The sequence below is a fragment of the Neltuma alba genome, unplaced genomic scaffold (genome assembly GCF_004799145.2).
Source record: "Neltuma alba isolate B1F8T4 unplaced genomic scaffold, ASM479914v2 tig00010877_pilon, whole genome shotgun sequence".
Classification (NCBI taxonomy): domain Eukaryota; kingdom Viridiplantae; phylum Streptophyta; class Magnoliopsida; order Fabales; family Fabaceae; genus Neltuma; species Neltuma alba.
The window spans coordinates 441113-513201 of record NW_021635668.1 but is presented as its reverse complement, the minus strand read 5'-3'; the positions used below and the strand labels follow the sequence as shown (position 1 = coordinate 513201).

Genomic DNA, 72089 nt, shown 5'->3' with positions numbered 1-72089 from the left:
AACAATTAGATAAGAGTTAGTTTCCCTGCAGTTGAGGTTAACGGATGAGATTGAGAAGGAAGATGTGGTGGAAGCAGTAAGTAGTGAAGATGATAAAGAGAAGGCAACTGAAGATGAAGAAATCGGTCGAGAAGGTAAAGGAAGCCCAAAAGATTCAATTCTGTCACAAGAGGAACAACAGAGTGAACCAGAAAAAGATGATAAAGAAGAGGGCAAAAGTGCTTCGTATGAAGAAGAGAGTCAATCTCAACCTGAAGAAAAAGGAGGAGGGAGTGACTCTGGATCAAAGGATGATGGAGAAGAAAAAACTGAAGACAGGTCTAGTGATGCAGTAGCAAAAGAGGATAAGAGTGTAGGCAATGATATGGAGGGAAAGGATGAAATGAACCAGGAAGCACAAGGGCAAATAGAAGTAAGAAGATTAACATAGGTGAGAAGCCGTGTAATCAAATCTCCCTGGTTAGAGGAAGTGAAAAAAGCCTGTGGGAAGAGAAAACTTGCCGAGAAAGAGGAATTATTCCAGATGTGCACAACAAGATGTGATCAAGATAAAGGTGGCAAGTAAGTGTTGGGACTGATTGTAATTAGGACAACTGACTGACAACAATTTGACACTTACAACTTTTGTGCTCATTGTTCCTTTTGCTGCAGGTACGTTGTAGAAATGTATGGGTACTTCTTGACACGTGCTGAGCTTTGCTGCCTACAAGACAAGAAATGGATGAACGACAGGATAAGACAGTTGTTTATATAGATAGAGAACTAGTAATGTCATTATGATCATGACTAATTGTTTGTACGTATGATATAGTTCATGTCTATGGTGGTGAGAACCTTGGTGGGAGATGAAAAAGAGAACTACGATCGTGTCAGTAGGCACATTTTTTCACCCGAGTTAATGCAAACAATGGCCGCTAATCCTCTTAGGTGGAGCCTGGAAAAACATGAAGATGAAATCTTGCCAGAGCACATAGGATATAACATTGGAGACTGTGACTTCATATTTGGCCCCACCCTTTTCAATTACCATTGGTTCTGTTATGTGATAGATGTAAGAACCATACGTTTCTATGCCCTTGACTCCTTGGTGAACAATTTGACCATGTTGAGATTACAAAGAGATGAAGAAGATGCAATCAAAATAGGGAAGAAACCAAAAAGGAAGCAAGGGAAAAAGAAAGGACAGATAGATCCTAAGCAATTCATGGTAAGAGGGATTGTATGCGTTATGGTTGCTTGTCTGCTTAATTGTCCTGGTTGTTAATGCCTGCTGATTACTTGTCATTTGCTACTGTGAAGGTTGTTAATGCTTCCTGATAACTTGTCATTCACAACTATCAAACTTGTTCCTTCTTTTTGTCTCTTTTTTGTAGGGAGATTGTTTCTGCCAAGTGCTTCGTGTGCTGAAGCCATTACTATTTGCAGAAGAGGACAAAATTGACAAGGAAGTCACATGGGCAAAAGTTCATGTGCAATTTGACATGTGAGTTATTGTTCTGCATAACAAGTACTTGTGTCTCAACTTTTGGGAGCTAATATTCATTGACTAAAGTACTTGTTTTTCCTTTGCAGGGACTCTTGTGGGGTTCATGTGTTGAGCTGGTTACAAACATGGGACGGCACTAAGTATGGTGACGAGGGCTACACAATGCCTAAGTACTCCTCTCAAGAAATCCATGACTTGAAGGTTGGATGCTTGTGGTGGCTTGTAACTCATCGAAACAACCTGCATGGTGATCAGGTGCTGTCTTTGCTGCAAGGAAACCTCTAAAGCAAGAGGAAGAAATAAATAATGAGCATATATTGTATTTACTTTTATTTATTTGACAGCATAGTGACATCTGAACATCAAGTTCACATTTTGTTCTTTTTTTTTACCATGTAATGACAGCTGGATGTTAAGATATGCTAATGTGTATTGATATCCTTTACTGGTTATCAAGTTTTTGTAATGGCATTCATGTGTTTTCATCATGTCCAGAAATGCAAACTAAATAAAACTAGATAAACAAATGGTAACCATGATAAAATGATAGGCATATATCACAGTCCTCTCTGCCACATCTACTTACAATCTCAACATGGGTTGTTCACAACCGTAACAGAAGTGGTTAACAACCTTGATAGTGCCCATGACAACTCACTCTGGGGATACCACAGCTCCTAACTGAATTATATTATCACCCCATATAATGATCTTAACACCAAAAATTGAGACCATTTTAAAGTTATTAACAGCTTTAACTGAACCAAATATGATTACAGCAGATTTTTATTGCAGCAATTCATTTACAACTTCAACAGGGGTTGTTGACAACCGTAACAGAAGTGGTTAACAACCTTGATAGTGCCCATGACAACTCACTCTGGGGATACCACAGCTCCTAACTGAATTATATTATCACCCCATATAAAGATCTTAACACCAAAAATTGAGACCATTTTAAAGTTATTAACAGCTTTAACTAAACCAAATATGATTACAACAGATTTTTATTGCAGCAATTCATTTACAACCTCAACAGGGGTTGTTGACAACCCGAACAGAATTGGTTAACAACCTTCACATTGCCCCTGACAACTTATGCTGGGGATGCCACAACCTCCACATAATATCAAATTCTAATCAAATCATATCATGTTATAACTTTAACACAACTCGGATGTCTTAAGAAATCACTGAACACTGCAAGTAGGAGAAATTGTCACTTTATATCAGTAACATAATTGAGACTGCCAATGACAACCTCTATGGCATCTGATAACAAGTCCATTACAACCTATTGACTGGTACATCAAAAATACAGAAATGATGTTATATCAGATTACAACCAGGTGTCATTTACCACTTGATATATATATGTATAATGTAACTACACCAAATTTACAACCCACTCAAAAAAGCATACGAGTTGCATGTGTGGATAATGACGGACAACTTGAGGTGTAGGTTATGACAATTACAAAAAAATACTATCACAAGCATTCAGAAAACAAAATATCAACAAGCCACCAGCAAAGCTCAACTTGGATTGGGGTTCTGGCAAGTCTTTATAGTGTGGCCTGGCTCATGGCATCTTCCCCAGTGGTAAAGTTTTTTGCTTTGAAATTGAGATTCAATCCTTCTTTTCTTTGGCCTCCCTAAGGGTCTTTTAGTGATTGGTGGCTGTAAAAATGTTCCTATCATCATCTGCATAACGGTGAGAGCGTCAGGACGGGGACAATTATGCATCGCAATTGGCCTCATACTACTTGCATATATATTCTCTTGGGCTGATAGCTTATAGTAATCATCTACAAATTCATAAACACTACCGTGAAGTAGCTTTATCGCTGCACATGCATGAACACAAGGTACTTTGCTCATTTGCCATGCTAAACAAGTGCATTTGTGTGTTATGAGATCAACAGTGACACAAATTATTCCAATAGGAGATGTAGTATGAACTTGAACTCGGTTATCTCTATAATATACACTATGTATATTCTCCGCTCTTGCTACTTTTTCTTGCAACTTGGACTTAATATTTGGCCCAATGCCATTTGTCTAATTTCCCAGTGCCATTTTGCTTGCAACCATCTTCTTGGCTAATTTCTCCATGTGCTCATGTATGAGACCTAACACATTGTGCTTCCTCTCTTTCAAAATCAAGGCATTAAACGACTCCGCAACATTAGTGGTGATGTTATCCCATTGTTTAAACAGAAATTTGCTTAAAACCTATCAATCTACATCTCCTTGAGTGTCAACCCAATCAGCTAATTGTGAACAAAATGATCTAAGTTTCCCCATTGCAGCAACATATTCATCCTCAATCCTTGCGTAAGCGATTCCATCCAGTATTTTCAATGCGATGTCCTTTGAAGTACTTGAAACTCGTCCCCTGTCTCGATTAATTTTTAAATAATGTGCACTAAAATTTTTTTCACATGCCTGTAGCAAAAAACATGTCTCTCGCCACCAAATACTGTTCGCACAACACCTATAATGGTATTATTCCAATCTGAAACTATCATTGTCTGCACTGATCTTGTGATGTCTTTGATATTCTGGAGAAACCAAGGCCAGTCATCATATGTCTCCTCACTGACTATAGCATATGCTAATGGAAACAGTTCATTATCCGCATCATATGTATTAGCTGAAATCAATGTCTCCCTGTAAGGACCACTTAGATGACATCCTCTATATAAAGTATATGTCGACATCTTTCTAAAAATCCATTAATTGAGCATCCATAAGCAATGAACACCCTCTCAAATCTTTTACTATCCAACCCTTCCCATCCAACAATTGTGTTTGGATCAGTTTCAATGAGCCTTTCACAAATCCAGGGAATCACCATATATGAATCCTGTGCATGACCATGTATTTTCCTCAATGCTCTTTCTCTACCCTTGTATGCTTGACTATAGTTTAGTTGCACCCCATATTCTCTGTACAAATCTCTTCTAATTTCATTAGCATTCTTGTCTATATTACACCTCAAAGAATCTATCATGATTGATTATGTTAAGTTTGACCTTCCAGAGTGAGATACAACCAAGCTGTCCTGTGCATAATGCACATGCTCACTTCTTAAGGTTCTAATTATTAAGAACTCAGAATCTTGTCTTTGTCCTATTGAGTATGCACCCATATACCACAAGCATCCCTCCGCCATACACTTCACAATGATCTTTTGTTGATTGTTCTTCACAAATTTGTATGAAAACTTCTCAGCAATACTATACCTATATAGTGCTTGCCTAAGGGCCACTGCATTAGGAAAAAATTTTCTTTTTCCAATAACCAAACCCTTCCACTTTGTTGAATTCATTTAAGGAATTGGGGTTGGCATCATTTCTGAACCACATGGCAATGATAGTGGGTCTTCACTAACCACATTAGGTGGAGACATGGACAATGCATCTGAACCTCCAAACAAGTCTTCCATCCTACATAACAGAGCAGGTCAAGGGGTCGTTAATGACAACCTTTGATCATTATAATAACAACTTATGTACAACAATTGACAATAACCAATATTAATTCGAAATTTAAATAATACAACTTACACATGTTGCTCTTCTATTGAAACATCCCTTGTTAGTTGTGAATTTTGATCTCCATTTTCTCCTATATATACATGACCACTGTCACCATTGAAGTTAATCAAATGTTCTACTCCTTCATCATCTACAAGGTCCACAAATGTACACTCATCAAAGGTTACTGTGAATTTCATAACCATTCCATTACTTTCTTTTCCCATAATTGATGCTACCATTGTTCTAAATTCTTCATATGATGTTCCTTCCTTTATCATTCCTGTTCTCACACCACCTCCAACACACTGTGTTTCACCTTCTAGACCATTAATAATTGTCCTCCTATATGGAGGTAACAAAACAATTGCTTCCCACTTGAAATTGCCATCCTTAATATCAACCTGTCATAATCACTTGTTAATAACAAGTCATACAGTTATATTAACAACCTTCGATATACCTATTAACAACACATTTAACCATCGCATTACAGGGGTTACAATAATAAATATCTGTTATTTTCCATTCATTTTCATCAGCAACACAGCATCAATGACCGAAAAACAGAGCATCATTCACCGAAAAACATAGTATTGCTTTCTAACCCTAGCCACACATAATAAAACCACACCTAAGATGATTAAAACTACATATGACTAAAATGAGCCTCCCTTGATACTTTAAGTGAGTTGAATCACATCCTTAATACCTACACACCCACACCCAATCAACTTTTCAAACCAACATTAAACTTGAGATTGGTTGTGCACAAAAGAAGAGAAATGTTGTTAATGATGAGACCTACAAAGAAGATGAAGAAACAATATAGCTTGCCTGCAATAATGGAGCACCAGCGCATCCCTCCCTTCTTTCTTTCAGAAGCTTCTCTTCCTTGTGCATGCATAACAAACAAGCGCACTAACTGAAACCAATCAACGTCTCTCCCTCTGTTCTTTCCTTTTTCAATCAATGGGGGCAAGTAGATAATATCACAATTGAAATTATTTACCTAGAGGTCCCTGAGGACTTAGGAAGAATTTGGGGATTTCCAGGGACTTTATCTGAATTAATTCTCTTCTGTGGGACCTGTGTAATTTTCCCTTTTTTTTCCTGTAATAATTTTATAAGTTCAATTTATTTATTTAATTAAAATTAAAAAATATGTTATTACCAAAAAAGTAAAATTAAGACTTTGTTGTCTTTTCTTGTGCATACGACATCAAATATAATATTTTTATTGATGTATTATATGAAAATTGTTGGAAAAACCGATTTAATCAACCAATAATGCTCAAATCTCAAATTTTCCATCAACTCCAACAAATTCCTGATTGCTCTTCAATTTGGGACTTGAGAATACGTTGCGCTTTCACAACATTGCCGCTCACCTTTTGTTAAAAAAAAAAAAAAACAACAACAACAACTACTTCCACCCACGACTTTAGAAATTAACATCCTCAATTTATTAATTCATAAGTCCCTAGTAACTCTATTCAAAATAAAACTTTTTATTGTCAATGATTTAAAATAAAACTATTGCAGTAAAATTGCACCTTTTAATAAATATTAGTTGTTGTTCAATGGTAGTTTTTTTTTCAAAAAAAAAAAAAGAGAAAGGAATAGGGAGGGGTAATTCGATAAAAGAAACATTTAAAAATTTCATAAACTTAATGAAAATTCGTTAAATTTAGAAAGACCAAATTGAAATGGAAACATTCCAAAAAAATACTTCTAAAATTTTAAAATCCAAATGAGGAATGAATGTAAAAATGTGTTGTCATTTGTTTTTTAATGTTGTTGATTGTAGTAAACAAAACCGATTTAGAATTTTAAAATTCAAAGGTAATTTTTTGGATTCTCCCAATTGAAATTTGGATATTTCAATTATAAAATGGACTTTCCTTGTTAATTAGCCACACAATACATATTATAATATATCCAATTACAGAAGAAATTTCATTTCATCACTGTTGAAACAAACTTTCTTTAATAATACAAACACATGCAGATCGATAATATACTCCTGGAAGCAAAGTTTAAAGTTGACTTATGCCTTCTCGAAAATAATTAGCAATACTTAAGCATTAATCATTAATCATTATATATATATTATATATTGTCCTTCCATTGTACAGCTAGAGGCTAGATCTTTACCAATAATTAGTGATTAATAAAGCAAACAGGATTCGTTATTCTTGTAAGAATTTTGATAATAACCATTAAACAACTCACATATGACTCAGTCTTATGAGTATATTTTTCTCCCTCCAATTCTTATCGTAAGTCATCTTCAATAATCTCATCACCAAAATAAGAAAGAGTATTTAACTCATTAAATATTTCTTAAAAGTTAAAAATTTTCTAACTTTGCCTTTGTAACATCCCAAATTTTATTTGGGCTTTACAGTTAGTTAGTTAAAATATATATAATGATTACAATGAGTAAATTTTTTTCTTTTACTATTTAGATGTACCACAAAAGACTAAAGAAATAAAAGATTTAACAGAGAATTAAATTGAATGAAGTAATTACAGATAATTATGTTATGTGTACCTATAGTAAAATACATACAATAAAAAAAAATGAAGGTAAAACAGTTTTACAAAAAAAAAATTGAAAAAAAAAAGTTTCAAATGTCTTGATATCTCGGACATTAGTTTGTACGGTAATTTAAATAGGAAAAAATAAATAAATGATAATAGTAATAATAATAATAATAAATTAAAAGAATCAGGATAAATCTTTAAGATATGTCAAATTATCTTGAAGTTATCTTAAAATCTTTTAATAAAAAAAATTTAAGAGTGAGTGATGAAACATTCTACCTTTAACCCCTCAGAGCGCGCATTTGTAAGCGTTATGGTTCAAGCAGGTCAAAATACAAGCTCGTGGATTAAAATTTTCAACATAACTACTCGGATTACTATTCACTGTTTAAATTCAGATTTCAGGTCCAATTTTGAAAAATCATAACTAAGTCTATAAAAATAGTATTGAGGTGCTCTAAAATTCTACAGAAAACTCTTTGACATCTCTTTAAGGGAAAAATATCCAATTGGACTTATCTATGACCAATTCGTACAGTTTAATCAATAAAATTACTGTTCATTTGGTAAATTCTGGAACTCCCAGATTCTGTGCCTTAACTTTGAAAATTTGTATATCCTTATATACACATTCAATTAAGGTGATCTACCTCTCATTTTAAAGCCTGGGATGTGTACTGTAGCTCTTCCAAATTTTGTGGCTTAACTCATTCATTTGATAGGTCAAACTGGAGCTACAAACTCACTGCTCCATGACCTACGTTTTATCCCTTAACCTCTTTTTACTTTAATTCTTTCTATTTCTTTGGCATACATAAATTGGGTTTACGCTTTCCCAATCATCCTCATACATTTCCATTCATCCCATAAATATTGTAATTAAATACATGGCATCATTGGCATCCATAACATAAATTACATAATAGGAGAATTACACATTGAATAATAACATCATTCATTAACATCAATAATTCTCCATTTTCTTCTCCTTGCCTCTCATATGCCATTATTGCCCACCATTGATTGACCTAAATGGTTGGTTAAGGAGGGGTGAGATTTGGGAGAATCTCAGTAGCAAACACTACCCATAAGCATGCAAGACATAATGCACATGCATGACATGTTATAACATTAATACATGAATGCTATGGAAAGTAAGTTAAAGCATTTCGTGCTTTCATAACATATTGCCACGACAAAACATAATATAAACTTGCAAACATCACTTTGCAAACATTTCATCATAACTTAGTCACATCATGGCAACACAGCCACATCATGCAAGCATACATATCAAAAACACAATGTAGGTAAGTTTACTACCTTGTAACATAGCTTTCCTCTTGCTTTTCCTTTGATTCCCTTGTCTTTCCAACCCTATGGATTTTTGGTCAACACCATTAAACATCCTCTTGGATGTTCCAAGATCCTAAACACATCAATAAATTATGAAAAAAAATGATTAGAATCAAGTCATCAACTTATCTTTACTTGATTCTTTCTTGAACATACTTGAACTCTAACTTTTGAGTTTCAATTCCAACCTTTCTAAAATTATTTCCACATATTATCCTCACATAATTTTGCATGTAGAATCCATTTCTAAGCTCAAAACAATTAAAATCCAATCCTAACCATTTAGAACAGTCAAGGCCGCACATAATCACAAACTAAGGGAAAGTTGGATTTCTTGCAAAATCAACACAGAACCACTTGATTCTTGTTGTTTCCAAGCTTTTAGACATGCTTTTAACATCCATATCATCTTCTTTTATTCCAATAAATTTCGTACAGTACCTCCCTATAGGATTTCAATCATAAAAAATCTAATCAAACCAACCACTAGCTCAAAAATAACGAGAGGTAGAAACTACATCAAAAACGGCACACATAGCTTGTTTTAGAGCTTGATCTGGCTTGGGATCACTTGGCCTTTCTTTCTCCCTCTTCTTTCTCTCTTTAGAAACTATTTTGCAAGAGCTTCCCCATGGGTTCAAGGAGCTTGGACGAAATGGAGGGGTGGGGGTTATTTATAGGAAGCTAGAACGAATCCTAGCCGTCAGTTCCGATTCGATCTCGGCCATCCATTCTTTCTTCTTGAATAAGTAAGCTTTCTCTCCAAGAAATGTGACACTTGTCTAGGGTGATGTCATCTTGATGACATCATGCTTACATCATCAAGTCACATGTCTTTAATCCAACCGCACACGTGTCTTGCATCTGACCGTACACGTAATATCTTCTTTTCCCATCTAACTGTACACCTGTCTCTTCCATATTCCTTCATCATTTTGACATTAAAATAGGGAAGAAATTAATATAAAATTCGTGCAAAATATAGCCCTTAGGCATTCCTCTACCTATTTTTTCATTCTACACCGTATAGGGTACTTTTTTGAGTCCTGACTTACCCGGTACCACTGGGACATGTTCTGACACTATTTTCTCATCTTAATTAAGTACATATATGGCATCATCTTAGAGGAGAATAGATGAAAATAATTAGCTCTACTGATAGGCTACTTAACCTTACTGAGTCACACAGTAGAGATTTCACTATAACGGGTAGACAAAGGACTATCAAAAATATTCCCGTATTGCGTTCTGATTTTTATGCTGTCCATAAATATTTTCTGCTAACTCAGCATGATGACTCGTAGGTGTCATGATTACATTTGGTGACTCAGCATACTAACTCAGCACCGTCACGATGGTCTTTAGATATTTTCTTTCTTCTTTTCCCAGAAATATTATTTCGGAGAAGGTAACCCCGATTAAGTATTATTTAATAATACTTAATCGGGGTTACCTTCTCCGAATTCTTTCTATCAACTCATAACTCCATTGATCTGTCTCAGGGTTTCATTCTTTCCCTTTCATCACAGGAAATTCCTCTAATTTTTCTCAGATCAAAAGTCAAACTCTAGACAACTATTTTGACTTCTCCCGGATAGGGTATAAATAGGCTTTAAATTTAATTAAAGCTAACATTGTCAGTTTCTTGGGGCAGAATTAATTTTACAATCTGTGTAAATTCCTCAACTACTATTCCCCAGTTTTTTCTGATTATTTGAGGCCGTCTCATAGTTTAAATAATTCAATTTAGGTTACTATCTCAAATTGTCCAAAACCCTAGAATAACTTCAGGGCATTTCTGTCATTTCTAGCCTTATATCGGCTCTGGGATCTTATTTCCATTTTTCTGGAATTTCTCTAAGTCATTGGGCCCTTTTTGCTAACTGTAAGCATTGACCAACCAGAACTTTTATTATTTATAATTAGGTCCCTACTTGGCCTAGGAATCTTTTGTTTACAATTTGGTCCCTCCTTAGGCCTAACCCTCGGAACCATCTCTTGCAAGTTTCTGGCATAACCTCTGGCCCTTAGTCATTTCTAATTCGTCATTCTTTAGTCACCGAACACTATTATTTTACATATTTGCCCTTGAAAAATCTCTTTTTCCTTCTGAGGGATCTCCGGGACTTTCGTTGCATTGGACTTAGTAATCATCCTTTCCTTGTGCTATTACTTGTATCTATGAGTCAAAATTTAGGATGTTACAAGTGAAACCCTATTTTTCCTTTTAAATACCATTCTTTTCTCTATCTTAGTTACTCCTGCCGTCAATGCAAACCGCACACCCATCCCTTTTCTTTCTTTTTCTTTGGTTTTTCTTTTCTATTCCTTCTCTTTATTTTTGTGTTCCACCCATTAATGGTTTTGTCTTTTTTCTCCCACAGCAATCTTTATTTTGGACCTTTTGTTTTTGTACTTTCCATAGTAGATACTTATCGGAATTGCCTGAAAGGTCCACACTTGTATGCATATTTGTTCTCTCTCTTCCTATTGCTTGTTTACGTTTTTTTTTTTTTTTGACTTTTTTTTACAACAAATACGGGCGCAGCTTCTCTCCTCTACCCGTTCTCTTCGCTGCCCCCCGCTACCCCCATCCCTCCAATTAAAATGTTACACCTGCACTTCAAGCCAAGAGAATTGCTAATTTTTATTTTTCACCAATTATAAGTATTAGCTCAAAATAATTATACCTAATGTGAACACCGATTATAAGGTACTTGTAAAATCTAGTTTATAGTATAAAATAGATTTTATATTTAGGACAGAATCCTTTATTTGAGATTAATTGCCACAAAATAAAAATATATTTTTCAACTATTATATACTACGTTACAATAAAATAGAAACAAAAAAAAATAAAAATATATTTTTAACTATTATATACTAACGTTATAATAAAATAAAAAAAATAAAAAATTATGAAAATTACAAAAATCTCAAATAAGGGATTCTCGCAAATATTTTATATTTTCTGACAATTTATATACCTTGTAATCATTATTTATATTAGATATAATTATATATTATCTTCTGTCCTAAATATAAAATCTATTTTATATTATAAATTAGATTTTACAAGTACCTTATAATCGGTCTTGACATTAGGTATAATTATTTTGAGCTAATACTTATAATTGGTGAAAAATAAAAATTAGCAATTCTCTTGGTTTGAAGTACAGGTGTAACATTTTAATAGGAGGGATGGGGGTAGCGGAGGGCAGCGGAGAGAACGGGCAGAGGAGAGAAGCTGCGCCCAACAAATACACATATCTAGTCCTCTGCCATTGGCATCCTTTTATCACATGGGTACTATCAAATTATATAACGGTGTGTGTATATCATATAATAAAGTAACCAAAAAAAAGAGGAGATAGTTTCGGTCAAAAAAAAGAAAGAAAGAAAGAGGAGATAGAAGATTTGAAATAGCTCCAGGTCCAGTGTCCGTCAACGCACGCACATGTACATCTATATAATAATAATAATAATAATAATAATAATGATAATAACAACTATAACAATTTATATGTATTACATTCTGGGCAGCAAAGTATTCGAAAGGACGAAGTTTTAGGATGATTTCCCACTACTAATTCTTTAGTGCTATCATAATAACAAACCCACAGTGACCCTCTAGAATCTTAATCATTTAATATCTCATAATTTTATATGCATTATAATATAAGTACATCCATACATGCTTATTATAAATGCACGTTCAATTTGGGAGAATTCTATAAGCTAAGATTTTCAAAGTTTTAAAGGAGTGTGTAGGGGAAAAAAAAAACAAAGAGCAGCGAGGGAGGAATTTTGGGTCCTTAGGGTAGCTTTAATGTTCAAAAACTTGTCCCGATTTTCATTCAATAATATTCTTTTACTTTTAAATCATGGGACTAAATGATATTCATTTTAGAGTAGCTTTCAAACTCATGGATAGTTTTAACAAGTTTAAAGTAATGTAGGCTAAATTTTTAGATCAAATTATAAATTAATAGTTTTGTATGTCCTTGTGACTCTTGTAGACTCTCATTGAGAGCCTTGTTGCTTGGAATTGTTGTTTGACTACTGGTGATCTTAAGGAGACCAAGTGACTTAGGATTTTTCAATTAGTGTGCAATCTTTATCCATCATGGTTAAATTTGTATTGACAATAATAGATATACATAACTCTATTGGCTTAATGGATACAAATAAATAAATAAGAGTGAACAGATAAAGGGATAAAATTGTATTATTTTCTATGTTATATGAATTTTCTTTTAAGCATGAATTTGTTTTGGTTATTTTGTGAAAATTTATGGTGATTTGTTTCCTTTTAAGCATGCTTGCATATGCTAGATTTGTTATATACTCATGACATGCATAGGCAGTTGGACTTGGGAGTTTATGATATTGATATTGATATCTGTGATAAACTATGACCACATGGTTTGCCTCCACTTTGGTTGGCCTTTTTAGGGCTCTGTTCATTAATACTTACTTGGCCAAGTTTGTAGAGAGGAAACGTGGGACAGTGACATCTCTTGGTTTTATTGTTTAAGGAGGGGAGCTATAGTTTAGGCTTAAGCTCTATATCTTTGGCTAGATACATCCTAAGTACTGGAGTAGCTTTGGTCAGTCCAATGTGTAGGCTAGACCATGGATAAGCCTATACCTCTAGTCAGCGGAGTAAAGTTGGATGGAGTAATAAGGGAGGAAGCATCAATTGCACATGAACATGATACATTATTAAATTAGTTAAATCATTTGCTAGTGATTATTTAAACTGTTATATTACTTGTTTACATAGCTAATATGGAATGCTTATGTGATGGTTGTATTTGCATGGTTGAACTCTGAATTACTGAAATGTTAGTGCTCACCTTAATTATTTAATATTTTTCTAGGTGACAAATCTTACAAGGAGCAAGAGAAGGTACCAGAGGAGCGAGCTAGTAGCTCTTACAATTTTCAAATACATGTTGAGTAAATTTGATTATTTACTATTTACCATGACCCTAGAACACTAAATCATTATTTTGTTAATTCCTTGAATTAATGGACTTTAGCACTTTATTTCAAGTTTTCTCCACTGTTTATAATAAGAAAGACTTTGAGATTGCAGACTTGGATATTTATGCTCAAATTATGTCATGGGTTTTATTGCTCATGTTTATTTGATATTGTGGTTAAAAGGCTGAGTCATTAAGTGTTATCTTTATTATTATAAGACCCCAAGATCAAACTAGTTTTATATGGTGTTTTGAATAGCTTAGAGGATAGGTGTTACAACCTTTATTAAAAACAGAAAAATTTAACATTCAAGGCGTCACATAGAAACACTAATAACTTATAATTAAATTATTCTTTTAATAATTTGCAATATGAATGAAATGAAAAAAAAATGTAATTAGTAACCTCTAGATAACTTATGTTAGGGATTATGAATTCATTCTAAAATAAAGCTTATAAGTGGTTACTCTTTCTGTCTCTTTTTAAAATCATGTAGATCAAAAAGTATGGTTAAAAACAATAAATATTTAATAATTATAAATGCTTTCTAAAAAATACTCTTACTTACATGGGAGATATCGTATCAGGAAGAGAATAAAAAACTATTAAAATAAAAAATGCTACTTGAAAAAAAATAAGATAATAAATATATTAAGTATTAAAATAAATAATTATGGAGGCAAAATAAGAAACAATGTAAAGAAATTTGAGACATCTTACAAATATTTTTTATAAATAAGGACAAGTTAAAAATGGGAGTTATTTCTTGTAAAAAGAGACAGGAGTTCCCCCCCCAGTAGGTACGTACAACATTTAAGATTCACAACAAAACTTTCAAGATTTATGTCTTATCGGTTGTTTTTATATTCATCATTATTAGTTTGGCAAAAAAAGAATTGTATGCTTTAACCCTTTTTTTTTGTGTGGGAGGCTTTATTATTCCAATTATGTTATTACGATTTATGAACTCAGAACTTTATATTCATGAGAAAGATAATACTCCTCCAGTCCCTAATATAAGACATATTTAACTAATTTGATTAGATTAAAAAGTTAGGTAAGTTAGTTAATTATAAGAAATATAACATGTTTTTCCTAAAATACCATAATCATCTTTTTTAATATCTTTCTTCCCTCACTTACTTGATTATGGTTGAAGGAGTATCTATAGGGGTAATTTAGGAAAAACTGATAATATGAGAAATAGGCCTTATATTTAGAATCAAAATTAATTTAATAATTAGGTCCTATATTAAGGACCGGAGAAGTAGTTTTTTTTTTTAAGTCTGAAACCATGAAATTTTTTTCTAAAAATGCTAAATGAAATTTAATAAAATGTTTGAAGAAAATAAAAAATAAAAAAGACAGCATATATATAGATCTATATAACTTGGTAGAGGTCATATGCTATTTATGATGAATACTTGAATAGTGAGTATAGTGTGACTATCTTATAAATTTGGGTTAAAGTGTAAAAACACCCATTAATGTATACTAAAAGTACAGTGAACATCATATATTTTTTTAGGTGAAAATCTATCTATGTAAGTTTAAAATTAGTGCAAAAATGGCACTATCATTAAAACAACCTAACAGTCATTACTTTTGTTGGTGGGACCCATAATAGTTTTGTCAAAGTATCAAAATACCCCGAATCCTGGGGGAAAAAAAGTCTCCTTCCCAATTTACCTCTCGATGCATCTCAGGATACCCAAACTCCAGACCCAGTCAACACCATACCCAAGTCTCAAAACAAAATCACAATAAACACCAACATAACTAAAAAAAGATGAAAACAAAATCATCATTGAACATTAACCATATTTTACAAATAAAAAAGTTGCCAGAGATTTGTTAGTTACTTCATATAGCAGAAGAAGAAAGGCAAACTGAAAGCTGAAACCAGAAAGATAAAAGATCATACACAACACGCATGGCGTTGCCACAAATTTATTTTCATGGAATCTCATAGTGGAGGCGCACTAATAGGTGAATCATTACTTTAATGAAGGCAGAGATAAAAACAAACACACTATTATTCCGTTTTCTTATCATCTTCTATTCCTTAACCTAGATCCTCCTTAATCTCTCGAACCTCAAGCCTACACTTAACCCTTCACCATTAAAGATTCGATATTTGATAAAGAGTAGTTGAATCCAAACCCAAGCTGGTTGGGATTTCGTATCGTTGGGATGTAATGGCACATGGAATTTCAGACCGTTAGGATGTGGTAGTGATGATGGTGGTAGTAGTTGCTGGCATTTTGTCATCTTAAATGAGCTGTGGCTGCTTTGTGGTCCTTTTTCGCTCGTGTCACTACAGAGTCTACCTTCAAACTTGGGATTTGCGGGTCAGGGCACATTGCTCTCACTAGTTTATTCACAAGTTCGAATAGGGAGGTAAGGTGAGGGAGGTAGGGTGAGGGAGGGTTACAATAGATTAACGTGAATGGCTTTTCTTTTTTTGAGTATTCAGAGTGAACCGAGAGGTTGGGTTCTGGATAGTTAAGAGTCCAAGAATGATGATCATATTACTAGAAGCCTAACAAGATCATATACAAAGCCTATAGGAGTCAGATTAAAGAATTCACTTAAAATATCATGTGACAAGCATGTGGCTTGGAAGAGGATCATAAGTGACATCCAAGAATCTTCAAGAAGTATCAAGAAGATGTCCTTATAAACTAATTATGATTTATATTAGTTTTTTAAAAGTTTCCCTTTTTATTTGCTTCATGAATAAAGCCATTTTGGTCAATGATTATCCAGAAGGTCATGTTTGGATTTTTCTAGAAGATCATGCTTTAATTTAGTTTCTTATTATTAGGTAGCATACTTTTTGATAAAGAGGGAATAAAAGACACGGCTACGCTACTTGGCAGGAAATAAAATTACATGTCATCAGGATGAGGAAAATGGAGTCCTGGAGATAAGCTGCACTACTAGAGAAAAGACTTTTAACATCACAAAATAACGGCGGTTAAGCAGAAAAATGACGTGGAAAAAAAGACGGTGACATTTTTGTAAATAAGTTGACTAAGTGTTGATTTTTCACGGCGGTTATTAAGAAAACCGCCATGAAAAGTTTTAAATTAACCCGCCACTACTCTCTTTCTCCACCCAATATATCTTTTATATTCATGCACCACCAGTTCCAAATATCACAACTAAAAAATTTATCAATAAAATTGGGTTTAATCAGTGAGAGCCACATTGATTTGACTTCTAGACAGTCATGGAGAGCATGAAGAGCATCTTCCAAGTCATGCTTACACCAAGTACATTCAGCCGAGACATTGATACTTCGTCTAAGATAGGCTTCGCTGGTCAAGAGCTTATTATGGAGAGTGAGCCACATAAAAAGCTTACAGTATTGGGGAATATTCAATCTCTAGAGCTTTTGCCAGATCGAGTTCGTAGGAGACCAATCTCCTTGTAGCACATTTTATGTTGATTTGAGAGTAAAATTTCCATGCTTTTCAAATTTCCATCGAATGTCCTCCTCTCCCCTACTGTTAACAACCCGTTCAGATCTTTGAAAAACATGATCCCAATTATCACAAATCTCTTTCCAAACTCTTGACCCATGGAGGGAATTGCCAATTGTTGGAATTAAACCATTCCCACATCAGTATTTACTTCGGATAACCTTACACCAGAGAGCATCTTTTTGTTTCATTAATCCCCAGCCAGCTTTCATCATGAAAGCGCTATTTTGCAGTCTCAAGTGTCGAATACCCAAGCCTCCCTTCTTCTTATCCTTGCAAACCTCATTCCACGATGCTAGGTGTTCACGTTTATGCTCAGTACTAGAACCCCAAAGGAAACCTCTAGCACTCTTTTCAAGTTCGTCGTAAGTGCCCAAAGGTAAGGTACTAGTTTGCATGGGGTATAAAGGAATAGCTTGCACTATCGAGGAAACGAGAGTGTGCCGACCAGCGAATGAAATAGCATTGGCCTTCTAGTTAGAGAGTCACTATAAAAAAACAGTGAATTACCAGCGGTCACTTTCTAATGGTTAAAAAAAACGCTACAAAAATATATATTTCTCGCGGTTATAACACAAACCACAAGAAATCTACAGCATTTTGACTAGAAATGGTGTGGACCCCACATTTTTCTAGCAGTTTTGGCCCAACCACTAGAAAATGACTGCCACAACTGTGGCGCCATTTGGCGCGAAGTTGGCACCATATTTCCAGCGTTTAATTTCTAGCGGTTTTGTTGCTAGAACCGCTAGAAAATGTTATATTTTCTAGCGGTTGTCCTGGAAATCGATAGAAATAATTTATTTTTCCTGAGAAGTCTTGACACATGGCTGCATGCAGATAGCAGCAAGGGGCAGCACTACAAATTTCTAGCAGTTTTCATAGAATTGCTAAAAATTTCATCAAATTTTCTAGTGGTTGTCCTTGAAACCGCTAGAAATTCCATCAATTTCTAGTGGTTTTCATAGAACTGCTAGAAATTGCATTAGATTTTCTAGCGGTTGTCCTTGAAACCGCTAGAAATTTCATCAATTTCTAGTGGTCTTCATGCAATTTCTAGCGGTTTTTATGGAACCGCTACAAATGTCGCAAGAAATTTTAAAATTTCAAATTCAGATTTCCCTTCTAGCTGACAATTTCTAGCGGTTATTAACAACTAGAAACTTCTCACCGCTACCCTCTTACTTTGAAATTCAAATTTTTCTCTGACCTCAACATTTCTAGCGTTATTAACCGCTAGAAAATTCTTACCATTACCTTTAAATTTGGTTCAGTTTTTTAAAAATAAAAAAATTATAATTTGTAGCGATTACAGAACTGCTAGAAAAGATATAAAAAAAAAACCGCTGCAAATAGTAGACAACCACTAGAAAATTCTCGTTGATATCTATAAATACCATCTCACCTCCTCATTCATTTACCCCATTTCTTTTCCTTCATCTCCTCTTCTTCTTTATAATTCTCTCTTTTCTTCTTGCTCTTTCACATGGTAGTTTTTCTCTCTTTATGGTAAGATGATATTTATTTTATAAATCTTAATTTCTTTTATTTATCTTTATTTATAGTTTACTAACATATTTATTTATCTTTTTCTTTTAGATTTTTCTTCTATATATTTGTCATGCCCTCCTCAACTAATTCAATCACTTTTCAACATAAAAGTTAAGGTTTAACACTACAAACTATCTCATCTCCAATTCAACTATCTTATTAAATTCAATTCATTTGACACAATCATAATTTAATTACTTATTATCTATCACAAAATTTAAATATATAACATGTAATGCATTGGTAAATACACATATTAACATAATTCTCTAATACAATCTATTTAATGGTTTTTTAATTAATAATATTATATTTTACAATAATGAAAATTTTGAATTTTTTTTTTTGCCTGGAATGAATTTTGTAGCGATTCAGAAACCGCTAGAAAAATAAAAAAAAGCAGGAAAAATTTCACAAAATTTAAATTTGGTCCACCTGGCAGCAAATTTCTAGTATTTAATAACCGTTAGAAAGGTTTGGCGACAATTTGAAAATTTCATTTCCCGGCAAAATAAAATTTCATGCACAACCTTCTAGCGGTTATGTGAAAATTTTCTAGCGGTTTTGAACCGCTAGAAAATTCATCGCATTCTTGTTTTTTCTAGCGGTTCATGGAACAGCTAGAAATTTTTTGGCGTTTTGACCATACTATGTAGCGGTTTCTTTAACCGCTAGAAAATACACATTTTTTTGTAGTGAGTCTTGCTCTAACCTCATCAACAACATACTAATGAGTACTTTTCTTTACTCGTTCATGATAAAGAGGGACCCCTAAATATTTTTTAAGGTCGAGAGTACTGCAAAACCCCAGCTCCTCACTCAACTGAGTAGTACGAGTATGATTGATATTACTACAAAAGAAAACCCGTGTCTTACTTTGGCTCACTTTCTGTCCAAAAGCATTACAGAAGGCATCCAAACACCTTTTAATTACACCTGCTTGCTCTATAGAAGCCTCAGCAAACAAGATAAGGTCATTTGCGAAGAAGAGATGAGAAATTGGTGGGCCATCCTTATTGAGCATGATTGGTTTCCACTTCTTGAGATGAATCTCTTCCTGTATCAAATGAGCAAGTTTTTCCATATAAATAACAAAGACATACGGAGAAAGAGGATCACCTTGTCTGATGCAGGGGGAGAATTCTTGGGTCTTACTTCCTTCCCAAAGAATTTGCATCATAGGAGAAGAAATACATCGATTAATAGCATTCAAAAGATCAGAAGGGATATTAATTTCCTTAAGGCAATCCACAATAAAATCCCATTGAAGGCGATCATAGGCTTTCTCAAGGTCAATTTTAATTGCCATGAAGCCTTTCTTACCCTTCATGTTTCACATAGAATGTATGACTTCCTTAGCAATGATCATATTATTAGGTAGCATACTTATTCTTGAAGTTTAAGTAATATCCTTTTATCTTAATGTAATTAATGAAGCCTTGCAACTAAACTTCAAATGGTTTACTTCAACATTTAGCTTTTTGACTTCTTTTAGGAAGGATTTGAGATTTTTTCCATGTTATCTGTGACCATAAATATTTGTGCCTGAAAGGTTAGAGATAGACATATAAGGATCTCACCACTTTGCTCACGTGTTTCACTCAAAATATTTAAGTGCCACTCGTGTTTCACACCAAATTTGGCTTTTAAATTAATGCATGTCACTCCTGCATTTTACTACTCAACCTTTCTTCTTACAATATTTTTTATTGAAACTCAACAAAATCAAGAGACAATATTAGTATTTTGTCATCTTCACAATTTAAATTGTAAAAATTATGAGAGACATGAAAGAAATATGGATGAAATGATGAGGTAAAGAAAAACATGAAAAGAGAAATATATGATGAAAGAAAAAGGATAGGAAATAAAAAAATAAAGTGGAAAAAGAGAGAGAAGGAAATGGACAAAAATATGAGTGTGGAAAGAAAGGAACATGAGAACAAAGAATTTAGGAGAAGTACTATCTTGAGAACAATTTAGGAAAGTGAATAACTCAAACTAGGCAAATACTATGAAAAAGGAAATGAAAAAATAGGAAACAAAAGAGAGAAGACAAACTTCAAGAAAGAGAATAGAAAAATAGTATGACAAGGAAGGAAATCAAAATAGGAAATAAGAAGAAAGAAAGGAATAAGAAAGCACTATAAATAAGGAAGGGAATTAGAACAGAAAACAAGAGGGAAAGAAAGTGAGGTAGAAATAGGAAAGTAAGAGTTTTGCCATCTAAGCTTAGAAATTTAGGAAATTATTGGTAACAAACAAAGTCACTAAACTAAGAAACAAAAACAATGGGTGGAAGAGGAAAGGGGAAAAAAATGATGGAAAGTAGAAAAAGGAACGAAACCAAACAAGAAGGGGGAACAATGGAGACGAAAACAATAAAAAAGAAAGAATCACAAAATGATAGAACCTGAAATCTAGCAAACCTGAGTTGTGATGCCACTTGATATGAGGAAGTACGGATTAGCTAGGAATAAATATAAGAAGTCAAATGAGATCTAAAAGAACCTGCCTCTTGTAACCCTAAACACAAGAAAAGAGATAGATGATCAATATAATACCTTAAAAGAATCTGTCTCTTACAATTCTAGTCATGAAAGCACCACAAATCTGATCAATCTCTTGATATATACTATCAAGTATTCTTACAAGAATATGAGGATACAAGCAATACTCACACGAGATAAATAAAATTCTCATATTATTAGTCATTCAAACCCAAAATTCAAAGTACAAAAATCTAGCCTATACAAAGACAACTATAGAACACTCTAGAATCAGCATAAGACATAAACGCTAGGGATGATAATGCGCGCGCGCGCACACACATCTATATATAGATATGCGCTTCATTAATGATTATTTGACTATGAGAGGCACCATTTATTACATAAAAATAAAAAAATTACTTAAACTTTAAAAACAAGTCAGCTACCAAATAATAGGAAACTAAATCAAAGGACATGGTCTTCTAGTAGTCCTTTTTAGCAATTCACATGCAATTTCCCATTAGCTATTCATAACAAAACCTTTTCGGTAACAATTTGTCCATCACCAGAGCTTTCGCTTTCAGCGGAGGTCATGGCTAATCACTAGCTGATGTGACTCTAGAAGAAAAAAAGGAGGTGAGTGGGGGAAAAAAAAGTGAGGGGAAAATATGTAAAATTACTCAATATTCACCAAATCCTGAATCTAGTCTATAGAGTACGGACTAAATAGAAATTTGTTAAATTTGCCAACATAATTTGTGGTTTTCCTATTTTAGGTGGCTTTAAATGGAATTTTCCCATTAATCTTTATTTACAAATATAATCTATATGCATTGGTCAATGAAATGCTTTTATTATGTATTATATTATTTAGACCCTTTAAAATTACACTGGAATCTTATAGAGAATCAAATAATGTACTTTCACTCCCTCTCATAATGAGAAAATGAAGGTAAATTTTTTTTCCGATTTTCAAGTGTGCATTGAAGAACCATCTTCTTTTGTGGGGCATATTCGTTCATCTGATTTGAGTCAATTAAAATATACGCATTCCTCCCAAAAAAATGCATGACAAACATTGATTATATATTTCAAATATTGTCAAGAATTCAATTAAAATTTCAAATATATTAATCAAATTTAATTTTGAAAATGAAAGAGTTGATCAATGAGGTGAAGCGGAGTTGTAGAAGCTATAGTTGACCAAGGTTGGGCGAGAAAAATAGGGTTTTACTTACATGTAAGAGTTGAATATTTCCACGTCTTATATATATCTCCTTCGTCTTCATCTTCGTCTTCTTCTTCTCAGTGTCATTAATTCTTTTACACTCTCATTTCCCCCTCCAAACTTTAAAAACCTTCAATACTTTTATCACAGGTCAGTTTATCTCACAAGCTCGATATCTATCTATATTTATATTTAAGTGATCAACGTCGTTCAATGATTTGTTTGAAATTTGAAGAGAAAGAGAGAGCTGTGTATGAAGCAATTCATCTCCTGCTTATAATTTGTACTGTTTTAGTCTCCCCTCTGGACTTTTTTAACTGCGAAGAAAAAGCTGAATAACCTAATTTATGATATTAGATCATTTAAAATTGAAACGAGTGTATAAATCATAGTTTTGAATGTGAGTTAGAAATCCCCATTGTGATTTATTGTTCAATTACAGAAGGTTACACATTTTTCTTGTTCTGTTGATCACCGCATTAAGAAAAATGATGTTGATGTTATATATAACTTTCTTTTAGCTGACATCAATTCAGTGTTTCTTCATGGATTGCTATTTCAAGTATTGCTCCCATAGTCCCCTCGCATTTCTTATCTAATTTCTCAATTTTAGCCATCAAATATTTTGAAACCAAAATTTTTTTTTTTTTGAGTTATCTTCCTTTTGCATGTTCCATTAGTGAACAGGCTTGATTTGTGAAAACTTTATATATAAATGGGCAATGAACAAAACTTAGAAGTGCTAAATGCACTGGACGTTGCCAAAACACAATGGTACCACTTCACCACCATCATCATCGCGGGAATGGGCTTCTTCACCGACGCATATGACCTCTTTTGCATATCACTCATCACAAAGCTTCTCGGTCGGATATATTACTACGTTGACGGTTCATCGAAGCCGGGCTCCTTGCCTCCTAATGTTTCAGCAGCAGTAAACGGCGTAGCTTTCTGCGGAACACTTTCCGGGCAGTTGTTCTTTGGATGGCTCGGAGACAAACTAGGACGAAAGAAAGTGTACGGCTTGACTTTGATGTTGATGGTGTTTTGTTCTATTGCTTCAGGTTTGTATAGACTTAATAACAAAACCTACTAATATACTTTATGCCCTAACTATGAGTTGAATTAATAGCGAGTTCTTATATTTTTCTCTAATTTCCAGCAAGGTCTTTGTAGGTTTTGTTTTTATTGGTCTATACAATTTCCTCAATTGTAAGCATTAGTCCTTATGCTCATAATATGTTAATTAGGGCTGATGCAGATGTTAATTAAGTGTGATGTAAGTTACTACCAAAAAAAAAAAGTAAGTTACTACCCAAAAAAATATGAGGTTTTTCAAAAAATAAAATGATGTAATAAAGTTTATTTATTATCAACATAAAAATGAAAAATATGCTAATTAACAATAGTCTCCTCGTATCAATGTATAATTTGTAATATGGTTTATTTTGATTTGCTTTAAATGCATGCAATAAAATTAATCTAGGTAGATGGGAGAGTTATGTTATCAGCTACTAACACTGTTTTTCTTGTAAGTTAACACATTATGAGCATATATAAAAGCTAATGCTTATAATTGAAGAAACTCTAAAGACCCCATAAAATAAATTACAACAACTTAATTAAAAAATTAACTAAATGAAACTATAAAAGACTAATGAATTAATTTTCTCAAAAAGGTATCTTACCACAATTTGATCTGAATTGTAAGAACCCAACTGGTACCTTATAAAGATAAGGATTTAAGTTGAACTATCGACATGAAAACTTTATTAGAGAATAATTATATTATCTCCAGTCGTTAATATAAGACTAAGTTGACTAACTTTAGGAGATTAAAAAAGTTACTAAATTATTTAATTATAACATAAGTTACATGATCTTTCTATAATACTTATATAAGTCATTAGAATATATATCAATTTATAACTGAGATAAATTAGTTTGGAGTTCCATAATTTTTTCAAAATAGTTAACTGGGTCTTATATTAAGGACCGAAGGCAGTAGTTGCACCTTGAGCTGAGCAAGACAGGCTTTAACCACTGAGTGTTGTATTTGGATGCTTATTCAGGTTTGTCGTTTGGACATGATCCGAAGGGCGTGATGTCAACGCTCTGCTTTTTTCGGTTCTGGTTAGGGTTTGGGATTGGTGGCGATTATCCTCTTTCTGCTACCATAATGTCTGAGTATTCAAACAAGAAGACTCGAGGGGCCTTTATTGCTGCAGTTTTTGCCATGCAAGGGTTTGGCATCTTGGGAGGAGGAATAGTCGCAATGGTTATATCTGCTATTTTCATGAAAAAGTGAGTACAACAATTGCTTTAATACTAATTTCTTTCTTTTTTTTTTTATAACTGAATTCTAATTTCAATTAAATAGTGCAAAACTTCTACTTAAACTCTGAATTATTACATGCATATCCCTTTGGCTAACTTTTAAAAAGTTGACCATAAATATATCCGAACTTTTCAAATTTTGTTAATAATTATTTTCTTTAATTTGAGTTGGACACTAATCCAAATGTATATATTACCTTTAGTCCTTAATATAAGAGTTGGATAACTAATTTAGAGAGATTAAAAAAATTAATTAAATCGGTTAGTTGTAATAAATGTGTGCTGACTTCCCTAAACTACTATCTTTAATCATATGCATTAAAACGTTCCTTGATAAGAATCTCTTATAATCATTAGGGATATTTTAGAGAAAACATTATAAATTTGAGAGACAAAATAGATTGAGGTCTTTTATTTAGAACCAAATTTAATTTTCAACTATCTCTTATATATATATATATATATATATTAAGGACCGGGGTGGCATCATACTTAAACATTGAATCATATGTATGCAATCTCTAACTTCAAGTTTAACGATAAGCACATTCAAGCTTTTAAATTTCTACACACACACACACACACACACACACACACACATTTTTCCTATATAGTCAAATAAATTGTTGTTTTACGAACAATTGACAGGGAAAATAGGGTTGTTTTTATGAATAGAGGTGAGGGAGAACAATTCTTACGAAACTTGTAATCTAATTTCTTGTTAAATTAATAACATGAAATTGGATACATAAATTTTTCATAAATTTTAACTTACAGTATGAAAAATAAATTCTTGACATTTGAAACTTAACAATGAATACTATAAATTATTAAATTTGCACAAATAATTCCTCTATGTCACCAATTAGTTCATTTCTCGAATAATTGTGTCAAACATTATGAAGATTATATCAATTTAGACTTACTTTTAATACAAAAAACTCTTTCAAATTTTTAATTATATGCATATAACCACTTCCACTTTAATTCATATGCATGTTTGACATGCAACACACACAAACTGTATAAATGATGTACATTCTACTAACGAAACAAACAGATTAATTGATATATAATTGATGAGTAACGTCTATAAATTTACTCAAGAAAAGTTATCTCAATAAATTTATAATTTTAATGTATAATTATACTTTGCTTGTGTCTGTATCATTTCAACTTCAATTAATGCATGAAGAAGAAAGTTTATAATTATTTTATCATCATATTATTGCATGGTAATCACCAGGTTTAAAGCACCACCTTACGAGGTTGACCCAATCGGATCGACTGTTCCACAAGCAGACTACGTTTGGAGAATAATTCTAGTGGTGGGAGCCATCCCTGCCGGTTTAACCTATTACTGGCGGTGCAAGATGCCGGAAACCGCTCGCTACACGGCCCTCATTGCTCAGAACACTGAACGCGCTGCCGCGGACATGTCCAAGGTTTTACAAGTCGAGATTCAAGCCGAACCCCAAAAACCTAGACAAGAACGAGCTCAATTATATGGCTTGTTCTCAAAGGAATTCCTGAAACGCCATGGATTACACCTTCTTGGAACAGCAAGCACGTGGTTCTTGCTTGACATTGCGTTTTACAGTCAAAATTTGTTTCAGAAGGATATCTTTAGTGCCATAGGTTGGATTCCTCCGTCAAAAACCATGAGCTGTCTTGAAGAAGTCTTCAAAATCGCTAGGGCTCAGACTCTTATTGCTTTGTGCAGTACAGTTCCAGGTTACTGATTTACTGTTGCTTTGATTGATATAATAGGAAGACTCGCTATTCAATTGGTGGGTTTCTCCTTCATGACTGTGTTCATGTTTGCCCTAGCTATTCCTTACAATCACTGGACTCGTAAGGATATCATCAGCATAGAATAGGGTTTGTGGTGATGTACGCGCTTACATTCTTCTTCGCCAACTTTGGGCCTAATGCTACAACGTTTGTCGTGCCAGCGGAGATTTTTCCGGCGAGATTCCGATCTACTTGTCACGGGATATCATCAGCATCGGGAAAGCTCGGGGCTATTGTGGGCGCATTTGGGTTCTTGTATTTGGCACAGAATCAAGACAAGAGCGAGGCAGATGCAGGATATCCTGCAGGTATTGGAGTGAGGAATTCATTGATTGTGTTAGGTGTGATTAATGTTTTAGGGTTCTTCTTTACTTTCTTAGTGCCAGAGCCAAAGCGAAAATCTTTAGAGGAGATATCAGGGGAGCAAAATAATAATGACGAGGAAAGTGGGAGATAGCTTGGAACTTATGTACGTTTCTTAGAGGAAATTTTGGGGAAAAAAATTCCCTGTTTTCTTGTAGCTATAGTAATATATTGAGGAATATAGAAAGTTGCAGATATATAGAGTAGCCATTATTGAAAAGTTTAATTTATTTGCTTGATTATTAGGCTAGGTTTATTTGTTTACTTTCAATAAGGTTATATATTCGGATTGTAATTGCGTTCTGAGATTATTGCACATCTAGAAGGTTAATCTGTTATCACATTCATAAGTTTTGCTCAATGAAGTCTTTTAATTTAGTACTAATTAATTGAATCGAATACGTTCAACTCAATAATATTATAGTCATGCACATGAAGCTCCTCTGTAGTGAGCAGATTCTCTTTCCCTTCTCTTGGGGTTTGAATTGTTTTTATATTTGATTTCAATTATCAAGATTCTGATTTTATTTCATTTTTTGTTTAATCTCATTCATTCATTTTAAATTTTGAACAATGTATTCAATTATTCGAATATGTCAGAAAGATGATAGCGGAGCTGTATATTAGAGAGCTTAGGGTGTTTTTGACGAAGGGCAAAAGTGAAGATGAATTATTGATTCAATCTTGTTTAAATTAGCTTATTCATCCAACAATGTCTAAAGATTATTGATTGGGTTAATACCATTTTTAATATCTCAAATTTAACCTCATTTTGATTTTAATCCCTAAAATTTGAGACCAATGGTTTTGGTTTTTGAAATTTAGCCTCATTTTGTTCTGCCCAGATATTTCTAGTTCTGAAACAAGGTTTTAAGAATTAAAACCAATTGTTTCAAATTTCAGAAATCAAAAGGATGATGTTAAATTTCAAAAATTAAAAATAATATTAACTCTTACTGATTCGAAATCTAACAGATTAGTGGGTATAGGTGTGGAAAGGAAACTTTTTTTGTTTTTTTGGTTAAGTACACTTCTTATTGGAGATACTTATGTTTGTAATACTATCGGCTACTAAATTTGGCAACTCTCTTAGCGGATATCCAAAGCTTTATGGGTATATATGGTGCAGTTTGTTGGAATATTGGGAATCGCAACTCAGTGAAGAAGAGAGGATTTGAAGGATGGTGTTAGAAAATAAATGGAAGGACAAAGACACGTCCGGATTTGAGGTCTGGAGTAATCTAGCCCACTCGCACACAAAGAATCAACTACTAAAGCCTATTCTGTTTAACTATTCGGCTTAAGTATATCTTTTATCCACTTGTGATTAATCTTAATTATTTGGCTTAGATATCTCCGATTTTGCCACGTGTTCATCACTTGATGAGAGCTTGCATTATTCATTTTTCTCATTTGGATAGATATAACTATTCCAAAATTCATAAAATGAAATCTTAAATTGTTATTACCACCTCAATTTTAGGAATTAAGCATTTCCTAAACTCATGAGTTTATCCTTTTTTGCCAAGTGTTTTGTTAGAAAATGAACTGCCAAGTTGTTTTTATGACCCCAAGTTTAGGAATTACGCATTTCCTGAAAACAAAGATAAATCTCTATTCTCAAATGATAAAATGCATTGGAAAGTTATTAATAGTAACAATAGTATAGGAACTATGCATTTCCAACAGCATGCCTATTGTCAGAAGGGACTTTTATGTCATTTCTCTGTAATTTCATAATACACATTTAAGTTGTCCTTTCCTTTGTGTCATGACCAACTTTTAGGTGCTTTTTTTAGAATTTATTATTTTTAAGCTTCTTCTTGTGTCATTTTTCCCAATTTAATTTTAATAACATTTTTCATAGTATATAAAATTCATATTTGTTTTGATACAAAGTTACATTTGTGATGTCAGTACTTTTTAACGCCTTTAGTATGCATTTAGAAGCATTATGATTCAGGCAAAACATAAATTAAACCCATAGGTTAAAATATTTTATTTTGATTCTCATATTACTATTTATTTGGTGATTCCATATTTTGTTGTCTAAATTTAAAAATTCATAACTAATTATGAAAAAATTGTATTGAGGTGATTCAGTTCTCCATTTAAATCTCTTTCAATTTTCTATAAGGAAAAAAATACTCATTGGATTATTTTCTTGCACATCTAATAAAAAAAAAAATGCGTGACGTGGTACTATTCATATGGTTAAATAGTAATTTACAGTTTTTTTTAATCCTAACTTTAAGTAGTTGATGTGATACTGTTCATATGGTTCAATAATACTTTACAATTTTTTTGTCCTAATTTTGAACAATCATAACTCTTAACATACACATTCATTTTAAGTGATCTATTACTTTTTTTAAATCTTAGGATGTGTTTGTATTACTCATAGAATATCATGTGTTAATTTGTTCATTTGCTTTACTTTTATCCTGTCTCAAGTTTACTACTTTATGTTGGAATGTTCATCCTATTACTTTGAATTAACATGTTATAAACATCTCTTTACGTACAAATAACCATTCTAACATTTCATAAATTATTCTTATGCTTTATTATACTCATCTTTACATGCCAATATCATCATTCATTATTACATATCATTATACACACATCAACATATAGAGAGGATTATTACATAACATAACATAATATAATACATAAATGTTTGATTCTCCACTTCAATCTCCTTACTTTATTTTACACATCTTCTTTCCATGCTTACCATACCTATTATGGGTGGATAAGAGAGGGTAAGATTTAGGAGAATCTCAATAGCAAACATATCACTCAAATATATAAGGCATAGCTTGGTATTACATAACATGCTTGCAAATTTACCATTTCCATAATACAATGACACGTTTGAAAATGCATAGGCCTATGTTATATCTCAAGCATAACCACATACAATAATGTATCATTTCATATGGTCACATAAACATAACAAACATGCCAATCCATGCAAGCAAACACCAAGCATATAAAAGCAATGTCAACTTTGCTACCTTAGAGCTTTACATTATTTCTCTTGCTTTCTTTTCTTCCAACCATTGAAGTTGTTTGATCGACCTTCTAATTTATCTTTCTTAATGTCACATGGCCCTAATTACATCAACACATCATGCCATTCACTTATTAGAGCCATGGAAGCAAGTGACATACATGACTTGCTCTCTTACATAACCCTTAACTCTAACTTTTGGACTTAAATCCAATCTTTCTAAAATTAATTTTGTATGCTATTCTCATATAATTTTGTATATAGAATCTATTTCTAAGCTTCAAATTAACAAAATCCAATTCCTTCCTCTTTTTCTAGCTTAGTTGAACACTTAGGGTTTTAAGACAAAAATTTTATTTTCAACTCTAATGCTCCCAAAATCACTTTCTCATCTTTACCTTACATAATTTTTCATTCTAAACACATTAGGAGCATCAAAATTATCAAAATACATCTATGTCTAAAACCCTAATTAATGCCGAAATTCATGAAACATAAAAATTTAGATTCTTTCCATTCATACAAAACCACTTCTTTAACATAATTTTTTACCTCTTAATCTTTAGTCCAACTTCAATTAATTTTTTCCATAACTGAATCAAAATTGGACAGCATCTCTTTCTTAGATTTCATGCTTCCAAAACTCATTAAAATCATAATCAAATTTAGTAACATAAACTACAACACCAACAACAATCAAACTTATAACTTACCTCAAGTTGTGCATGATTCTTGGTAGTTCGTTCACTTCCTTTCCTTCTTCTTCTCCTCCTTTTTCCCTTCTCCATTTCATTTTCTCCCCTCTGTTTACTCTCTTGGCCAAAAACTCACACAAAGTGGAAAGGAAGAGGTATTTGTAATGCTCCCAAAAATTAACTACATTGAAATGTATTTTCAATTCCATCCTTTGTAATTACCATTTTATCCCTTGATATTTGCCTCTTAAAGTTGCATAAAATTACATGGATGAGGTGTCATTTTCTTAATCTTCCATATGTCTTTAACTCTATTGAAATGTGATTTGAAATCCATAACTAAATTGGAAGGTTATTTGAAATCCATAATATTATTTTATTCCATTTTCCATCACCTACCATTCTTGAAATAGAAACTTCCAATATTACCCTTACATATGTGACACCAAAATGGAGGGAAAAAGAGAAGGAAAAAGACCACTACTGAACTATAAGTTATTACATTGAACCATGCTATAAAATTGCATCGTATCGAGTAAATTTTCGGATCCTGCCTTATTTGTCCTAACAATCTCATCTTGTAGTCCACAATCATCTCTCATCATTAATAACCTCTCATGGCTCAATGATAATGAGAATCTGGAAGAAATGACATTTAAAAATTTGTCCTCCTTTTAGGAAATCAAATTACTTTATATCAACGTAATTTTGACCAAATTTTTTTTGATGCTTCCTAGATTCAAAAATTCAACCCTTGGTTCCATTAATTTCCTTTTATTATAGATAAAATATCTAATTTTTCTCAAGCCAAAACTCAGTTTGGAAGTATTTCTTCTAGAATTTCTCATGAATTGCCTCCACTTGGCAAAATTATGCTTTAAATATTTTTAAATCCAATTTCTTCACATTTTGGGGATGAAATCATTTTAATAAAATCCAAATAATTTCTCAAATAATTAATTCCCATTTGTATGCAATTATTTGAGGTCTTCTCGTATTTTAAATAATTGGATTCGACTGAATATCACTTAATTAACCAAATTTCTAAAAATATCATAAATTCCCTTTTTGAGGTATTTTCCTCATTTTAAACCTCAAATGGGACTTAAAACATCATTTCCTATTTTTCAGAGATTTTTTTGGGATTTTTAGGCATATTTTTCATAATTACCTTTTTTTGGTCTGGAACTTTTTAAAATTATAATTTTGCCCTTGCTCAGCTTAACCAAAAAAACCATCTCATTGAGGTCTCTATCATAATCTTTGGCCTATAATCATCCTCATTTCTTATTGTAAGCCCCTGAGGCTTTACTGGTCTAACTTTTACTTTGAATTTAGTCCATGAGAATCCTTTTATCCTTTTAGAAAATTTTTGAGACTCCTACTCAAAGGGTTCTAATAGCTTACTCATTTCAAGTTATTTCTTATACTCCTAGGTTAAAAATTTGGGATGTTACAATATTTATAGCTACATAGCAATTTTATATTGTTTGTTTTAGTTATGTCTGAGCCTTTTCATTTTTGAATGGCATAAAGCAGCCAGACTCATTGGTGTATTTTCACTGACATCTGGTGGTGTATTTTCACTGATATCTGGTGGAATAAGCAGCTGTCACATATCTAGCCGTACGAGATGCTTATATAATGTGTTATGTTACCCAGAACCATCATTGGTTTATTCTTATGTTCCTTATGTACTAGTATTTACTTAGCTCCTTATATATTTACTTGGCAAAATGATTACTTGTAAACATGCAAAATAGGAAAATTATTCTTTTATCTTTGAACTTTTAATCTATTTGTAACTCAATCTTTTAATTATGACTTGGTACTACGCGGTCTCTAAACTTTTGACTTGCTTATTACTTAGATATTTATCTTTTCATTTTTTTTAAAAAAAAAATTGATTCTAGTCACCCATAACTCATGAGTAAGCTCAACTCAAACTCAATCATCAACAACAATAAGCCTTATCCCACTAGGTAGAGTCGGTTACATGAATCGCATAACGTCATTGTGCTCTATCAACAACCAAGTTCTTAGATATATTATTGACCAGGAGGTCTCGTCAAACTCAATCATCATGTGTCAAAAAATATTAACAGCTCAAAGACACATGGAATTTACATCAAATCTTAAAAGTATGTTTTAGAAAAATGAGAAGTGAAGGACAAAGATCATGAGTGACGAGGATATTTTTTTAAAAAAAAATGAAATAAGGGCTGAGTTATAAACTAATCAAAATTTAAGAATGGAATCATAGCACATCCTAGTTAAAGGATTAAGTGACAAGTAGATCAAAAGTTGAATGACCAACCAACAAGGTTTGGTCTAGTAGAAGGGCTAGTATCTTACAATATGGGGAATTCATATTCAAATCCCTACTAGAAAAGATGCACACATTTAGTGATCAATAGTGCATCAAACATGATTGCCTTCAATAAAAGAATATTTGTGCTTAACAGACAAAAAAAAAATTGAATGACTAGAAGATTAAATTTTCATATTAAATAAGCCCAGCGTGATCCCATGGCAGTTTTGATACGTAAGCGGGGACATTGGGGTTACGCTCAACAGTTTTCATCATAGTATACTATCTCTTATATAATGCGTAATTTCATATTTCACAAAAAAAATATATGGTAGAAATTCTAAAAGTTACACCCAGACTTAAGGGGCCAGTTGGGTGGAGATAAGGAGAGAGAGTTTAATTTCTCGTGAAGTAACAATCCTCCTTACTTTGTTTATCAAAATGATTAAGAGTGTGTTTGGATTGTCGATTCGCCAACGTAACGTGCCTAGGAACCTGTGAAACGAAGGTTAAAGGTTTATTTACAGATTAAAGATTGTTTGGATGGGTTTTAAACGCAACCAACTTATGGAGGAAAAGTTCAGTACGGTACAACGCTAGAAATATTAGCTTTTGCCGTTTCTAACGTGGAGAGAGAAAGGATGAAGATAAAAATAACGATAAGGGTATTTAAGTAGGTTCTGCCGTAATGCAATAATATGATATTTTTCTTTGGTAATAATTTAATTATTTTTTATTTAAGCAGGTCCTCACATTTTTTTCTTTTGTCTCATCTATTTCGTTAGTATAATAAGTTTTTATTCAGACCAAATAAATTTTAATTTATATTCATGTTTGTCTATTATGTATATTTAATTAATTATCTACAATATGTTTTTAAATTTTTCTCCGTAACAAATATTTTTATTTTATAATTTCACAAATAAACTATTTATATTTTATCAAATAATTTTATGTATTTTTTAAACTATTATCACATTAAAAACATAAAATTTCAAATATTACTATTTAATAAAATTTATGCCCTTTTCAGTCATTTTACAACTAAACTAACTTTTCTATTAATCATCCAAACAACTTTTAACTTTTTCAACTAACTTTTTAAAAGCACATATCCAAACATACTCTAACTGACTTTTACTCTAACTTTAGTTACAAAAGTCAGTTAGCCTAGAAGTCAGTTTTGCCTAACGTCAATCCAAACATACCCTAACTTCCCAACAAATTAAGCCTCATACTTTTCTTATAATTATGAAAGTAATTTACTGAGCGGAATCAGAATAAATTGGGCCCCTTTGATTCAAAGAATCGATTGGAGTGAAAATGAATGGAAAACAAATTAAAAAGAAAAGAATGAAAAATTTCCGGCCAAGTAAGTGTTTGATTCACATTGAAATTGATCATGAGTTTGTAGAAAATTTATGTTTGGTTGAATGAAAAAAGATTGAGAAATTGAGTTATTTTACCATATTACCCTTAATGAAAGAATATAATATTATCAAATAAAAAATATTTTTTTAATAAAAGACAAAAGGATATAAAATAAAAAAAATGCTTTCCAACCTTACACAATAATAATATTATTAAAAAAATTATAATTTAAATAAATAACATGAACATTTCAGTATAAATATAAAAATCACTATAAATATTAAATGATTAAAAATAAATAAAAAATTAAATAACAAAGTGTAAATAAAATATATTAAAGAAAATAAAATACTTAATTTGAATGTGAAAAAAGTATAAAGATTATATAAAGATCATACGTTCTGATTTATGTATAAAAAATATAAAGATTATATAAAGATCATACATTCTGATTTAGGTTTGTGAGAATTGTAATTTCTTTTCAATTCCTTCTTTATATTTTTATCAATTGAGCATTTTTGTTGTAAACAAAATTTATATACTATATTTTTTAAGTTGATCACATTTTGTCTTTAAATCGCAAGATGTAATATGACAAGGGGACAATATATCATTCTTAATTTAAATACAAATTAGACAAATAACGTATCATTTAAAAGCTTACTGAACTTAGTTTCTAAAGCAACAAGACCTATTCAAAAAAATTTTTTGTTTTTAAAGTTATGTTCGGTGAAATTTAAGCCTCAATATGACAAGGAAATGAGTAAGCAAACTCGAATTTGATGCAACAAGTTCAAATTTTCTTGCATCATTTTCGAATTTGCTCAAGAAAATTATAATTTTCTTGCATCACATTCTAATTTGTTCCAACATATTTAACGGTGCTTGTAATATCCTAAATTTAGGCTTAGAGGTGTAAGAAATAGCTTGAAATAAGTAAACTACCAGACATCAATCGACAAAAGTCTCAGAAGTTTCTTAAAAAGATCAAACGATTCTTAGGGCCCAAATGACAAAGAGAGAGTTTTCTGGGACTAAGAAATAAAGAAGATTGAAACTTCGATGAAGTCTTGGAGGTCAAGTATAGGAAATTGAGATGAAAATGGACCAGAGTTTATGATAGAAACCTTGATGAGATGGCCCCTAGGGCTAAACCCTGGTAGGAATTTAATTGTAATTTTGAAAAGCTTTGGGTCGGAAAGGGTAATGATGGAAAGTCTGCCCGAAAATTTCACAAAAATTTTAGAAAATGAAAAATGAGGTGTTAAGGTCCATTTAAGGTTACAAAAAATAAAAATGCACCTAGAATGAATTTTTAGTAAATTGGCTAATTATGAAAATTTTGACTAATTAAAGTAAAATTAGTGAAAATTAATTATTTAAAATATGAGGAGGTCTCAAATAATCAGATAGAAATGAGGGAAAAGCAATTTGCAGTTTATGATAGATTGTAAAATTATCCTCGACCCTCAAAAGTACATAGATTTGCTTTAAAAAAACTTAAAGCCGACTTTTACATAGAGAGGGTATCTGGCAAAAGTCAAAATAGAATGCTCATAGGTCAAAGCTTTGCTCGAGGAAAATCAGAGAAATTCCCCATGATAAAAAGGAGTTAGTGATACCTAGGGACAGATTCTCGAATTCATGGATCAATAGAAAGAATTCAGTCAAGTTTACTCCAAAAAAAAATATTATTAAATGTTTAATGGAGAGACAAGGAGAAAAATATTTCTCTCTATGTACATACATATATAATGTCATGTGGAGTTATTTGTGATGAAAAAAGAGTGCCTGGACAAGTCTTAGTATTACTAGGTAAGTTAGGACCCAAAAAAGTACTCAATACGGAGTAAAATTGTAAAATAGGTTGAGGAATAGTCAAGGATGAGAGGGAGCATGAATTTCTTCCTATTGTAATGTTAATTTAATGATGGGATATGGAAGAAATTATACAATTTGTCTAAGAGTATAATTGCAAGAAGTTAAATTATAATAAAATATTTTTTATGATTACATGTGTAATAGGTGGGTGAACATGTGGCAAGGTGGATGGACATGTGGCTTGATCATGGAGGGAAAGACAAGATCATAAGACAAGTAGCCATGGGAATTATAACATTTCACCAAGGTCAAAATAGAAAAATCCAAGCCAAAAATTTGTTTATAAATACCCTATTAATTTAAATAATTTCGGTAAAAAAAGAAAAAATAGGGAGGGAAGATTTTGCTCTCGAGTTTAAGGAAAAGGAAGAAATAAAGGAAAAAAAAGACCAAGTTAGCTTCAAGCAATTATCCAAGGGTCATGTGACATTAAGGAGGATGAAGGGAGAAGGTTAACCAAGCAACCTTAATGGTTGGAAGCAAAAAGGAGCAAAAGAGGCAAGAAAAAAGCTTAAAGTTACAAGGTGGTGAACTTACCGTTATTGTGTACTTGATGTTTATGCTTGTGTGTGTTGATATGTATGATGTTGTTTTGATAATGATATGAAGTATGAGTGGTTGAATGATGCATTGTTTCTTGTATGTTCTATGGCCATGTATGTATGAAATATTGAGCATGTAAGCATGTCATGAACCAAGCATCTATCTTGCATGTATAATAAGTAATGTTTGCTATTGAGATTCTCCCAATTCCACTCCATTAACTAGCCATAATAGGTTCTATGAGCAAGGTAGATGAATGCAAAGTGTGGAATTAAAGAATGAAGAAAAGAGATTGAGAAATGTATTATGAAATGTTATAAATCTCATTATGTTGATGTATCATGAATATACCATAAATGCTATGTAATGATGAATGATGATAATGGCATTTATAATTGAATATAATGATGTATGAATATGGTTTAAGAATTTTTGGAATAACTGCATACAAAATAAAGAAGGTTTATAGCATGATAATGCATATAAAGGGATAAACTATCTCATAATGAACAATTAAATTGAGATAGAGGAAAAATGTGGTAAACAAATGATTCTGCCCATGAACTTTAGTGGGAAATTAGTACACATCCTAAGTTTTAAAATAAGTGGTACATTACCTAAAATGGATGAATGTGCTAAAAGATATGATTTTTCAAAATTAGGGCAGAAAAATTGTAAAGTACTGCTAAACTATATGAACAATACCATTTCACAAATTTTTTTGGAATGAATGAGTAAGTAAATGATCCAATGAGTATTTTTTGCCTGTATAGAATTGTAAGAGCTTTAAATATAGACTTAAATCACCTCAATATGATTTTTTTTTATAATTAATTATGAATTCTTAAAATTAGACTCAAAATCTGAAATTTATCAGTGAATAATAACTCGAGAATCAAATTTCAAAATTTTAATCTACAGGCTTATTTCATAATTTACTTGAACCGTAACGCTTTCAAACATGTATTAAAAGAGATAAATGGAAGGATGTTTCATTGGTTAGGCATATTCCAACTTTCGTACAAAATTCCAATTTATCTAAGCCATACTTGGACAATCTGTTATACCCTGTTTTTTTATGCATGAAGCACTTAGGCATAAGGATTTTGCCCCCTTTCTATTTCTTTGGGTCTGATTCTAGCAATTAATAACCAAAGTAAATTAATAATCAATTCTAGCAATTCATATTGTGGAATATAAAAATATAGCACCTCGTTATACACTTGTTGGTTTTATATATTGTTGATTTTATCCACAAGTCCACTTTTCATATACAAATGCAAAAATACAACACCGCGCCATACTCTTGCATACTATACCACATGTGATAGCCTCTTACAATACATGGATACTGGATAGTTGCAACGTTGCTCGTCCAAGTCATTATAGCATCGCCGCAATGATGGCTAAACAGGCAATCATGATTTTAAAACACAAATTTTCAAACTTTTACTCCATCATTTACAAATTTTGTACTAACATTCGTCTTGAATTTTCAAATCAATTCAGATATCAAACTCAAATTAATTCTAACTTCATGAGTTTTTAAATGCCATAATACGAGCACGATGATAATAAGTTCAAGAATGGTTCTCGTTGTCCGAAAACACACACTTTTAGAAGAGTCTTTGTCCTCGGTAAATTTTTTTACACCACTTTATTTCCAGATTTTACGAGCTCCAATCTAGTCAAGGGCAAATGAGTCATTGGCTGTTTCACACAAGTGACTAAAAATTGGTTCATATCACTTTGGTGGGAACCAATTTTCTTCTCTCTAAAAGAAAATCATAATCTCGTTTTAATTTCTTTCTAGCCTCTTCTTTTAACCAAACGACCGCGGCCACAAAAAAATTTTCAATTTCCCATTTCCTTCGCCAGATCTTTCATGAACCAAACAGGCCTCTAGTTTTTTAATATTTATTGCATATTTACAAACTTAACATTAAAACATGCAAAAATGAAACTCAATTAAAAGGATTCTCTGGTGTTTAACGTTAAAAAAAATAAAAAAATCCACTTTGAAAAGATGAGTTAACTTCAAACAAAAAGAAAATTATACTCAGGTCCCATAGAAGACACAATACTACAAAATGATCCCTAAAAATTTGATAATTGCTTTGGAGTCCCCAAAAGGGACTTGACTGCAATAATAAAAAATTTGAAAAGACCTTCTTGCCCCTAGTACAGAAAAAGTGCTGAAAAGAGAGGTATCAATATAAGCTGCGATAGTTGTCAATATTACTGCTTTACTTGTTAGTTTATCTGTTGATATAAATTTGAAAAAAATCTGATTTCAAAATTACATAATGATGAGTAATATTGACATATTTTATAGACTAATATTATTTTATAATAATGTCATATAATATCATCATTAAAAATCAATTATCACTCATGAAATTATGAAATCGCTTGTCATTAATTAACTTTTCACTTCTTAACAGAGTAAACAAAAATTTTTTTTTCCAAATCACATATATCGAGAAGGAAATTTCAAGTTATTGTGCAGCTATTAACAAGTGAAGTTGTAACCATTAATAATGGACAATGCATCCTATAACAACTCATACGGTCACCATTAACAAGTGAAGAGTTAGTCAGTGACAAATGATTTCATAATTTCACGAATGATAATTGATTTTCAATAACAATATTATATCATATTATAATCAAAAAATATTAGTCCATGGATATGTCAATATTACCTATCATTATGTAACTTAAAATCATTTTTTTAAACTTATATCAGCAGATAAATTAAAAAGTAAAGTAGTAATATTGACACTACTGCGGCTGCATTAACAATTTTCCCTTTTCAGTGCTTTTTCTGTACTAGGAAAAACAAGGCCTTTTCAATTTTTTCATTATTGCAGTCAAATTCTTTTGAACTACGAAACAATTACATATTTTATGAATTTTTTTGTAGTATTTTGTCTTATGTGGGATCTCAGCGCAATTTTCCCAAAAACAAAAAAAAAACAAACTATCATTTACGATTTTTCCAGAAAATTAATTTCATGACAAGCTTGCTTTCCGGGAAGTTAACTTTCTAAGAAGTGCAATAAAATGAACCAAGTGGCTACTATCAAAAAGGAGTGGATGATTGAGTCACGGAGACTAACAATCATAGATTGCAAATGCATAGTTAGGAAGAACTCCTATCACCTAATTTTCCTTTTACTTAATACTAATCCCCAGTTAAAGGAAGATTGCAGAAGCATCAATCAAATCCACATGATAAGATGAGAATTGTAAAACATAATGAGTAACCAAAAATGCAGTGGAACGCCCAAATATTCTGAGCTGCCATATAGTGGCGCTTGGACCAGAACTGGTCATAACAGAGTTCGATTAAACAATATAGAAAGGAAGGATCTTTCCCACTCTTCCACAACGGGGAAAACGCAAATGTTTTAACAATAGTGTTTGTCGATGTAACTAATGGTTTATCCAATTTTACTAATCAATAACTCTTCAAACTCTCTACAAAATAATAATACAAGGGAAACATGTTTATATTCTTTACAAATAAATACATATGTATCCAGCGCTCTTCTTGTTACAAAAGTTCATTAAAACCAGTCTTATTTTGCACTTACAAGATTTGGCAATGACAATTGAACCAATAAGCCTTAAAATAAAACAACATACAGGAAAACACTATAATATAACTACTTCTGATATTACAACCCAACTATCAACACGCCTCTTCACAAAGGATCATTTGCCATTTTATACAAGAGAATGAAAATAACTTCAACTATAAAAGGAAATAGAAATCGAAGTGTAACCATATCCGCAGCAAAAAACAGGGTCAATCATATCTGAAAAGTGGATTAGCAGAGAAAAAAATTTGCAGACAAGACAACAGGAAATCTTCATTTTTAATTTACAGTAGTGTTGTTTAGTTGGTGGATCATTATCTAGATCTATGGCAGAGAACAGGGCGTACTGCAGCTTTGAAATCTTCGTAGAATCTCTGCTCAGAAAACCTCCTTGCTCGTGTCCTTGCAGCACCGGCCATCTTAAGCCTCTCCACCCCTGACATCCTTACAATTGCCAAAATAGCATCTGCATATTCGTCAACAGTACAGGCGAGAAAACCCGTTTTCTGTCCATCTTCTTCTAATACAATGTCCATTTTTGGGCCAGCAGAATTATGAGCTAAAACCAGGGGGAAACATTGTAAATTAAATTAATGAGCGCGCCTTCATTGGAGATAAAAATAATAAATAGAGCTTTGTTATCCAAATGGGAATCATGCATCAACCCACCAATTGGGATGGCACCAGCAGCCATATATTCTACAACGCTTATGCCAAAATGCTCATCTGTCATGGAATGGATGCCAGCAACAGCATTTGCTAAACGCCCAACCAAATCCCTGCATGTTTGCATAGTGTATAATTTGAGATTTTATGACTGAAATCAATTATATAATTAAATGACAAAAAATTTTCACATTCAAATAGATTTTATGATAAATGACACTCAAGAAAGCATATAGGGTATCAAGAATTTGAGGGGCAGGACCTAAGCATTTATGATTTCAATCATATGCCAGATTAATATTATTATTGACGTTGAAGCAATATAAAATATAAAATCTATAAAAGAGTTTCAATATTTGTAAGTTTTGAATTCTACAGCGCCTGTCAAGTTTCATTCAACTTTTCTCATTCTTTCAATTTTTCTCCACATACATCACTGAATTCTGCGCAGCTTTTTCCCTCCAAGTTTTTCCATCTTTTTCTACACATTTTGGCAATATTTAAATGTTAGGAAAACAAGTATAATTTCGTTCACCAAAAAAGAAAGAGAAAACCATTTTGAAGATACTTATACTTTTTCTCAATTTTTAATTTGATACCTGTGTATTTTTTCCTCTTAATTAAATCTTTAATTTTGCTCTATTAACATTGTTAATCCTTGCACAAAGACCACCAATGCTAATAGAGCAAAGTTACAAGAGCTAATGTTGCTAAAAAAGCAAAATTAAATGATTTAATTAAGAGAAAAAAATATATAGGTACCAAATTAAGGAAAAAAAACAAAGAAAGTATAGGTACCTAAAATATGGTTTTCCCCAAAAAAAAAAAAAAAATCTTAAAAAAAACTTTATAAAACTTAAAATATTAAGCATGTCTTTCAAAAAAACTAGTATTGTCAATCTGAAAATGCTGAGGTTTACGCTTGCTAAATGAGGGAAAATAAAATTGAAATAGAAGATATTATTCAAAGTCAGCAGTACCTTTAAATTGAAGATGAATCAGTAGGCTATACTAAAGAATCAATGAATTACAGAATAAATTTAATTGAAGTTGTAGTGATTGTCAGGGGCCAAAAAAAAAAAAAAGAAAAAGAAAAAAGCAAAGCAATAAGGCCATTGCAGAGCAGGTGTATGACCTGATGCAATCGCAGAAGCTGCCACAACTAGAACAAGGTATATCAGCACCAGGTGATACAGTTTGCAGTTTAAAGCAATAGGGAAAAAAACACAACCAGAATAACAATAAGTAGGGAGTGATATGAAACTTTATGGCTGTGAAAATAAAGGAAAAAGAATTAACTTCCTCAAAGGATCACTTTGTGAAAGAAGACTTAGAAGCATTTAAATTAGTTTATTAAGGGTTTAGCTATTCCGCTACAATTTCTGAAACCAATAGCTTCTTGTTTAAAGAAAACATGATTGAAAATCTTTCCGCAGAGACAAATTACGACAAAAGGTTGTCCAATTTAAATCAATTTAACCGATTGATGAGGTATCTAACCCCACTTGCCTTATTATGGGTATCAGCGACAACAGACTGAAATTTTAACATTAAATAGCACTGCATATCTTTTCCCAGTAGCAAAGGGATAATGGGAGATTACAGGAACAATGCATTTAGTAATTCTGCTTTGTAATGAACTAGATAGGGGGGAGCAGAGATTAATACTCCCTCCATTCTTTTTTCTACAAGACAATTAACTGAGTCACGTTAATAAAAAAGTTGGTTAAAATTGGTTACGCAGAATAGATATGTAAAAACTAAAACTTTTTCTCAAAAATACCCTTATTTATGAGAGAGAAAATACAAGGGAGAGAATAAGGAAATTATTAAAATAAAGAGGATTGTGGAAGAGAGTGAATGTGTGGTGGAGAGAAAGTATGAGTGGAAGAGGGTATTAGACTTCAGGAGTCGTGTGATAATAAATGTAATAATATTAAAAAGAATGATTAAGTGGAGTAAAATGGGAATTTAACAAAGAAAATTTGAGAGATCCTCTAAATGTCTCTTATAAATAGGAACAAATCATAGGTGGTAATTATTTCTCATAAAAAAGGACGGAATATAATTTAAATTCCAATATAGAAAAGAAAATAGAAAAGTTGTTGGCCCAGGTGTATCCGTGCATCAACCAAGTGAAAGACATACATTCTACAGAAACAGTATTTTTTTCTTTCAAGAGAAATTTTATCATTTTAGAAGAATAATTAAAAAATCTCTGGAAATAAAACTATATGTGCTAACCTGTATGTTAGATTCTTGTAAAATTCCACCTGCTTGTCCACATTTAGCTCAACTGCTTTCTTTTTTAACAATTGAAGTCGTTCCTCATCTGAATTATTTCTACAGCTACCAACAAACTGGAGCTTAGGTTTTGGCATGCTAGAATCTAGTCTTTTAGTGGCAGCTGAAAAAGCTTCAAGCTGGAGACTGTGAGCCTAAGATAAAAAGGAAATATATAAACTTTCTATAATCAATAAAGGTCCAATGAGCCACCAAAATTAGTTGTGCCTCCCACTCACAAGGTTATTATGTATATGCCCACCTTCTCTGGTCGAAATTGTGCAACAGATAATATTACTGGATTTTCAGCTGGTCTCTCCAAAGGAAGAACCTGCCCAAATTGCTTAGAAACAATGAGTAAAACGTCTCACAGTGCCTTAGTGATGAATATTAAGCTGATATTACCATAAGAAAGAGAATTACTACATGCTAAGGTTGAATTCAAGCTGGGAGAAAAATGCAAAGAGATCTTAACAAACCGTAAAAATATTTCTCAAGGAGGCAACAAAGGAGAAAGGAACATTGGGCCAACATATTGCAAATTGCAATTCGAGCTAGTTGTCCAATTTGACACATAGCAAGCATGGAAGGAGGATGAATATAGCTATAGACCAATAGTGTCTGCAGAAGACAAGAAATAGCAAAATCACAAACCTGAAGTCCGGAAGTATCACATGGAGGATATACTCTTTTAATGCGGTCTGAAATTCCCCAAAGCTGTTCAATATGGGATTGGGTCCATGTGGAGTTTACCATTGCTAAATGTGCAAAAGATCCAACAAACCCATACATCCAGCTGAACAGTGTATAATAGAACAATTTGCACCAAGAAAGCCAAATGCTGCAAGAAAAATATTGTCAGGTTCCAAACAGGCGAAAATTTGATAAATGAAATTCTCTAATTTTACCAAAGATTAATTCCAACATATTATATTAGTTCAAAGATTATAACTCAACAACTTCAGAAAGTCCAAAACATTCAGGGAAACCATGAAGTTGCTAAATTCTAGACACTGATAATACCCAAGGATTCAGTTCATATAATCGCATAGCTGTTTGTAATGAAGGGAAAGGCAAAAGCAAAAGAATCAGCACTGGAGGCATACTTCCACATATAAAAGTTTCAGGTTAGATAAACAAATATGATATGATTAGTTATATTAATTCAGAACAGGAGCATTGACTACAGCTGCTTTTGTAGAACTTCCTTCCCAACTCTCATCTGACTCTCCGTCCAGTTTAGCAGTAGTTACGTGTATCATAATTCTAATTTACCAAAAGCAGGACAATTACCATCATTTTCCAGGTTTAGCAAGGACTGAAGCAACTACAAAAGAAGTAATAATTAAATTTTTAAAAGAACAATAAAGGAAAAAAAGGGAAGTCTAAACAAACTCAATGTCAAACCTCTTTGTAATTAAGGCATCATTGTTATACATCAAGTTGCGATAACGAACGCGAGATAGCATGTCTGTGCTGATAGTAGGGTAATGTGTGTAGCAGATAACTTTGCATCCAAACACCCGAGCAAGTGGATATGTAAAAGCATATCCACTTGTGTCAAAATAATATGACGGGGTAAAATTGCATAAAGCTTCCCAAGCAAGATAAACAGAACCCAGACTTTGGCCAATCATAGTAAAGCGTGGGTAAGTGGTTTCTTCAATCCATTTCCTCTTGTGCAGATGCACCACCTGATAAATGAGGATAACAAGACAAAGAGGACTATTTAACCAACTAATTAGGCTCTAGCACCACACAAACCAATTTGTAAATAGCATTATTTACCATTGAAAAATTTAATCACATCATCTCATCAAATAATCATCACATGTATTGTGTCACGGGTAAAATTCATAGAATGATAACTTCCATTGTTTCAAACGAAATTCTTCTTTGACCTAAAAAAGGCCAACGTCTATCAATGTCTTAACTGGAAGTGGTATATGACATAATAGACAAAAGTCACAATCTACCTAAACATGAATTATTTCTGCATATTGCCGCAAAATGAGAAGCGTAAATCTTCTCGCAATTATTCTACCTTGTAAAGAAAGTAAAGCATGATGGAAATTTAAAATGAATAGGTGGATGTTCTCCAAGTGAAGTACAGAATGCAACAATACGATCCAAGGACATGGAAAACTGACCTTCGGAGGAAAGAGAAGCTTGACCCCAAAGCGATCGAGGGCTCGATCAATCAAGCTCTGCGGCGTGGCGTCGTGATCTCCAGTGTAAACGACGCAATTTAGGTCAGGACTTTCTTCTTGCAAAGCTGTCACGGCACACCATAGCACCCTTTCCCCACCGCCGCCGTCATTCGTAAAGGGGTGGAAGAAGCCAACTGCTTTACTTCTTTTCCTCTACCATTGATTACCAGGAAAGTGAATCGCAGAATTAAGGCTAATACAACAGTGAACAGTGGCAAAATGATTGGCCCGATTGCCATTAAAATTCAAGGGTCTTTGTTATCTGAAGGACTCTTCGCCAGGTTGAAACTGCGGAAGGGAAGAACGTTGCAGAGGAGATGAGCCGCGCTAGGCAGCGAGTGAGGAATGAAACGGCAGATTGACTTCTGAGGTCTCCAGTTAAGGCCCCAAAACGCAGTTTAGTAAAAGTAATATCTCTTTTAGATCTAATTGTTAAACTAATTTTAATTCTTAATATAAGATGTATTTTTATATTTATTATTATTTTTAATTACTCTTATGGATACCTCCTCAACTATAATCAAATAAGTGAGGGAGGAAGGATATTAAGAAAGATGATTATCATATTTTAGGAAAAATATCTCATATTTCTTATAATTAACTAACTTACCTAACTTCCTTAATCTAATCAAATTAGTTAAATAGGTCTTATATTAAAGAACTGAGAATACTAAAAAAATCTCAATAAAACCCTAAACATTATGCAATGACGAGTTTTATTTATTTTATAATTATTTTTTTATCTCATTGTAATTAAAAAAAAAAGAAAAAGAAGCAGCAAAATCCGGTTAACCAAAAGTCTTTGGGAAAATTGCACCAAAATCTCACTCAAGAGAATTAAATACAAAAATGTTCCTTAAAATCATCAAATTATTCTGAAATCTCAAGGGACCTTATTGCAAAAGAATTCATTTGTTTAATTTCTAAATTGTCTTTTTTTTAAAGTTTGCATCATAACTTAAAATGTAAGGATTGACAACTCATGCATTACATTTTGTAATGTGCTGAGAAAATGTGTTGTCAATACTTGCCGTGATAGTTGTCAATCCTTACACCTTAAGTTATTAAAAACTGCTCTTTCAGTTGTCAATTCAAACTTAAAAAAAATAAAATAAAATAAGGGCAAGTTAATAATTAAACAAATAAAATTTATTACAATGAAGTCTCTTAGGACTTTAAAATAATTTGATGATTTTAAGGGATTTTTTACATTTAATTCCTTTGGATGGGACTTTATTGTAATTTTTTCAAATTGTTTTTGTTTAGCATTCCTCAGTCGGCATTCTTTTTTATTTTTTTTGGCCGAACCTTTTTTTTAACATCAAAGACATTTTTTGGTCGAACCTTGGTTGCCATTCATTGAACCAAGTTTTGGATTCAAAAAAGTCTTGTTAGATAATACATTAATCCTTAACATAAGAATTATAATTAATTTCTAAATATTAAAAAAATTTAGTTAAATTAGTCATTTGTAATACACAGATATTATCTTTCTTAAAATATTCTTATTAATTATGTGCATTGAAATTATTATTGATGAAAACTCTTTAACATTGTACAGGATTACTTGGGGGCAAAAATGAATAAATATCATAAATAAAGTGAATTAGAATCTTATATTTAAAATCAAATTGAATTTTTAACTAGTTCTTTTATTAAAAACGGGAGGAAGTACAAAAATTGATAAAAAGAATAATGTGGCCCTCTAATTTTATACATCTAAGGTATTAGTGTGGTTGATTAACTTTATAAATTAAGTATTGTTTTTAGTCATCTAACACTAATATCATTCGTGTCAAATGATAATTTTTTAGTAATTATTATATTAAAAATTAAATTCAATATATCAGTATTTGATAATATTTTATCAATATTTATAATTTTAATATCATTATTTTCTTACCAGAATTTAATATCATTAATTTATGTCGACAATATTAAGGTTAAAAAATTGAAAATACATTTATAAATTATAAGCAAGACCGAATCAAGGTTCTTCATTTACAGAAGTTTTCATGTACTATGCTATCAGATGATTAACAAATAGAAGGTCATTGATTGAGTTTTGATGCGCAAAAATATTGATTAAATTCACAATATGCAGATAGTTCAATAACAAAAATTGAGGAGCTAAATGGAATATTAAAAAAAGAATGTATTTTTTAAAATCCTGAGATTATAATCACCAGTGCAATATGTTATAATTATAAGTAACAAAAATTATGTTACAACTAAAATTTTAGAAAAAGTTATAATTTTGTTATCAATAACTCAAATATGTATTTTTACAACACTGAAGTATCTATTTTATTTTATTTTATTATTAAATTTTTATAGTTTTAGCTTGTAATTTATGTATATTTATATTTTTTCATGTAATAAATTAATTCAATTATAAATCATATATTAGAACTTAATTAGTCAATATTTTATGTTTTTATTGTGGTATTCTTCTATTAGAGTATGGGTTTACATATGGATAAAGCTCAAAGATTATTTGTTTTCGAATGGAGTTAAGAGAAAATTACAATAAGGTCACAACTAAAAATTAAACATAAAAAAGTTTCTCGAAATCATCAAATTAATTTGAAGTCTCAAGGGACCTCATTGCAAGAAATTCCACTTGTTTAATTATTAAACTAACCTAGTTGATAATTGAAAGAACGATTGTTAACAAGTTAAGGCATAATGATTAACAAATGTTGTGGCAGATATTAATAACACATTTTATCAATGCGTCACAAAAATATATTGTATGAGTTGTCAATACCTGCCGCGGTAGTTGTCACATCCTAAGAAATTTCATCTGGACATAAGGAATTAAAAATTAGAACGAGGGCCAATGTAAAAACTAGATAGAGAGATGAAACAACTTTGGATGTGAAACCCCAATAAGGTTTGGGCTGGCATTTTCATAATTATCAATCTATGAAGGGTAAAAGAGGAAAATTTGAGAAAATTTCTAAAAATTCCCAAAAAATGGAAAAAATAAAAATTAAAGGTTTTGAAACCTCATTTGAGGCCCAAAAGATAGAATTATTATGAAAATAAATTGATACAGAATTTTTCGTAGATAGAGGTTTTTTGGAAAAATATTAGAAAATAGGAGGAAAATAATTATTTTAATTAGTTAGAGGCTTCAATAAATTTCAAAAAAAAATGGATAAATCATATAAATATTTATTTGAATTTATAAAATTATTTTTAGGCTTTGGAAGCTCAGGAATTTAATTTTAGAGAATTTATTTTCTTGCAGTGACACCGATAGATGCCTAATCAGAGAAAATTCAAAATAAATACCTAGAGGTGGTCAAAAATTCTGAAAATTTTCAGATCATGTTTTTATATTAAAAGGTTAATTATCATAGAGAGAAATAAATTTTTGGAGGTCTAGAAAAATTATGGAATATTACTAATGAATAGTAACCGATAAAGTTCCAAATTGGTTTGGGATTTTGATTTGGGATGTGGGCCATCTTTTGGGGCCCACATTGAGCCCAATAAGGGCCCAATTTCGATGCTTGCTGGCTCCTTCACATAATTAATTAAATAAAATGCAAAATTAAGGGATAATTGTTGGAAAAGTCTAGAATTTCCACCTAGATTAATCTCATTCATTTTGCTCTAAATGGCTGCCGCATACCCCCCCAATGAGGTGTCCCATTTTCGGCCAACAAGAAGGGGGAGGGGCTGATTACCATTTTCTATAAATACCCCCTCCTAAAATACCAAAAAAAAATGTTGGAAAAGTGGGAAAATAAGGGGAGGTTCTGTCACTTTGGTTCCAGCTCTAGTTAACCGAAAATCTTGAGGTATTTAGGCAAGGAATCACTCATTTTTTATCAAGAGAACATCAAGGTATGTTTAAGCATCCCTATTCCTAAGTTTCAAGCTTTGTTAGTAAGAGTTTTTGGCTTGAAAAATTAAGGCAAATGTTGCCAAATTTTTGCTGGACCATGTGATGTTTAGAAAAGGATAGAAACCTTAAATACCAAGTGGAATAAGATTAAGTGGTGAATGGTTTGGCTTTTGGAAGAAAATACACCTAGGGTTCTATATGCTCAATTCGACCAGCTATTGTTCATGGGGCAGGAAATTGTTCTAGCTTGATTTGATGATTGCAATGGGTTTAAAACATATTTTTGTGTAGGGGTATACTATTGGGAAGTGCTTAAAATCATTGGAATCAAAAATGAAATTTTTGGAAGATTATACCCCATATTCAGCCAAGATGAATTCATGGGAAAGAAGTTTGATTTTCAAAAATTTGATTCCATATTTGAATTTCTCATGAAAAATTGTGTAGGAATAAGTCACGAGATTATTGATTCTAAAGGAAGAATTATTTTGTTAAAAATCAAAGAAAAGGAGGAAATTGTTAAGTTAAAGATAAAGTGTTATGTTTAAGTTGTTTGGTTATTAATATAACCTATGTTATGCTTGAATTAATAAGCTTTACGAGGAGGAATCAAGGAGAATCATTGTCCCTTGAGGAGACCAAGTTAATCAAGTGATAAAAAGTAGCTTTGAATTATAATTTGATTATATATCTTGCTTGTTTAATGTGATTTGTTGTTTACTTAGATTGAGGAACTTGTATTGTGACCTTGGTCGGTTGGATACCCCTGGTTTATATTTTGGCCAAATGCATTGAATTGTGTTAATGTGGAAGTGTTGATGTTCCTCTCCTGGCATGAGACTAAGCATGATTTTATGTGACTTGAGGATGTCTTGAAGTTTATAACATATCACATTGTAACTTACTTGACTTGCATGATAATTGTAATTCAAATGCCATTAAGATTTCTTTGAAATCTCACTCCTCCTATATTAAATGATATCTTAAATAGGAAATGGCTCCTCCATGGATCAAGGCAGGGAAATGGTGCTAGGATGAAAGGGCTTTGTGAATGTTATACTATTTTGGAATGTTATGTAATTTGCTAACACACTTTATGTTGAGTTTGTAATGAATTATGAATGGTAATATGTGGTAAACTATATTTGTATGACTTGCTCAAGTGCTGGAATATTGGATGGTACAATGTAAAAGGGTGAGGAAAAGGAAAAAGGGAAATAAAATTTAAGAAAGAGGTAATTAGGGGATAAAATCGCCTAGGTTATGGGCAAATTTGTGACACATAAAATAATAATCAAATGATGGAACCTGGACCTGAGATTTTACAGGCAAATAAATCTCATTTTTATCTTTAAATCAAGTGGTAAACCATCTAATTTGAATTGTATGCTAAGAGTTATGCCCTTCCAAAATTGGGCTAAAATCCTAAAAATTCGAAAGTTGACCATATGAATAGTACATCTTGACGAATTTACTGGTGCTGTTCTGGATGGAGTTGAGTCCAATGAATATTTTTTCTCTATAGAACTCTTAGCAAGCTTCACATGAAAATTGGAACCACCTCATTTTGATTTTTCTAGAATTAGTTATAAATTTTCAAAATTGGCACAAATTCGGATGAACAATGTACAGATAGAATAAAGTGTGAAATTTTGAAGCTGAAATTTTTCACCCAGAAACGTTTGGAAATGCGTTATAATGGTTCCAATTGATTTATAATGAAATAATAAAGGAGGTGTTACACTTTTTGGTATCAGTATGTACTATGCATAGTGATTGATTATTGCTTAATACTTGTGAATAGTGCTTGATTGAATGCTTTTAGTTAGGATTTTATATTGGGGTGAATTGGTATATTATGGATTGAGTTGAGTATGGGACAAGCCATGGCCTGCTGTAGCAATGACTCCGTGGAAACGGTAAACTAGAGGATGCCGAGGGAATCGTACCCAGATTAGTACCATCTACATGTTTCTAACCCCGATCATCCGACTCCAACACCCAGATATTACTACCTCCTCAGTGAGATAGAGGACATATTCTCAAAGGAAGACTCTAACGATATCATAAAGCTTAAGAAAGATAAAGCTTAGAGTACTACAAGACCTCAGGCACACCCTGACGAGGCAGGCCCCAGTGCCATCAAGGTAGTACCTATTCGAATTGTGAAGCCAAAACACATCAAGGCTAAGGATCTGCCAATCAAGAAGAGACCTCTATTAGTAAAGAAGGAATTTAAAGATCATAATATCCTCTTTAAGGAATTCATTAAGCTTAGTAGACATATAGATCAAACCCAGAATTAGTATGCTGTGATCTACTTGGACTACTTCTATTACTTGAGGTTACTGCATGATGAAGTAGTTGAGGAAGGTCAGCATGTGGATGACGCTTTATGGTATCGGGTGTTATTAGAGACACTACCTACCACTCGGGTTTGGCAAACCCGGATCCAGCAACTCTGCAGATCTTTGATGCCCAGTGACTTTGATCAGCTGCTGGATGACTTAGAACTTTTCGTAGCTACACTTTTTTCCCTCTTCCTCTGCTGGGCTGTAAATATAGGATGAATGTATGTTATGCTAATTGTGGTGAGCTCTGGCCCTATATTTTGTTGACTGTGATGGATGTATATATTAATTGAAAAGTAATATAAATATCATTGAGGTAAATTAATGATTCTGTTCCTCTTGTAGTTAAGACGAAAATGACAAAATGGTAAGAGGAAGACGAGGATCAAGAGGTAAGGGAACCAGTACGAGGGGAGAGTCGTTAAGAGCCCCTATTGACCCGATTGAAAGGATAATGGAACAATTAGAGGAATAGCAGAGAACTATGGCTGAGATACAAGCCACACAAGTGAGGCAAGAACAAGAAAGGGATGTTGCTATAGCTACAGCAGTAGCGGCAGCATTGGCACAGTTACAGCAACCCAGGTAAGGAATAACCAGGATAGCCTAGCCCACACCACCACAGCAACCACAGGACATAGCTCCTATAAGACCCCAACCCGCTACAGAACTTGATACACTATAGCAGTGGATTGTTAAGCTCGGCAAACACAACCCTCCTGCTTTTAAGGGAAACTTTGATGTGCAAGTAGCCGAGGACTGGATAACCTAGCTAGAAAAGATCTTTACTATTTTGGAATGTCTGTCTGAGAGAAAGGCTCAGATGGCAATATACAAGTTAGAAGGGGAAGCAGATAGATGGTGGAAGAACACCGAGCTGGTCCTCCAAGCTAATGAAACCCCAGTCACGTAAGAAGTGTTCAAGGACCAGTTTTTCCTAAAATACTTTCCCCGATCTGTAAGGGATAAGAAAGAAGTGGAGTTCCTACTATAAAGCAAGCTACAAATGAACCTTTCGATGAGTACTTAGCAAGGTACATTAAGTTATCCAGGTACTCCACTTATCTCTAGCACATGAATGATGAATGTTGGTTTACGAAGAAGATGATGTTAGGATTAAGGTTTTGATGATAACAAAGTAAGTAATTTGTGTTTCAGTATGTTGATCGATCATCTGATCGATCAAGGATTTATCGATAAGCTGATAGATAATATCTCTGTTCAATAAAGTAACTTAGTAGAAACTTTGATTGATAACTTGTTAGATAATGTGTTGATCGATCAATTGATCGATCATTGTTAACTTAGTTGTGTATGAAAGTCTGGAGTAAATTATCGATCACTTGATCGATAATCAGGATGATCGAATATTAGGATACAAATCTGATAGGTAATTATCGATCAAATGATCGATAAATAGATTATCGATGAGAAGACAGATAAATGGTAATGCGCACTACTCATTCTATGTTTTGCTTTAGTCGCCATTTATCGATCACATTATCGATCAGCCATTTATCGATAATATGATCGAACATTGTTTCATAACTCTGCGTGCAGGTATTGATTTTAGTAGCTTATCGATCACCTGATCAATCAGTAAATTATCGATAACATGATCGATAATCAGCACATCGTTTTTAAACCATGATTCTTTGATCACGAAATCAATAATCTCATTATCGATAATATGATCGATCACTGCACTTCATGTTTACCTTGTTTTCACATAACATAATCGATAAATCAGCTCTTTGATTTTACAAGAATAAACCTCTTTATCGATAACATTATCGATCAACCATTTATCGATCACCTATTAGATCAACCTACATAGCTTGTGTTTTCACTAAATATACTTTTGCTTATTGTTTATCGATAAGGTTATCTATCATCTATTTATTGATAATGTGTTCAAAACTTAATGCCTCAAAATTTATTTCTATAACACTTTGATTATCGATAACCTAATCGATCAACAAGTGTTCGATCACTTGTTCGATCATGAGGCGATTTCAGTTTAAACTTTAACTAGTCTCGATGTTTCTCAAAATTTATCATCTATTTCATTCAAGATTTTCTCAGCCTTCATAAATGTCTTAATTCACTATTTAAAGAATTTCAAAATCAAAAGTGACCTTGATCTTCTTTTTCTATGTATACAGTATGATGTCACTATTTCCTTTTATCGATCACTTGATCGATAAATCATTGATCCATCACTTGATCAATAAACTTAGTTATCTGTTTCAAAAGCTTTTACTCTGAATAATCGATAACCTGATCGATCAAGCAGTAATCGATCATCACTTCGATCAAGCACGATCAGTTATTACTCAGCACATTTAACAACTGATTGATTCTAACCGTAAACTATGAATGTTCATTTTATCATTTGTTCGGTTCTACTTTTGATCTTACTCTGCAAAGAAAAACTTATTGAATCAATGTATTTTTGCAGATTATGAAGAAAAACCCAACAGCTCTCCAACGGTTGTCCAAGTAGCCTGTAACCTACTTTGTCAGAAGCATTAATGGCGGAAACCGTTGCAACTAGGAAAACACGCAACCGGACTCTCAACGACTAGAAGCTCTTCCGTTTAACGGTTACTAAACTACCTCAACTATAAAAGGTGTGAAGAAGCATTAAATGAACAGATTGAATACGCGAGCTACCCTCTGTTGATTATTTACTGTTGCATTTAATACTCTATTATTTCATAACACCGAGTGTCAGTGATTATCATTTATTCACTCTGTAAGAGAGTTTACATTTTTATCATTAATCACGTCTTGTGTGATACTCAAGAGTGTGGACTCTTGAGTGGGTTTGTAACATTACAGGAAGTAAGGGGGAGTGATTGAGAGTATCAATTACTGTACTGAGGCGCCAAGAGTCCGATTAATCTTAGAACATAGTGGAATACTTAGAGGTGTTCTAAGAACTGGATGTAGGTCAAGTGGTTGAGACTGAACCAGTATAAATCCTGTGTCTTCCTTTCTATGGTGAAATCTTTCTAACGTACACTCTCTGTTTCTGATAGTTCATTGTTTTAATTTTGTAAAATTTTTATAACTCACCCAATTCACCCCCTCTTAGGTGAGACTGCCACTAATAGATGATCAAGGGACTGAAGCCAGAGTTGAGAGAGAAAATGGCCCCAAGATAGATGGAAGTTTTTAATAAGACAGTGGAAGTCTGCTGTATTACTGAGAATAGCTAGAATCATGCTAAGCTAGCTAGAGCAACCCAGCTAGCCAAGAAGCTAGGGGCAAGAACAGGTCAGGAAGGTACTTCTTTCTATGGTAGTCAGAAAAGAAAGAGATTTAATTGGAGCAGGAGGTTGAGGCGGGGAGCCTGACGAGGAGGTACAGAGAATATCCACTAGGGAGCAGAGAATGTTCGCCAAGAAAGGGAAAGCGAGTGTTGTGGCCGCAATCACAAAGATAGGTTGTGCATGATGGGTCAGAACGTGTGCTTCAGATGCCGACAACTTGGACACTTTGCCAAGGAGTACCCGCAAGGTGCCGGCACAGGGAGACCTTAGGCTTAGGGCAGGAGGGTGTTTGTCCTCAATTGGGAAGAGGCTTGTAAGTCACCCGAGATGATCCAAGGTATGGTCACTATAAATGGATACCTTGTGGATGCTTTGTTTGACTCAGCTGTCAGCCACTCGTTTATATCGTATGATTGCGCATGCTGCTTAGGTCTTGCTGTCAATACATTGATGTATGATTTGTGCGTTTCCACTCCCGCCAGAACAAAAATTTTAACTTCAGCTGTTTGTTTAAACTGTGTTGTCCAGTATGCCCACTGTTGCAGTACGTTAGACCTAATATGCATGCCTTTCTGTGATATTGATATTGTCCTTGGTTTGAACTAGTTGTCCTCCCAAAATGTCCTCCTTGACTGTAAAAACAAAACACTGATCCTTCCTACCTAAGAGTTAACTCTTATGGCAGAAGTGAAATTGAACGTGATTTCAGCGGCTTAAGCAAATAAATGGTTTAGGGAGGGTTGCCAAGGTTATTTGGTGTTCTTCTCAGTGAAGACAGAAACAGAAAAAGGAATTTCAGATATTCCAATAGTCCGAGAATTCCCTGAAGTATTTTTGACAGAGATTAGCAAATTACCCCTTGAAAGGGAGATTGAATTTGCTATTGACCTGTTGCATGGAATGAATCCAATTTCAAAGACTCCGTATCGAATGACTCAGAATGAGATGACAAAACTAAAAGAGCAGCTAGAGGAGCTTCTAGAGAAAGGGTTTATACAGCCCATCCTCGTGGGGTACACCAGTATTGTTTGTGAAGAAGAAGGACGGTAGCCTGAGATTATGCATAGACTATTGCGAATTGAATAAAGTAACAACTAAGAATAAGTATCTGTTACTAGATCAACAGATCGAAGATTGATTTAAGATTAGGGTACCATCAATTGAGGATCAAGGTAGAAGATATCGCGAAGACTGCCTTCCAAACAAGGTATGGACATTACGAGTTTCTAGTGATGCCATTCGGATTGACAAACACACCTGCTATATTCATGGATTACATGAATAGGATCTTCCAGCCATACTTGGATCAATTTGTAGTAGTGTTCATTGATGACATCTTGGTGTATTTGAAAACACTAGAGGAACACGAACAGCATTTGCGGATTGTATTAGGCATGTTGCGGGAAAAGTAGCTGTATGCTAAATTGAGCAAATGTGAGTTCTAGCTAAATGAGGTAACGTTCTTGGGTCACGTAATTACCTGAGATGGAGTAGTAGTGGACCCAAGTAAGATAGAAGCTGTGTTGAATTGGGAACAGCCCAAGATGGTAACCGACGTAAGAAGCTTTTTGGGACTGGCAGGGTACTACAGAAGGTTTATACGGGATTTCTCCTGAAACATCCTACCTTTAACCCCTCAGAGTATGCATTTGGAAGCGTTATGGTTCAAGCAGATCAGGAAACAAGCTTGCAGATGGTAAAATTGCGGCAAAACTAAAGCTTTTCCCAAAACTTTTAGTCCGACTTGGCACCTTCAAGTCGCGGCTTGGCACCTCCAGGTCGCGACTTGAGTCCACAGAATGTCCGGGTTGTGACTTAGTACTTCCAAGTCATGACTTAAAGTCACAGTGGCCTTTTTTGCTTCCAGGTCATGACCTCAACTTCCCAGGTTGTGACCTGGGGTCACAAAGAGCTTTCGGGTACTATTCACTAAGTATTTTTCAGATTACAAGTCTAACTTCGGGAGGGCATAACTCTTAGCACACACATTCATTTTAAGTGATCTACCACTTGTTTTAAAGCTTGGGATGTGTACTTTAATCATGTCAAATTTCTTTGGCAAAATCAATCATTTGCCTCACTTCCACTTTGCCAATATTTTGTTGCTCAATTAGGGATAGTTTATCCCGTTAACTTGTACTAGCAGTTCACGGTTAAGTCTTTCCATACGTAATACCATTACATTCATACATAAACCATTCTCATATATTTTCATAGCCAATTACACAAGCCAACATCATCATTTATCATCACATACCATCAATAGCACATTTACAACATACATTGGTATACAAAGGATACAACGTAATGTAATTTATTTCTTGAATTCTTTTCCTCTCTTTCTTGCTCCACTTCTTGATTTCTTCTTCCATCCTCTTGCACCTAGTATGATTGGTTATGGGAGGGTGAGATTCAAGAGAATCTTAGTAGTAAACATTACTATCAATGCATGTAAGATGGATGCAAGTGTATGCCATGCTTTTGTGCACATAACTTTATCGTTCATATATGGTGAAATACCATAGAAAGTAAGCTAGTTCATTCATATTCACATAACACAATGCCAAGGCGTGCTTAACATAAACATAGCAATCATAATTCAGCAGCATAGCTTAGTCACATAATGGCATTCATAGCACATACACACATACACATCAAGCACACAAGAAAGGTAAGTTCGCTACCTTGCATCATAAGTTTTCTCTTGCTCTTCAACTTGCTCCTTTTTGCTTCCAACCATTAAGGTTGCTTGCTGCACCACATCTAAACCTTCTCTTGAATGCCTCAAGGTCTAATCACAGCCACAAGGGTCACATAACTCATTAGGACCAAGAATTACACAATATGGAAGGCTTATGTCCTTAAACTTAATCCCTTTTTTCTTAATTTATAATGTAGTGTTTTAGCTTTGTAAAAATTGTTCCCTTAGGCCAATCCTACACAATTTTGCCCAAAAAATCCAAATATAAGCTTAGATTCATCAAAATCCAGCTCCTTCCCTTAGTCCTAGGCCAAAACCGAAATCTACCACTTAATTTCTAGTTTTGATTCCAATACTACACAAATTTTCATTTTAAACACATTGGGAGTATCAAAATCATCAAAATCAGATCCTAGGTACAAGAACCTAGTCTGGTCGAAACATTTTCTCAAGTTACACAATCATGAAATTCAACCAATTTCAGCATAAAACCACTTGATTCTTGTTTCTTTCAAGCCTTTAAACATTATTCTAACATCAATTTCATCTTCCCTCACACTTAACAATTTTGTGTAGCATGCCCTCCAAGGGTTCCAAGCTCCCAAAAACTATTAAAATCCATAACCAAGCTCAACAACAACAAGGATAGTGAAAACTACATCAAAAACCATGAACATATCTTGTTTTGGAGCTTGATCTTGCATATGACTACTTGGCCTTTCTTTCTCTAGAATCCATTTTGCAAGAGTTTCCTCATAGGTCCATGGCTTGCACGAAAATGAGGGGTGGGAAGGGGGTATTTATAGAAAACAAGACTGAATCTGAAAAGTTGATCTTAAAAATATGTGGCTTGATTTGGGCCGTCCATTTTCTCTTTTAATCTTGTGGTGACAAGTGTCCCATGACATCATGCTTACATCATCAATCCACATGCTTTTAATCTAACCATACACGTGTATTGCATCCGACAGTACAAGCGTCTTGCATCCAGTAGTACACGTAATACCTTCTTTTCCCATCTAACCGTACACTTTTCTCCTCCATATTTCTTCATCATTTGATTAAAATAGGGAGGAAATTAATATAAAATTCGTGTAAAATACAACCCATAGGTATTCCTCCACCTATCTTGCCATTCCGCACTGTATAGGGTACTTTTTCAGGCCCTGACTTACCCAGGACCACTGGGACATATTCTGGCACCATTTTCTCACCTCAAATAAATCCACATGGCATTATATGACATGCCTAAAGAGAAAGTGATGTTCTTCCCTTGTTCTTTCATTAAAATAATTAAAATAATTGATAATATTTATTTTGGAGTGATCTTGACCGAATTCTTTCTACCGATCCACAACTCCAAGAATCTATCTCTAAGTACCAATACAATTTATTCATCACAGGGAATTCCTCTAATTTTTCTTAAGTCAAAAGTCAACCTCTAGACATTTGACTTTGACTTTACCCGGATAGTGTATAAACAGGCTTTAAGTTCTATTAAAACTAACCTCTTCGCTTTCTGGGGACGGAATTATTTTTAAAACCTGTGATAATTCCTCAAGCATTTCCCCCATTTTCTTCCAATTATCTGAGGCCTCTTTATACTTTGAATAATTTATTTTCAATAATATTCAAAATTAGTCAAAACCTGGGAATTTTACAAATTCCTTTCAAGGGCAATTTCGTCATTTTTAGCCTCATACAGGCCTCTAAACCTTATTCCTATTTTTCTGGATTTTTCCTGAAGTGTTTAGGCCTTCACCTACCATTTCCCATTTTCAGGGATTTTTCAGGGATTTTCAGGCATAATTTCCATTTTTGCCCTTACCAACCCAAAACTCTGTAAAATTACAATTTTGCTCCTGGTTTAGCTTAACCTCAAAATTCACCTCATTAAGGCCTTTAACATAACTATTGGCCTACATTCATCTCTATTTATTATTCTTGGGCCTCAAGAATTCACTAGAGTCTCTAACTTTCTCTTTTCTCAGTCCTAGAAAACTTTCCTTTTGCGATTTAGTCCTTGAGAATCCCTCTATCCTTTCAGGGAATCTTTGGGACCTTTACCAAAAGGGTTCTGGTAGGTTACCCATTTCAAGCTAATTCTGGTACTTCTAGGCCTAAAAGTCAGGATGTTACCTCTACCAGATTGCTCTACCACTGACCAAGCTCAATCAAAAGAATCATTGTTCGATTAGGATGCTAAATGTGAGGCTAGCTTCCAAGAGTTGAAGCAGAAATTGACCTCAACTCTCGTGCTGATAATCCTCGATCCTATGTTGCCATATGTGGTGTATACAACTATGAGTAAGCAAGGATTGGGATGTGTGCTGATGCAATAGGGTTGAGTAGTTGCTTATGCCTCACAATAGTTAAAGACCCATGAGGAGAACTATCCCACGCACGACCTTAAGCTGGCAGCGATTGTATATGCCTTGAAGATCTGGAGGCACTATCTGTATGGGGCAACCATTAAATTGTACTTTATCCATAAGAGCCTCAAGTACTTGCAGGACCAGAAGGAACTCAACATGAGACAGAGAAGATGGATGGAATTGCTTAAGGATTACGATTATCAAATTAAATACCATCTAGGGAAAGCAAATGTGGTAGCAGATGCATTAAGTCGAAAGACAGTGCAGGTGGCATCGTTGATGATAAAGGAACAAGAGCTGATTGAGAATATCTAAGATTGGGATCTTACCGGCCAAATACGACTAATGGTGGGCCAAATTGGTATTGCGAAAGCGGAAGCACAAATCATTAAACAAATAAAAGAGGCCCAACAGAGAGATCAATTGGCTGATATTCTGAAAGTCAAGGTGCTAAGAAAGGAGATGAGGGAATTTGGATAACTCAAGAAGGGGTCTTGAAGTATAAGGGAAGAACTTATATTCCCTCGAACTCAGAGATTAAGGAGCAAATCCTAGAGGAGGCACACAAGAGTTGGTACACCATACATTCAGATATGACCAAGATGTATCGAGATCTTAAAGAATCATTCTGGTGGCCTGGTATGAAAAAGGATGTGACAGACTATGTGTCAAGGTGCCTCACTTGCCAAAAAGTAAAGACGGAGCACCAAAAGCCATCAGGATCCCTACAACTATTGAGTATTCTAGAATGGAAATGGGATAGTATTTCCATGGATTTCGTAATGGGATTACCTCATACATCGTCAGGTTGTAACGCGATATGGGTGATTATGGATCGCTTGACAAAGTCATCTCATTTCTTGGCCATCAAGAAAGAGTATCAGCCAGAGAAATTGGCACAGATATACATATGAGAAATTGTGAGGTTGCACGGAATACCCGAAGCGATCGTATCCGATAGGGACCCACGGTTTCTCCCTAGATTTTAGAAAGCACTACAGGAAGCCATGGGCATTAAGCTAAGCTTTAGTATGGCTTATCATCCTCAAATGGACGGGTAGATAGAATGCACTATTCAGACATTAGAGGATATGCTAAGAGCTTGTGCCTTAGATTTTAAGGGGAGCTGGGATGAGCACTTACTGTTGGCTGAGTTCGCTTATAACAACAGCTACAATTCTAGTATCCAGATGGCTCCTTATGAAGCATTGTATGGAAAGAAGTGTAAGTCCTCGTTGTGTTAGACCGAATTGGGAGAAAGAAAGGTGTTTGGTCCTGATTTGGTAGAGCAAACCTCACAACAAATCAAGGTGATCTAACAGAAGCTGCTTATGGCGCAAAGTAGACAGAAGAGTTATGCTGACATGCGAAGAAGGCCTCTAGAGTTCAAAGTTGGAGATCATGTTTTTCTGAAGGTTTCTCCAACTATGGGTGTAGGAAGATCGATCGAGGCCCTTAAATTGACACTGAAATTCATCAGATCCTTCCAAATCTCGTCAAGAGTTGGCCCAGTGTCTTACAGATTGACCCTGCCCCTTAATTTGAGCCAGATTCATAACATTTTCCATGTTTCTCAGTTGAAAAAATATCAGCCGAATCCCTCACATGTCTTGAAATACGAAGACATGGAGCTGCGAGATAACCTCACCTTTGAGGTGAAACTAGTGAAAGTGATAGATCGACAGATCAAGCAACTGTGGAATAAGGCTATTTCGATGGTCAAAGTCATCAGGAGGGATCAAACTCAGGAAGAAGCCATGTGGGAGAAGGAAGATGACATGAAGATCAGATACCTAGAACTATTTAAATAAGGTATGTTTCTAAATTTTGAGGACGAAATTTATTTAAAGGGAGGAGGAATTGTCACATCCCGAGAAATTTTATTTGGACAGAGGAAATTTAAAATTGAGATGAGGGCCAATGTAGAAACTGGACGAGGAGACGAAACAACTTTTGATGTGAAACCTCGATAAGGTCTAGGTTGGCATTTTCATAATTATCAGTCTAGGAAGGGCAAAACGGGAAAATTTGAGAAAAATTCTAAAAATTCCCAAAAAATGGAAAAAATACAAATATTATTCAATATTAGAACTTAATTAGTCAATATTTTATGTTTTTATTGTGGTATTCTTCTATCAGAGTATGGGTTTACACATGGGTAGAGCTCAAAGATTATTTGTTTTCGAATGGAGTTAAGAGAAAATTACAATAAGGTCACAATTAAGAATTAAATATAAAAAAGTTTCTTGAAATCATCAAATTAGTATGAAGTCTCAAGGGACCTCATTACAAGAAATTCCACTTGTTTAATTATTAAACTAACCTTATCTTTTTTTAATGTGCATTGACAATTGAAAGAACGATCGTTAACAACTTAAGGCGTAATGATTAACAAATACTGTGGCAGGCATTAATAACACATTTTATCAATGCGTCACAAAAATATAATGCATGAGTTGTCAATACCTGCCGCGGTAGTTGTCACATCCCAAGAAATTTCATCTGGAGATAGGGAATTAAAAATTAGAATGAGGGCCAATGTAGAAACTAGGCGGGGAGATGAAGCAACTTTTGATGTGAAACCTCAATAAGGTCCGGGCTGGCATTTTCGTAATTATTAGTCTAAGAAGGGCAAAACAGAAAAATTTGAGAAACATTCTAAAAATTCCTGAAAAATAGAAAAAATACAAATTAGAGGTTTTGAAACCTCATTTGAGACCCAAAAGATGAAATTATTGTGAAAATAAATTGATATGGGATTTTCCGTAGATAGAGGTTTTTTGGAAAAATATTAGAAAATAGGAGGAAAATAATTGTGTTAATTAGTTAGAGGCCTCAATAAATTTTGAAAAAAGATGGATAAATCATGTAAATATTTATTTGAATTTATAAAATTGGTTTTAAACCTTGGAAGCTCAGGAATTAATTTTAGAGAATTTATTTCCTCACAGTGACACCGATAGATGTCTAATCAGAGAAAATTCAAAATAAATACCTAGAGGTGGTCAAAAATTCTGAAAATTTTCAGATGATGTTTTTATATTAAAAGGTGAATTATCATAGAGAGAAATAAATTTTTGGAGGTCTAGAAAAATTATGGAATGTTACTAGTGAATAGTAACTAATAAAATTTCAAATTGGTTTGGGATTTTGATTTGGAATGTGGGCCATCTTTTGGGGCCAGCCCAGGTCATTTGAGGGGCCCACATTGAGCCCAATACGAGCCCAATTTTGTTGCTTTCTGGCTACTCTACATAATTAATTAAATAAAATGTAAAATTAAGGGATAATTGTTGGAAAAGTCTAGAATTTCGACTTAGATTAATCTGATTAATTTTGCTCTAAATGGCTGCCACATACCCCCTATGAGGTGTCCCATTTTCAACCAACAAGAGGGGGGAGGGGCTGGTTACCATTTTCTATAAATACCTCCTCCTAAAATACCCAAAAAAAAGTGGGAAAAGTAGGAAAATAAGGGGAGGTTCTGTCACTTTGGTTCCAGCTCTAGTTAACCAAAAATCTTGAGCTATTTAGGCAAGGAATCACTCATTTTTTATCAAGAGAACATCAAGGCACGTTTAAGCATCCTTATTCCTAAATTTCAAGCTTTGTTAGTAAGAGTTTTTGGCTTGAAAAATTAAGAAAAATGCTGCCAAATTTTTGTTGGACCATGTGATGTTTAGGAAAGGATAGAAACCTTAAATACCAAGTGGAATAAGATTAAGCAGTGTATGGTTTTGTTTATGGAAGAAAATACACCTAGGATTCTATATGCTCAATTCGACCAGTTATTGTTCATGAGCAGGAAATTGTTTTAGTTTGATTTGATGATTTCAATGGGTTTAAAACATGTTTTTGTATAGGAGTATACTATTGGGAAGTGCTTAAAATCATTGGAATCAAAATGAAATTTTTGGAAGGTTATACGCAATATTCGGCCAAGATGAATTCATGGAGAAGAAGTTTGATTTTCAACAATATGATTCCATATTTGAATTGCTCATGAAAAATTGTGCAAGAATGAGTCATGAGATTATTGATTCTAAAGGAAGAAAAATCAAAGAAAAAAGGGAAAATTGTTAAGTTAAAGATAAAGTGCTATGTTTAAGTTGTTTGGTTATTAATATAGCCTATGTTATGCTTGAATAAATAGGTTTTGTGAGGAGGAACCAAGGAGAATCATTGTCCCTTGAGGTGACCAAGTTCACCAAGTGATAAAAGGTAACTTTAAATTATAATTTGATTGTATATCTTGCTTGTTTAATGTGATTTGTTATTTGCTTGGATTGAGGAACTTGTATTGTGACCTTGATTAGTTGGATACCCTTGGTTTATATTTTGACCAAGTGCATTGAATTGTGTTAATGTGGAAGTGTTGATGTTCTTCTCCTAGCATGAGACTAAGCATGATTTTATGTGACTTGAGGATGTCTTGAAGTTTATAACATCTCATATTGTAACTTGCTTGATTTGCATGATAATTGTAATTCAAATGCCACTGAGATTTCTTTGAAATCTCCCTCCTCCTATGTTAAATTATGTTTTAAATAGGAAATGGCTCCTCTATGGATCAAGGCAGAAAATTGGTGCTAGGATGAAGGGGTTTTGTGAATGTTATATTATTGTGGAATGTTATGTAATTTGCTAACACACTTTATGTTGAGTTTGTAATGAATTATGAATGGTAATATGTGGTAAACTATATTTGTATGACTTGCTCAAGTGCTGGAATATTGGATGGTACAATGTAAAGGATGAGGAAAAGGAAAACGGGAAATAAAATTTAAGAAAGAGGTAGTTAGGGGAAAAAATTGCCTAAGTTAGGGGCAAATTTGTAACACAAAATAATAAGCAAATGATAGAATCTGGACCTCAGATTTTACAAGCAAATAGATGTCATTTTTAGATTTAAATAAACTGGTAAAGCATCTAATTGGGAGTTGTGTGCTAAGAGTTATGCCCTTTCAAAGTTGGACTAAAATTCTCAAAATTCAAAAATTGACCATATGAACAGTGCACTTTGACGAATATACTAGTGCTGTTCTGGATGGAGTCAAGTCCAATGAATATTTTTTCTCTATAGAACTCTTAACAAGCTTCACATGAAAATTGAAACCATCTCATTTCAATTTTTCTAGAATTAATTATGAATTTTCAAAGTTGACCCAAATTCAAATGAACAGTGTACGGACATAATAAAGTGTGAAATTTTGAAATTAAAATTTTTCACTCAAAAATGTTTGAAAATATGTTATAATGGTTCCAATTGATGTTTAATGGGGTAATAAAGGCGGTGTTACAGTAGTTGTTAATTGTTACGTCTTGAGTTGTTAATGACTATTTTTTCAGTTATAAATGCATACTTGAAAAAAAAGAAGAAAAAGATAAGGGCAAGTTAATAGTTAAACAAGTAGAATTTTTTGTAATAAGGTCTTTTGGGACTTCAAATTAATTTGATAATTTTAAAGAACTTTTTTGTATTTAATTGTCTTAAGTGGGATCTTATTACAATTTTCTCTGAAGTTAATGAGTTCAACATTAACTCACACGTGTTTATCTACTCCCCTTTGGGTTATATTAAGGTAAAAACTAACAAAAATCTCTTTCAGATTTCACAGCATTAAATCAATTCAAACAATGAATGAAAGTACTCCTAAATAGAGTAAATTAACTTCTTACCACTGAAGGATTGAAAAAATTGTTATCAAACTCACAAGTCAACTCACTAAATTTACTAAGTTTGAGTTTATGTTGACATAAGAAAATTGAGTCAACTCATTTACAAACTCACTCTAGACATAAACTTGGTCAAACTTAGTTTTAATTCTATAAACTTGTCATTTCAAGACCGAATTGGGTGAATTGAGCGAGTTAGAAATTGGAATAACAAGATTCAAAACTCATCTAACAAATAGACTAAATATACAAGATAATATAAAATTAAAAGAAAATAAATATTATTAAAATAAGTTGTCCTATTTTGAAGTGGTAGACTCCACCATTTTTCTTAAGTACACACCTTTTATTTTTCTTCTTCACCTATAGCTATGTGCCCTTGCTTGGTTGTCTTCAATTTAAGACGAACACAAAAAGAGGAAGAAGAAAGAATTAAGACCAGAAAAAAGGAGAGAAAGCAACCCAACGTGAAGGTTGAAGGCATGTTTAAGAGTAAAGTCTTTTTTCGTCCAAAAGAGTAAAGACTAAATCTTTTGAGTTTTGCCCTTTTTTCTGACTTTCTTTGGTCTGTGCTTCTACTAGCTTGATGACTAATGTTATCACAACCCAAAATTCTGAGTCGTGATCAGCACATAGACTAGGTCAAAATAATAGAAAGCGTAAACAAATTTATACAAATCAGCCTCTTCAAAACAATGATACTTCGACACCATCATCATAGTAGTCATGACGTCACAGGATCCCACATGATACACCCCTCCAGCATAATTTATTCCATAAGCCTATGAAGGCTAAGTGATTACAACTATTTTTAATAGCTATACTATCTAAAAAAATAAAGAGAGGGGTGAGTCTACCATTGATTCAATGAGAACATAAATAACAAAGTGCGTGAAAGGGAAGCAAAAGCACACAAAAGTTTTTCGCAAATGATTTTCATTAGAATAGAAAAATATCACAATATTCAAATGTGATAGAAAATTTTACACAATAAAAAGAATACAAATTTTCTCAATCTTCATTCACAAAATAGACAATTAAGTACCAATCATCAAACATTTGATCACAATAACCTTTCAATCAATATCCAGCACAATCATGGGGGGGAAATAAACACCCCTTTTATAGATATAAATATATTCCAATATATCGTATATTTATCTATTCCAATATCTCATGTAGCATATCGCATGTAACTCATGGTGAGGAATACTCATCCCACCTATATGTATACATTCCAATACATTCCATATACTCATATGTCGTATAACTCATGATAAAGAATAACTGTCCTACCTCTCTCTCTCTCTCTCTCTCTCTCTATATATATATATATATATATATTCTAATACATTCCATATACTCATATGTTGTGTAACCCATTGTATGGAATAATCATCCCGCCTATACGTATATATTTCAACACATTCCATATACTTATAATCATTCCAATCTATGTTTCATATATAAATAAACACACACATACTGCAATTTCAGGAAAAAAAGTTCTTTTCCTAAAAACAAAGCAATTGAATTCTGTTTTAAAAACGTAAAGAGAATTTAAAATCAAATTAATTATGAAAAAATAAGATCTAAAGAAAATAGGGAAAAAAAAGCTAAAAAGTAATTTTCTCTACTTAGAAAATCAATCAACTTAGTGTTTTAAAGATATAAATGTTACAAATCAAATTGATTGAAGAAACAAAAGAGACTTAAAAGAAAGAAAAAAATGAAGAATTTATCGAAATAAACAACATAATTTCTGGCTGTGAAAAAAAATAAATCAATTTAAATTTAAAAAGAAACATAAAGAAAGTATGAGATGAAATTAAATAAAATGAAAAGACTTAAAGAAAGTAAGAATGAAAGAATTATTTAAAAAAACATATTTTTCTGTATTAAAAATGAATTTTTGAAAAACATAAGGAACGCATGAAATCAAGTTAAATAAAAACAAAAACTTGATAGGAGCCCAAAAAAGAAAGAATTACTTGGATGCAAAACAGAGTTCTTCTGCAAAGAAAAGAAAAAATAAACCTGTTTGAATTTTGGAAAACATAAGTACTAAAATCAATCTTAATTAAAAAGGAAAAAAGGAGAGGAAAAAAGCCATAAAAGGAGAAGAAAAACCAAATATATGTATAAAAGTATTTGGTTCAAGCAACGAATTAATACTAACAGCTATATTACACCTATTTAAATTCAAGATGCTATAATTTGTTAAAACAAACAAAACACACGAAAGTAATTATGGTTAAACATGTTGAAACCAATTACTGTAATTTAAAAATAGAAAGGAGGGCAAAACAATTTGAATTTGCTTCCCAAGCAAACTGAAATAAGAGAAAAAGGAAAAATGTAGCTAAGACTAAAGACATAAAAAAAGGTAACAAAGGTGAAAATGAATAGTACCACCTTGTTGTTCACACCCTCAACTGTTGGGACCGATAATAGAGATCCCTTTTTAACCACACTAAGATTCATCCCTTGTTGCTGCGAAAGCTTCCTAACATCACCCTATTGAGAGACAGAGATCATACTATATGAAACTCACACAGGATCTAGCCATCTGAGGAGAACGGGGAGACGCTGCACAAAAAAGAAAGAGAAAGGTAGATGGAAGGATGTGACATTAATTTTGGAGGAATTTGCACATCTAAACTCTAGCAAAAAATTATATACATATATATATATATAGCCCCATGTTTCCTTCTTCTTTTCTTTTTTAAAAAAATATATTTAAACCATATCTATGCATATTTATTTTAAATTTATTTATCCTTACTCTATTCAATTTTATTTGCTTTCTCTGTAGATGTTATTTTTTTTCTTATTTATAAGGTGTGGAAGGAAATGCTCAAATTATTTCAAAATTTGAATTCCAGAATATTTCATGAATCTTTAACTGATTAGGTAATCAATAAAAAGTAGCCTGAATAATTATCTTTTAAAGTAAATAAAGTCAAACTTAATGAGGAGATAATATTTTTTCAAAAAAGGATATATCTTCTTATAATTCAAAAGTTATTTCTTAACTGTATTATGGATGGGGAGGGAGTTATAAAATCTAGTATTTTCTGTTGCCAAGTTTACTAAACATAAATATTTTTATGATTATATTTTTTTGTAAGATTTAAATTATTTTATTTTAAGATTTTGTTAGAGTACTAGGAGGATCCTATTGGATGTGGGATAGATGTTTGACTTATAGGTTAATTTAAATTTTCTTCTAAATTTTTAAAAAAGTTAACATAATTGTTCTTTGCTTATAATTTAACCTTACTAATTTCATACCAGTTGTTACAAATATACTTGTTGAAATTATAGTGTGGGTGTGTCAAAATGAACAAGTCCCACATTTCTCAAGAGGGTGAAATCACAAAGAGTATAAATACTAACTTGCACCACTACAAATTTTTAAATATATAATGCCTGATATGAGATGGTTAGAACAAGCGCCACTACATATGATGAGACAGAAATCACGCGAATATAAAGTGCCGGTTACATAAGCAATCGTCACGTATTCGTGGCCAACACGTGGTGGCTAATACAACTAAACTTCACGTATTACTAACACATTTTATTAAGAAAAAAAGATAAATCAATATGTGATGGTCCTTAACATAAAACCGTTCTATATATCATTTTAAATTATTTGTACTCATGCCTCTTAAGGTTCTATTGTGCTTTGATTTCAACTTTAATTTTGAAAGCTGTTGTATGTAACAATCATCTTGCATGACTTGACCATTTTCGAGTTACTTCAAGAAATAACATTTTACAGCCAAATCATAGTAACACCAAACTCAATTAGATAGCTCCAGGCGATCATGATTATATAAATTGACTTACTAGATAATACTATTATCCATGATAACAAAAAAAGAGCAGAGCACAATCATACGCACTATCATAGACAAAAGAACTTTCCTTAACTCATTTACATGCAACTTAACATAAAGGCATGTCTCTGATTGACTGCAATATAATTTCACATATAAACAAACTCCTCATCAAACAAAACCAATACCAAAAGTCCAAGGTAGCATCTCATACAGCTCATAAACTGGGAATCAGAATACCTTCATCTCATCGATACTTTATAATAAATTCATATCAAATAAATCCTTGCAATCCTAGGCTTTTGGCCATCTATCTACATACACATCACAGTAGATTAAATTAAAGAAACCCCAAAAATATGCTAATGCATGAACTAGTTAAACACAGATTGTCCTAGGGTGGCAATATGTAGAAAACAACATGAAATCATATTGATCGAAGAGGTGCTCCAAGTCACTGATGTAGCCTTACTCCTCTTGATCCCTCCCTTAGGTCTTTTCTCTAGAGCTTCCACTTGGAAAAATGTTAAATGACAAGAATGAGACAACATCTCAATAGCTAAATCTCTACTTATCACATGCATTAGCATGTGCTAGTGAGATGTCAAGTGGGATTACACAGTTTTAAGAATAGATACACAATTTCAATCAATAGATAGAACCAAATTCATTAATCAATTCCAAGATAACATCAACACTCTCTTAGAGATAACATAATTGTTAACTCATTCAAAAGGCAATAACTTGGAAATAAATCCAAATATATTTGCAAATATGAATTTTAAGTCCAGCCTTATATCCTCCTTATTTTCGCTAACTAGACTCATAGGCTAAGTCTCACCACATAACTGGCTACTCTCACAAGCTCACCACGCAAGTGATATAGATCGGTCAAAGTCCATAAAGCACTTGGTGGTCTATGGGTCCTCCCTCGAATTAGTAGGGTGTTGCAGTTTCTCGAAGAACTAGTAGGACAAGAATAGAGGTTAATCATAGAGCTTTGCATGAAGGCCAATACCACATGACAATAATATATTTGTAACTCCAATCATCTCCTTCATAACCTAACCTCAATGCATAGGATTTAAAAACATACAGGTAGGCATATATACACATACATATATATATATATATATATATTCAGAAACATAGCTCACCAAACTCTAACGCATAAATCATATCTTAAGAGTCAATTGTTCACGACGTTAATCCCATTATTCAATTCTTTTTAAACAGCATCCCACAAGATAATTTATGCAAATCAAAACTTCATATAAAAGAAATCATTTATAAAAATTACTAGCACATACTAGAGTATGCAATAGATAGAAATTCAATTATGTGGCTTCTTAGCTAACAGTGAAGCACAAGTGAGGGCCAAACTCAAAGACACTGAAATGTGATTTATATCTATTAATGGAATTAAAATGTTATCTCTATTGTATTAGGGTAAGCTACTCACTAAATTCTAGCCCCTAACTCCCCTTCTAAGACCTTCAACTGTTATTTAAAATTCTAACTCAAAAGGCTTTTTTAAAAGTTTGAAGTAAGAATATATCTATATATATATATATATATATATGATGATTTAGATCAATTCCTCTTGAATTAGATTATTCTTGGATTATTAGTTCACATCATTAGAATAACTAGTTCATAACTTAGGTAGAAACCCCCCATTTACAATGTTTTTTTTTTAATCAAAGTAACTTAGAAAAATATATCCAACACAAGTCAAATTATTCTCACCATAGATATTTAATTATCATTTTTTTTGGGGTGAAATACAAAAAAACACAAACAAACTAAGTTAGACTAACTCTCGGAAGCTTCCCCATTCAATACTATCCTGTTTTAGGGTCTCAAGGGCTTCTATTGGGGGATTTGTCTATATGATTCTTCATTATTCCTAGTTCAATCCCATTTTCGCTAATCAACGCGCCACTTCATTAGCTTCTCTGAAGACATACTTGATTTTAACCATCCATTTCCTTTTCGTAGTTCTTGTATCTTTGATATCAGTACAGGCTGCATGTCACACCTTATTTATATAGTACCTTAGCATTCATTTAGAACAATTCCAGACCATGTTGGATGGTCTTACACTTAAAAATTTCAATTTAGACGTTAATTTCCGGAAAATTACTGTTCACTGTCCAGTTTTCAGATTACAGGTCCAACTTTGAAAAATCATAACTAATTCTAGAAAAATCGTATGGAGGTGTTCCAAAATTCTACGGAAATCTC

At 32.9% G+C, this 72089-nt stretch overlaps 2 protein-coding genes, 1 long non-coding RNA gene and 1 pseudogene across 4 annotated transcripts; 2 read left to right on the top strand and 2 right to left on the bottom strand.

Moving 5' to 3' along the window:
- Positions 1-23397: 23397 nt before the first annotated feature.
- Positions 23398-27270, top strand: LOC114759676 (inorganic phosphate transporter 1-4-like; annotated as a pseudogene).
- Positions 27271-29698: 2428 nt separating this feature from the next.
- Positions 29699-30983, bottom strand: LOC114759670 (uncharacterized). Of its 2 annotated transcripts, none has more exons than XR_003741942.1 (2): positions 30902-30983; positions 29699-29918 (listed from the first exon to the last, which is right to left on the bottom strand). It is a non-coding gene; the product is annotated as an uncharacterized LOC114759670 (long non-coding RNA). The 2 variants fall into 2 exon arrangements; XR_003741941.1 differs by having other exon boundaries at positions 30906-30983.
- Positions 30984-40631: 9648 nt separating this feature from the next.
- On the bottom strand, positions 40632-57132 carry LOC114759666 (GDP-Man:Man(3)GlcNAc(2)-PP-Dol alpha-1,2-mannosyltransferase-like). Its single transcript, XM_028948879.1, is given in 9 exon segments — positions 40632-41157; positions 41268-41377; positions 43509-43702; positions 43810-43878; positions 44202-44388; positions 44955-45241; positions 45698-45909; positions 45912-46010; positions 57121-57132. Coding segments are annotated over 8 exon segments (1389 nt in total). The 5' UTR covers positions 45997-46010; positions 57121-57132; the 3' UTR covers positions 40632-40912.
- Positions 57133-61652: 4520 nt separating this feature from the next.
- Positions 61653-62132, top strand: LOC114759675 (uncharacterized). The gene has a single exon (XM_028948889.1). It carries the CDS (start codon positions 61653-61655, stop codon positions 62130-62132), a length of 480 nt encoding a protein of 159 aa, XP_028804722.1.
- The last annotated feature ends 9957 nt before the right edge of the window (positions 62133-72089 follow it).

What these genes read in the sequence shown, in the direction of transcription:
- LOC114759675 (XM_028948889.1), top strand. Translation starts at nt 61,653, where the DNA reads ATGGCGCAAAGTAGACAGAAGAGTTATGCTGACATGCGAAGAAGGCCT.